The sequence below is a fragment of the Hemitrygon akajei genome, chromosome 7 (assembly GCF_048418815.1).
Source record: "Hemitrygon akajei chromosome 7, sHemAka1.3, whole genome shotgun sequence".
In the NCBI taxonomy this organism is placed as follows: domain Eukaryota; kingdom Metazoa; phylum Chordata; class Chondrichthyes; order Myliobatiformes; family Dasyatidae; genus Hemitrygon; species Hemitrygon akajei.
In genome coordinates this window covers 8,903,870-8,975,958 of record NC_133130.1, presented here as the reverse complement: position 1 = coordinate 8,975,958, position 72,089 = coordinate 8,903,870, and the positions used below count along the sequence as shown (strand labels likewise).

Below are 72,089 nucleotides of genomic sequence, written 5' to 3'. Positions count from 1 at the left end.
ATGGACAAGGGAGACATCTGGAGAGCAATCCCAGCAGAAAGTAAGGAGTGGGGTGGAGGGAGGAACTAAAAGTGTGCTTGTGATGATGGTGGAAATGACAAAGAATGAAGTTCTGGATATGGTTGTATGGGGTGTTTGGTATGGACAAGAGGAACCTGTTATGATGCAGTGAGGGCACAGTTTAAGTGAGAGGTGTAGTGGAATTGGTTGACACATATACGTAGATACAGTGAAAAGCTTCTCTTGCAAACTGTTCATCTAGATCAGATCATTACGCAGTGTGATGAGGCACTGGGTGTTGACTGCATCCACTTCAGCAAGACATTTGCGAAGGTCCCGGATATGAGTTTGGTCAAAAAGCTTCAGTGACTCGGCATTCAGCATGAGGTAGTAAATTGGATTAGACATTGGTTTTGTGGGAGAAGCCAGAGACTGGTAGCAGATGGTTGCCTCTCTGAATGGAGGACAGTGGCTCGTGGTGTGCCGCAGGGATTGGTGCTGGGTCAAATGTTGTCTGTCATCTATATTGATGATCTGGATGATAATGTGGTCAACTGGATCAGCGCGTTTATGAAGTAAAGATTGGGGTGCAGTGGACAGTGAGTTAATTCTATCAACGCTTGCAGAGGGATCTGGATCAGCTGGAAAAATGGGCTGAAAATGTCAGGTGGAATTTAATGCAAACAAGTGCAAGGTGTTGCAGTTCAGTAGGACCAACCAGGGAAGGTCTTATACAGAGAAGAGAAGCGTACTGTGGAGTGTGGTAGAAGTGGGAATAGAGGTACATATTTCATTGAAAATAGTGTCAGAGGTAGATAGGGTCGGAAAGAAAGCTTTTGGCACATTGGCCTTCATAACTCAATGTACCGAGTACAGGAAATGGAATGTTATGTTCAACTCGTATAATCTTGTATAATGAACTCCTAATCTGGAGCATTGTAAGCAATTTTGGTTACCTACGTGCCTACAGGAAAGATGTAAGCAAGGTTGAAAGAGTACAGAGTAAATTTACAAGGATGTTGTCGCGCCTGGTGGACCTGAGATAGATTAAATGGGTTAGGACAGCATTCTTCAGGATGTAGAAGATTTAAAGGAGATTTGATAGGAGTTTGCTACACTATGAGTGTTATAGATTGTGTATATACAAGTAGGCTTTTTGTACTGAGGTTGGGTGGTGCTTCAACCAGAGGTCATGGGTTAAGCTTGAAAAGGTGAGACATTTAAGAAGCATATGAGGTGAAATTTCTTTGCTCAGAGGGTTGTAAGAGTGTGGAAAGAAGCTACCAGCACAAGTGATGCATGCAAGCTCAATGTCAACCATTTGCAAAGTTTGGTTAGGTACATGGATGGAAGGGGTATGGAGGGCTATGGTCCCAGTGCAAGTAGGCAAATGGTTTTGGAATGGACTAGATGGGCTGAATGGTCTGTTTCCATGCTGTAGTGTTCTTTAGCTCTCTGCTTATCACCTTTTTGGGGCTGTACTGCAAGCCCCAATGACCAACAGAAATTAGAGCAGGGAGATTGCAAGAAGTATTGGCTTGTGATGGTGGAGCTTTTAACTTTCCTAACCGAGTCTGGGATTGCCATAGTGCTCAAGACTTAGTTTGGGTAGACTTTGTTCAACAATGTTTCCTCGGCCAATATATCGTGGCCTTTTACTGGACAGAAGGTAAGTTTGACCTTCTCCTCGGAAATAGGTCAGGACAAGTGGGTGAGGATCAGGCTGATGATCACTGACATTTGTTGATTTGCTGCAACCATACCATGCAATACACATAAAAATAGACTAAGTTACAATAATAGATACAAAATAAATCAATAATGTCAAGAAGAGCCATTTAGTGAGGTAGTGTTCACGGGATCTTGGACCATTCAGAAATCTGATGGCGGAGATGAAGAAGCTGTTCCTAAACTGTTGAGAGTGTGTGTTTTTTATTTATTTAGAGAAACAACACAGAATGGTCCTTCTGGCCATTTGACCACACCACCCAGAAACCGCAACAATCCCAATTTAACCCTATCCTACTGACGGTACAACTATTACACTGACCAACTAACCTACCACTACGTCTTTGGACTGTGGGAGGAAATAAGAGGACCTTGAGAGAACCCAGCATTTCAGGGGGAAGATGTACAGAGACTCGGCTCCCTGAATTCCTACTTCCTCTCATAGGCCCTTTCAGCTCATGAAACACAGCAATCCGTTTCCCATCTATTTAACCCTAGCTGAATAATAGTACAATTTATAATAATCAACTAACATTCTAACCAGTACATCTTTGGAATGTGTGACGAAACCAGAGCACCTGGAGGAAATCATAACTGTCATTGGAAGAACCTACAAACTCCTTATGGAATGGTACAGTAATTGAACTCCGAGCTCCAGAACACCCCAAAATGAAATAATGTCATGCTAACGACTATGCTACTATTGTGCCTTGAATTGGGATGATGCTCTTGGGCTTTGCAGAAAAAGAGGTAACCTTAACAAATGGAATCCTTGCAAGGTTCACTGCGTGGACTCTTTTTTTCTTTTACATAGCAGTCTTCTCCCCAATAAACTTTCACACCCTGACTAATGAAGAACTTATCAACTTCCACCTCAAATACATACAACAACTTTGCTTCCTCAGCTGCCCGTGACAATGAATTCCACAGATTCACCACTCTCTGGCAAAACAAGTTCCTTCTAATCTTGTAATATTGTATGGAACTGTTCCTGTCCGTGTACCTGTCCAAATGTCCTTGTGTTTGATGTAATATCTCACTAAAACCATTCCTGTCCATGTGCCTGTCCAAATGTCCTTGTGTTTGACCTAATATCTCACTAAACTAATGTTGAAATACAATGTTGGAAAGCATATAGTCATGCACTTTGGTGGAAGAAATATACAGGCAGACTATTATATAGATGGGTGGAGCATTCAAAATGCAGAGATGTAAAGGGACTTGGGAGTCCTTGTGTAAAATACCTGAAATGTTAACCTCCAGGTTGAGTCAGTTTTGAAGAAGGCAAATGCAATATTGACATTCATTTCTAGAGGTATAGAACATAAGAGCACGGACGTGATGTTGAGGCTCTATAAGGCACTTGTGAGACCACACTTGGAGTATTGTGTGCAGTTTTGGGCTCCTTATTTTAGAAAGCATATAATGACATTGGAGAGGGTTCAGAGAAGATTCACGGGAATGATTCTAGTAATGAAAGGGTTCCCGTATGAGGAACATCTGGCAGCTTTTGAGCTGTATTTCCTGGAGTTCAGGAGAATGAGGGGGGATCTAATGGAAAATTCTGAACATTCAAAGGCCTGAACAGATTAGATAAAGCAGTTATTTCACATGGTAGGTGACTCCAGGACAAGAGAGCATGACCTCAAGATTGAAAGACGTCCTTTTAGAACTGAGATGCGGAGAAGTTACTTCATTCAGAAGGTGGTAAATCTGTAGAATTTGTTGCCACGAGCGGCTGTGGAGGCCAGGTCATTGGATATATTTAAGGCAGAGATAGAGAGGTTCTTGATTAGCCAGGGCATCAAAAGGTATGGGGTGTGGGGAGTGGGGATGACAGGAAGAATTAGATCAGCCCGATTGAATGGCAGAGAGGCCTCAATGGGCAGAATGGCCAGCTTCTGCTCCTATATCTCATGGTCTTATGGTGTAAACAGTTCCCATCCGTGTAGCTGTCCAAATGTCCTTCTGTTTGACCTAATACCTCGCTAAATGGTTCCCATCAAATGTCAGAGTGTTGGAACTAGTATCAATATTCTTACACATAAAGTGTGAAAGAGAGATGAGAGTGGATATTGGACCACTGGAAAACAGAGAACCATTGACAGAGGACTGAGCCACTGAGCCACTCTCAAATTCATTCAAATTTAAATTCATTGACAAACCAGGTAGGACTTGCACGGTGAGCGGTAGCGTACTGACGAGTGTGGTAGAACAGGGTGATCTGGGAATGCAGATACATCTATAATTCCTAGAAAGTGGTATTATAGGTAGGTAGGATAGTAAAGCTGTAAATTTTACTAGCGCCGTTGGGAATGGTTTAATATCTTCTTCGGCTGTCCATCAATTTAGATGTTGACTAAGGCCTGGGCAAGGTTGTATGGAAGACCAGCAGTTGCCCATACTGCAAGTCTCCCCTCTCCACGCCAACGATGTTGTCCAAGGGAAGGGCAAGGGCTGATATAGCCTGGCACTGGTGTCGTTGCAGAGCAATGTGTGGTTCAGTGCCTTGATCAAGGACACAACACGCTGCCTCAGCTGAGGCTCGAACTAGCGACCTTCAGATCACTAGACCAATGGTTTAACCACTTGGCCACGCAACAGCACGTTAATAAAATATGGTTTAATATAATATGGCAGGGTGATGGGAACCAGGATGATGGAGCTGAGGATGAGCCAACAGGTTTACAAGTAGATGATGCGTGTAACATGAACGTAAGGAAGGACAAGCCAATGATTGGGTACAAGTGCAAACAGAACAAAGAGTTAAATTGTACCACAGAGGCAAAATTCAAAAGGGCAAAGAATGCAGGACTGAAGGTGCTGTATTTAAATATGCATAGTAATCGAAATAAGGTGGACAAACTCGTGGTGCAATTAGGGATTGGTCAGTATGACACTATGGGTATCACTGAGTCATGGCTGAAAGAAGACCATAGTTGGGAGCTTAGCATCAAAGGATATACTTTGTATCAAAAGGACAGGCAGGAACACGCATGCCGTAGTGTGGCTCTGTTGGCAAGAGAAAAAATTACATCTTTAAAAAGAGGTGACATACAGTCAGAGAATGTTGAATCTTTGTGGGCAGAGTTAAGAAATTGCAATGGTAAAAAAAATTATGGAGATCATATACAGGCCTCCCAATAGTAACCAAAATGTGGGGTTGAGCTTGCAAAGGGAGCTGGAAAAGGCATGTAATAAGGGTAACAACATAATTGTAATGGGGGGATTCAATATGCAAGGGGATTGGGAAAATCAGGTTGGTGTCAAATCGCAAGAGGGAGAATATGTTGAGTGCCTATGAGATGGCTTTTTAAAGCAGCTTGTTCATGAGTCTACTCAGGGAAAGGGTATCTTCGTTATGGTGTTGTGTAATAACCCAGATCTTATTGGGGAGTTTAACATAAAAGAACCCTTATGAGGCAGTGATCATAATACAATTGAATTCATCCTGCAGTTTGAGAGGGAGAAGCATAAGTCACATGTATCAGTATCACAATGGAACAAAGGGAATTACAGAGGCATGAGAGAGAGAGGAGCTTGCCCAGGTGCATTGGAGGAGGATACTGATGTGTACGATGGCAAAGCAGTGATGGCTGAAAATTTTGGGAATTGTCCACGAGGCACAGGATAGATAAGTCCCACAGAGGAAAAAATTCTCAAATGGCTAAGGTAGTCAACCATGGCTGATGAAGTTAAGGACTACGAAAAGTCAAGGGAAGGGCATATAAGGTAGCAAAAGTGAGTGGGAAGTTAAATCCAACAAAAGGCAACTAAAAAGCTATAAGATGGGAAAAGATGAAATGTAAGGGCCTACTAGCCAATAATATAAAGAAGAATACCAAAAGATTTTTTTTTCAGTTATATAAAGAGTAAAAGGAAGGTGAGAGTTGATATTGAACCACAGGAAAATGATGCTGGTGAGGTAGTAATCAGAAACATAGAAGTGGCAGATGAACTTAATGAGTACTTTTTACTTTACTTCACTGTGGAAGACACTAGCAGTGTGCTGGAGGTCTGTGAGTGTCAGGAAGCAGGAGTGAGTGCCATTGCTATTACGAAGGAAAAAGTGCGAGGCAAACTCAAAAGTCTTAAGGTGGACAAGTTACCTGGGCTAGATGGACAACATCCCAGAGTCCTGAGAGAGGTTGCTGAAGAGATAACGGATACATTGGTCATGATCCTTCAAGAATCACTTGATTCTGGCATGGTCCCAGAGGACTGGAAGATAGCAAACGTCACTCCATTCTTTAAGAAGGGAGGAAAGCAAAAAAAAAAATCTGGAACAGTTGGGTTGAAGGGCCATTTCTGTCTGTATGACTATGGATTGAAGTGTGAGGTGTGGCACTTCTTGAGACAAAATGTAAAAGGGAGAGTGAACAGTTACTGCCAGAACCATTAACAGTGTTGCCATACAGAGGGTTCTGACAGTTCAAATCCATCGCTCCTTACACAGGTTGCTAGGGTGGCTAGGAAGGGTAAAGCATGCTTGTATTTATTAGAAACATAGAAAACCTACAGCACAATACAGGCCCTTTCGCCCACAAAGTTGTGCAGAACATGTCCCTACTTTAGAAATTACAGGGCTTACCAATAGCCCTCTATTTTTCTGAGCTCCATATACCTATCCAAAAGTCTCTTAAAAGACCTTATCATATCCGCCTCCACCACTGTTACTGGCAGCCCATTCCACGCACTCACCACTCTCTGAGTGGAAAACTTACCCCTGACAACTCCTCTGTACCTACTCCCCAGCACCTTAAACCTGTGTCCTCTTGTGGCAACCATTTCAGCCCTGGGAAAAAGCCTCTGACTATCCACATGTTCAATGCCCCTTATCATCATAGTCAGGGCACTGAGTTCATAGGTCAGTGAGTTATGCAGAGACTGACAAGGTTCTGCAGAACTTTCAAGCCACACACATGATGCTGGAGCAACTCAGCAGGGAAGCAGCATCTAGGGATGGAAGTGAACGGTCGGTGTTTCAAACTGAGACTCTTCATCAGGACTGGAAAAGAAGAGGACAGAAGCCGGAACAAAAGGGTATGGGAAGAGGGGAGAAAAGGAGCTGGCAGGTGGGGGTAGGGGAGAAAGAGAATGATGTGAAAATCTGGGAGGTGATAGGTGGAAGAGGCAAAGAGCTGAACGAGATGAAATGTGATAGGAGATATTAAATGGAGGGAGGTGGGAAATAAGAGAGAGACTTGCCCATTAACAATAGTGGTGTTTAACCGAATCTTAGAGAAGTCATACAGGTGTGCAGAGATTGGGGGGGGGGGGGGGCGGGGTGGGAGAGGGCTATTGTGCAGCCAGAAGGGATTTGATTAGTGAGGTGTCTGGTTTAAATCAGCACGTCATGGGTCGACCCTGTTCTATGGATCGGTGACTACACTGGATACAGATTGGTGAGCATATTTCACAATGGGAAAAGATAGGAGATACCCTGAAAGTAATCATTCTCGCTGAGTACCAGCTGTAGGTTGGGCGATAGGTTGTTCAGTGATTGAATTTTGCAGGAGAGGAAAATGGCCACTGGCGTAGAAGGGGAGTTGAGACCTGGCTGAGGGGACGTAAGGAAATTATTACACCAGAGGGTGATGAATCTGTGGAATTCATTGCCACAGACAGCTGCGGAGGTCAGGTTACTGGGGTGGGTATATTTAAAGCAGAGCTTTATAGATCCATGATCAATCAGGATGTCAAAGGATACAGGGAGAAGCCAAGACAATGGAGCTGAGAGGGATAATAAGTCACCAGGATGGACTGGTGGAACAGACCTGATGGGCCAAATGGCCTTCTTCTGCTTCAATGTCTTATAGTCTTGTGATCTTATGGTACAGATCATTCATGGGCCTGGTGAATGGGGGTAGGATTGGAGGGGCCAAGTGATCTGCACTACTTGTGCTGTCATGTTTCACACCAAGGTCATGAACTAACAGAGGTAAGCAGACACTGCTAAGACTGTGTTCTTTTGCAAAGAATAACTTTATTTTTCAGTTTACCAATTGCTCAATTAATACATTGATGGCAGGTCCTATCTTTTACACCCAGCTAGCTTTTTCACTCAGCTCCATCACTGGTGCTAAGGGTTGACTTCCTGGCTATCCTTGATAATTAAGTTCCGATCAAGGAGGCTGGTCTCTATGCTTTCCAGGAACTGGGTGCCTTGTCAAGGTTATATCCCTGCCCACTGCGCTTCCAATGCCTGGTCTGTTTGAACATCTTGCCGAAAATAGTTTTCATATTAATCGTCTTTGTCAATTACATTGTTCACGAATCCTCCCTCCCCCGTTTTTTTCTTCTGCTTCCGTTTTCCATGTGGTTTTCCCTGGCGGAAATGTTCCATCTTATATTGCCTTTTTTAATTGGGGTTAGCTGCTTTGCAGCCATCGATACATACCTGCAGACAAATGAAAACAAAGATCACTTTCAACACTGTAGTGCCCATTGCATTTCCAGCAAACTTTTAGGAAGAAAACTTGATATTGGACAAAGGAGTCATCTAGAGAGCAATCCCTGCAGAAAGTAGGGAGTGGGGTGGAGGGAGGTACTGAAAGTGTGCTTGTGACGATGGTGGGAGTGATATAAAATGAAGTTCTGGATATGGTTGTATGGGGTGTTTGGTATGGACAAGAGGAACCTGTTATGATGCAGTGAGGGCACAGTTTAAGTGAGAGGTGTATCGGAATTGGTTGACACATATACGTAGATACAGTGAAAAGCTTCTCTTGCAAACTGTTCATCTAGATCAGATCATTACGCAGTGTGATGAGGCACTGGGTGTTGACTGCATCCACTTCAGCAAGACATTTGCGAAGGTCCCGGATATGAGTTTGGTCAAAAAGCTTCAGTGACTCGGCATTCAGCATGAGGTAGTAAATTGGATTAGACATTGGTTTTGTGGGAGAAGCCAGAGACTGGTAGCAGATGGTTGCCTCTCTGAATGGAGGACAGTGGCTCATGGTGTGCGCAGGGATTGGTGCTGGGTCAAATGTTGTCTGTCATCTATATTGATGATCTGGATGATAATGTGGTCAACTGGATAAGCGCGTTTATGGATGAAGTAAAGATTGGGGTGCAGTGGACAGTGAGTTAATTCTATCAACGCTTGCAGAGGGATCTGGATCAGCTGGAAAAATGGGCTGAAAATGTCAGGTGGAATTTAATGCAAACAAGTGCAAGGTGTTGCAGTTCAGTAGGACCAACCAGGGAAGGTCTTATACAGAGAAGAGAAGCGTACTGTGGAGTGTGGTAGAAGTGGGAATAGAGGTACATATTTCATTGAAAATAGTGTCAGAGGTAGATAGGGTCGGAAAGAAAGCTTTTGGCACATTGGCCTTCATAACTCAATGTACCGAGTACAGGAAATGGAATGTTATGTTCAACTCGTATAATCTTGTATAATGAACTCCTAATCTGGAGCATTGTAAGCAATTTTGGTTACCTACGTGCCTACAGGAAAGATGTAAGCAAGGTTTAAAGAGTACAGAGTAAATTTACAAGGATGTTGTCGCGCCTGGTGGACCTGAGATATAAGGAAAGATTAAATGGGTTAGGACAGCATTCTTCAGGATGTAGAAGATTTAAAGGAGATTTGATAGGAGTTTGCTACACTATGAGTGTTATAGATTGTGTATATACAAGTAGGCTTTTTGTACTGAGGTTGGGTGGTGCTTCAACCAGAGGTCATGGGTTAAGCTTGAAAAGGTGAGACATTTAAGAAGCATATGAGGTGAAATTTCTTTGCTCAGAGGGTTGTAAGAGTGTGGAAAGAAGCTACCAGCACAAGTGATGCATGCAAGCTCAATGTCAACCATTTGCAAAGTTTGGTTAGGTACATGGATGGAAGGGGTATGGAGGGCTATGGTCCCAGTGCAAGTAGGCAAATGGTTTTGGAATGGACTAGATGGGCTGAATGGTCTGTTTCCGTGCCGTAGTGTTCTTTAGCTCTCTGCTTATCACCTTTTTGGGGCTGTACTGCAAGCCCCAATGACCAACAGAAATTAGAGCAGGGAGATTGCAAGAAGTATTGGCTTGTGATGGTGGAGCTTTTAACTTTCCTAACCGAGTCTGGGATTGCCATAGTGCTCAAGACTTAGTTTGGGTAGACTTTGTTCAACAATGTTTCCTCGGCCAATATATCGTGGCCTTTTACTGGACAGAAGGTAAGTTTGACCTTCTCCTCGGAAATAGGTCAGGACAAGTGGGTGAGGATCAGGCTGATGATCACTGACATTTGTTGTTTTGCTGCAACCATACCATGCAATACACATAAAAATAGACTAAGTTACAATAATAGATACAAAATAAATCAATAATGTCAAGAAGAGCCATTTAGTGAGGTAGTGTTCACGGGATCTTGGACCATTCAGAAATCTGATGGCGGAGATGAAGAAGCTGTTCCTAAACTGTTGAGAGTGTGTTTTTTTATTTATTTAGAGAAACAACACAGAATGGTCCTTCTGGCCATTTGACCACACCACCCAGAAACCGCAACAATCCCAATTTAACCCTATCCTACTGACGGTACAACTATTACACTGACCAACTAACCTACCACTACGTCTTTGGACTGTGGGAGGAAATAAGAGGACCTTGAGAGAACCCAGCATTTCAGGGGGAAGATGTACAGAGACTCGGCTCCCTGAATTCCTACTTCCTCTCATAGGCCCTTTCAGCTCATGAAACACAGCAATCCGTTTCCCATCTATTTAACCCTAGCTGAATAATAGTACAATTTATAATAATCAACTAACATTCTAACCAGTACATCTTTGGAATGTGTGACGAAACCAGAGCACCTGGAGGAAATCATAACTGTCATTGGAAGAACCTACAAACTCCTTATGGAATGGTACAGTAATTGAACTCCGAGCTCCAGAACACCCCAAAATGAAATAACGTCATGCTAACGACTATGCTACTATTGTGCCTTGAATTGGGATGATGCTCTTGGGCTTTGCGGAAAAAGAGGTAACCTTAACAAATGGAATCCTTGCAAGGTTCACTGCGTAGACTCTTTTTTTCTTTTACATAGCAGTCTTCTCCCCAATAAACTTTCACACCCTGACTAATGAAGAACTTATCAACTTCCACCTCAAATACATACAACAACTTTGCTTCCTCAGCTGCCCGTGACAATGAATTCCACAGATTCACCACTCTCTGGCAAAACAAGTTCCTTCTAATCTTGTAATATTGTATGGAACTGTTCCTGTCCGTGTACCTGTCCAAATGTCCTTGTGTTTGATGTAATATCTCACTAAAACCATTCCTGTCCATGTGCCTGTCCAAATGTCCTTGTGTTTGACCTAATATCTCACTAAACTAATGTTGAAATACAATGTTGGAAAGCATATAGTCATGCACTTTGGTGGAAGAAATATACAGGCAGACTATTATATAGATGGGTGGAGCATTCAAAATGCAGAGATGTAAAGGGACTTGGGAGTCCTTGTGTAAAATACCTGAAATGTTAACCTCCAGGTTGAGTCAGTTGTGAAGAAGGCAAATGCAATATTGACATTCATTTCTAGAGGTATAGACCATAAGAGCACGGACGTGATGTTGAGGCTCTATAAGGCACTTGTGAGACCACACTTGGAGTATTGTGTGCAGTTTTGGGCTCCTTATTTTAGAAAGCATATAATGACATTGGAGAGGGTTCAGAGAAGATTCACGGGAATGATTCTAGTAATGAAAGGGTTCCCGTATGAGGAACATCTGGCAGCTTTTGAGCTGTATTTCCTGGAGTTCAGGAGAATGAGGGGGGATCTAATGGAAAATTCTGAACATTCAAAGGCCTGAACAGATTAGATAAAGCAGTTATTTCACATGGTAGGTGACTCCAGGACAAGAGAGCATGACCTCAAGATTGAAAGACGTCCTTTTAGAACTGAGATGCGGAGAAGTTACTTCATTCAGAAGGTGGTAAATCTGTAGAATTTGTTGCCACGAGCGGCTGTGGAGGCCAGGTCATTGGATATATTTAAGGCAGAGATAGAGAGGTTCTTGATTAGCCAGGGCATCAAAAGGTATGGGGTGTGGGGAGTGGGGATGACTGGAAGAATTAGATCAGCCCGATTGAATGGCAGAGAGGCCTCAATGGGCAGAATGGCCAGCTTCTGCTCCTATATCTCATGGTCTTATGGTGTAAACAGTTCCCATCCGTGTAGCTGTCCAAATGTCCTTCTGTTTGACCTAATACCTCGCTAAACGGTTCCCATCAAATGTCAGAGTGTTGGAACTAGTATCAATATTCTTACACATAAAGTGTGAAAGAGAGATGAGAGTGGATATTGGACCACTGGAAAACAGAGAACCATTGACAGAGGACTGAGCCACTGAGCCACTCTCAAATTCATTCAAATTTAAATTCATTGACAAACCAGGTAGGACTTGCACGGTGAGCGGTAGCGTACTGACGAGTGTGGTAGAACAGGGTGATCTGGGAATGCAGATACATCTATAATTCCTTGAAAGTGGTATTATAGGTAGGTAGGATAGTAAAGCTGTAAATTTAACTAGCGCCGTTGGGAATGGTTTAATATCTTCTTCGGCTGTCCATCGATTTAGATGTTGACTAAGGCCTGGGCAAGGTTGTATGGAAGACCAGCAGTTGCCCATACTGCAAGTCTCCCCTCTCCACGCCAACGATGTTGTCCAAGGGAAGGGCAAGGGCTGATATAGCCTGGCACTGGTGTCGTTGCAGAGCAATGTGTGGTTCAGTGCCTTGATCAAGGACACAACACGCTGCCTCAGCTGAGGCTCGAATTAGCGACCTTCAGATCACTAGACCAATGGTTTAACCACTTGGCCACGCAACAGCACGTTAATAAAATATGGTTTAATATAATATGGCAGGGTGATGGGAACCAGGATGATGGAGCTGAGGATGAGCCAACAGGTTTACAAGTAGATGATGCGTGTAACATGAACGTAAGGAAGGACAAGCCAATGATTGGGTACAAGTGCAAACAGAACAAAGAGTTAAATTGTACCACAGAGGCAAAATTCAAAAGGGCAAAGAATGCAGGACTGAAGGTGCTGTATTTAAATATGCATAGTAATCGAAATAAGGTGGACAAACTCGTGGTGCAATTAGGGATTGGTCAGTATGACACTATGGGTATCACTAAGTCATGGCTGAAAGAAGACCATAGTTGGGAGCTTAGCATCAAAGGATATACTTTGTATCAAAAGGACAGGCAGGAACACGCATGCCGTAGTGTGGCTCTGTTGGCAAGAGACAAAATTACATCTTTAAAAAGAGGTGACATACAGTCAGAGAATGTTGAATCTTTGTGGGCAGAGTTAAGAAATTGCAATGGTAAAAAAAATTATGGAGATCATATACAGGCCTCCCAATAGTAACCAAAATGTGGGGTTGAGCTTGCAAAGGGAGCTGGAAAAGGCATGTAATAAGGGTAACAACATAATTGTAATGGGGGGATTCAATATGCAAGGGGATTGGGAAAATCAGGTTGGTGTCAAATCGCAAGAGGGAGAATATGTTGAGTGCCTATGAGATGGCTTTTTAAAGCAGCTTGTTCATGAGTCTACTCAGGGAAAGGGTATCTTCGTTATGGTGTTGTGTAATAACCCAGATCTTATTGGGGAGTTTAACATAAAAGAACCCTTATGAGGCAGTGATCATAATACAATTGAATTCATCCTGCAGTTTGAGAGGGAGAAGCATAAGTCACATGTATCAGTATCACAATGGAACAAAGGGAATTACAGAGGCATGAGAGAGAGAGGAGCTTGCCCAGGTGCATTGGAGGAGGATACTGATGTGTACGATGGCAAAGCAGTGATGGCTGAAAATTTTGGGAATTGTCCACGAGGCACAGGATAGATAAGTCCCACAGAGGAAAAAATTCTCAAATGGCTAAGGTAGTCAACCATGGCTGATGAAGTTAAGGACTACGAAAAGTCAAGGGAAGGGCATATAAGGTAGCAAAAGTGAGTGGGAAGTTAAATCCAACAAAAGGCAACTAAAAAGCTATAAGATGGGAAAAGATGAAATGTAAGGGCCTACTAGCCAATAATATAAAGAAGAATACCAAAAGATTTTTTTTTCAGTTATATAAAGAGTAAAAGGAAGGTGAGAGTTGATATTGAACCACAGGAAAATGATGCTGGTGAGGTAGTAATCAGAAACATAGAAGTGGCAGATGAACTTAATGAGTACTTTTTACTTTACTTCACTGTGGAAGACACTAGCAGTGTGCTGGAGGTCTGTGAGTGTCAGGAAGCAGGAGTGAGTGCCATTGCTATTACAAAGGAAAAAGTGCGAGGCAAACTCAAAAGTCTTAAGGTGGACAAGTTACCTGGGCTAGATGGACAACATCCCAGAGTCCTGAGAGAGGTTGCTGAAGAGATAACGGATACATTGGTCATGATCCTTCAAGAATCACTTGATTCTGGCATGGTCCCAGAGGACTGGAAGATAGCAAACGTCACTCCATTCTTTAAGAAGGGAGGAAAGCAAAAAAAAAAAATCTGGAACAGTTGGGTTGAAGGGCCATTTCTGTCTGTATGACTATGGATTGAAGTGTGAGGTGTGGCACTTCTTGAGACAAAATGTAAAAGGGAGAGTGAACAGTTACTGCCAGAACCATTAACAGTGTTGCCATACAGAGGGTTCTGACAGTTCAAACCAATCGCTCCTTACACAGGTTGCTAGGGTGGCTAGGAAGGGTAAAGCATGCTTGTATTTATTAGAAACATAGAAAACCTACAGCACAATACAGGCCCTTTCGCCCACAAAGTTGTGCAGAACATGTCCCTACTTTAGAAATTACAGGGCTTACCAATAGCCCTCTATTTTTCTGAGCTCCATATACCTATCCAAAAGTCTCTTAAAAGACCTTATCATATCCGCCTCCACCACTGTTACTGGCAGCCCATTCCACGCACTCACCACTCTCTGAGTGGAAAACTTACCCCTGACAACTCCTCTGTACCTACTCCCCAGCACCTTAAACCTGTGTCCTCTTGTGGCAACCATTTCAGCCCTGGGAAAAAGCCTCTGACTATCCACATGTTCAATGCCCCTTATCATCTTAGTCAGGGCACTGAGTTCATAGGTCAGTGAGTTATGCAGAGACTGACAAGGTTCTGCAGAACTTTCAAGCCACACACATGATGCTGGAGGAACTCAGCAGGGAAGCAGCATCTAGGCATGGAAGTGAACGGTCGGTGTTTCAAACTGAGACTCTTCATCAGGACTGGAAAAGAAGAGGACAGAAGCCGGAACAAAAGGGTATGGGAAGAGGGGAGAAAAGGAGCTGGCAGGTGGGGGTAGGGGAGAAAGAGAATGATGTGAAAATCTGGGAGGTGATAGGTGGAAGAGGCAAAGAGCTGAACGAGATGAAATGTGATAGGAGATATTAAATGGAGGGAGGTGGGAAATAAGAGAGAGACTTGCCCATTAACAATAGTGGTGTTTAACAGAATCTTAGAGAAGTCATACAGGTGTGCAGAGATTGGGGGGGGGGGGGGGCGGGGGTGGGAGAGGGCTATTGTGCAGCCAGAAGGGATTTGATTAGTGAGGTGTCTGGTTTAAATCAGCACGTCATGGGTCGACCCTGTTCTATGGATCGGTGACTACACTGGATACAGATTGGTGAGCATATTTCACAATGGGAAAAGATAGGAGATACCCTGAAAGTAATCATTCTCGCTGAGTACCAGCTGTAGGTTGGGCGATAGGTTGTTCAGTGATTGAATTTTGCAGGAGAGGAAAATGGCCACTGGCGCAGAAGGGGAGTTGAGACCTGGCTGAGGGGACGTAAGGAAATTATTACACCAGAGGGTGATGAATCTGTGGAATTCATTGCCACAGACAGCTGCGGAGGTCAGGTTACTGGGGTGGGTATATTTAAAGCAGAGCTTTATAGATCCATGATCAATCAGGACGTCAAAGGATACAGGGAGAAGCCAAGACAATGGAGCTGAGAGGGATAATAAGTCACCAGGATGGACTGGTGGAACAGACCTGATGGGCCAAATGGCCTTCTTCTGCTTCAATGTCTTATAGTCTTGTGATCTTATGGTACAGATCATTCATGGGCCTGGTGAATGGGGGTAGGATTGGAGGGGCCAAGTGGTCTGCACTACTTGTGCTGTCATGTTTCACACCAAGGTCATGAACTAACAGAGGTAAGCAGACACTGCTAAGACTGTGTTCTTTTGCAAAGAATAACTTTATTTTTCAGTTTACCAATTGCTCAATTAATACATTGATGGCAGATCCTATCTTTTACACCCAGCTAGCTTTTTCACTCAGCTCCATCACTGGTGCTAAGGGTTGACTTCCTGGCTATCCTTGATAATTAAGTTCCGATCAAGGAGGCTGGTCTCTATGCTTTCCAGGAACTGGGTGCCTTGTTAAGGTTATATCCCTGCCCACTGCGCTTCCAATGCCTGGTCTGTTTGAACATCTTGCCGAAAATAGTTTTCATATTAATCGTCTTTGTCAATTACATTGTTCACGAATCCTCCCTCCCCCGTTTTTTTCTTCTGCTTCCGTTTTCCATGTGGTTTTCCCTGGCGGAAATGTTCCATCTTATATTGCCTTTTTTAATTGGGGTTAGCTGCTTTGCAGCCATCGATACATACCTGCAGACAAATGAAAACAAAGATCACTTTCAACACTGTAGTGCCCATTGCATTTCCAGCAAACTTTTAGGAAGAAAACTTGATATTGGACAAAGGAGTCATCTAGAGAGCAATCCCTGCAGAAAGTAGGGAGTGGGGTGGAGGGAGGTACTGAAAGTGTGCTTGTGACGATGGTGGGAGTGATATAAAATGAAGTTCTGGATATGGTTGTATGGGGTGTTTGGTATGGACAAGAGGAACCTGTTATGATGCAGTGAGGGCACAGTTTAAGTGAGAGGTGTATCGGAATTGGTTGACACATATATGTAGATACAGTGAAAAGCTTCTCTTGCAAACTGTTCATCTAGATCAGATCATTACGCAGTGTGATGAGGCACTGGGTGTTGACTGCATCCACTTCAGCAAGACATTTGCGAAGGTCCCGGATATGAGTTTGGTCAAAAAGCTTCAGTGACTCGGCATTCAGCATGAGGTAGTAAATTGGATTAGACATTGGTTTTGTGGGAGAAGCCAGAGACTGGTAGCAGATGGTTGCCTCTCTGAATGGAGGACAGTGGCTCATGGTGTGCGCAGGGATTGGTGCTGGGTCAAATGTTGTCTGTCATCTATATTGATGATCTGGATGATAATGTGGTCAACTGGATAAGCGCGTTTATGGATGAAGTAAAGATTGGGGTGCAGTGGACAGTGAGTTAATTCTATCAACGCTTGCAGAGGGATCTGGATCAGCTGGAAAAATGGGCTGAAAATGTCAGGTGGAATTTAATGCAAACAAGTGCAAGGTGTTGCAGTTCAGTAGGACCAACCAGGGAAGGTCTTATACAGAGAAGAGAAGCGTACTGTGGAGTGTGGTAGAAGTGGGAATAGAGGTACATATTTCATTGAAAATAGTGTCAGAGGTAGATAGGGTCGGAAAGAAAGCTTTTGGCACATTGGCCTTCATAACTCAATGTACCGAGTACAGGAAATGGAATGTTATGTTCAACTCGTATAATCTTGTATAATGAACTCCTAATCTGGAGCATTGTAAGCAATTTTGGTTACCTACGTGCCTACAGGAAAGATGTAAGCAAGGTTGAAAGAGTACAGAGTAAATTTACAAGGATGTTGTCGCGCCTGGTGGACCTGAGATAGATTAAATGGGTTAGGACAGCATTCTTCAGGATGTAGAAGATTTAAAGGAGATTTGATAGGAGTTTGCTACACTATGAGTGTTATAGATTGTGTATATACAAGTAGGCTTTTTGTACTGAGGTTGGGTGGTGCTTCAACCAGAGGTCATGGGTTAAGCTTGAAAAGGTGAGACATTTAAGAAGCATATGAGGTGAAATTTCTTTGCTCAGAGGGTTGTAAGAGTGTGGAAAGAAGCTACCAGCACAAGTGATGCATGCAAGCTCAATGTCAACCATTTGCAAAGTTTGGTTAGGTACATGGATGGAAGGGGTATGGAGGGCTATGGTCCCAGTGCAAGTAGGCAAATGGTTTTGGAATGGACTAGATGGGCTGAATGGTCTGTTTCCGTGCCGTAGTGTTCTTTAGCTCTCTGCTTATCACCTTTTTGGGGCTGTACTGCAAGCCCCAATGACCAACAGAAATTAGAGCAGGGAGATTGCAAGAAGTATTGGCTTGTGATGGTGGAGCTTTTAACTTTCCTATCCGAGTCTGGGATTGCCATAGTGCTCAAGACTTAGTTTGGGTAGACTTTGTTCAACAATGTTTCCTCGGCCAATATATCGTGGCCTTTTACTGGACAGAAGGTAAGTTTGACCTTCTCCTCGGAAATAGGTCAGGACAAGTGGGTGAGGATCAGGCTGATGATCACTGACATTTGTTGTTTTGCTGCAACCATACCGTGCAATACACATAAAAATAGACTAAGTTACAATAATAGATACAAAATAAATCAATAATGTCAAGAAGAGCCATTTAGTGAGGTAGTGTTCACGGGATCTTGGACCATTCAGAAATCTGATGGCGGAGATGAGAGAAGCTGTTCCTAAACTGTTGAGAGTGTGTTTTTTTATTTATTTAGAGAAACAACACAGAATGGTCCTTCTGGCCATTTGACCACACCACCCAGAAACCGCAACAATCCCAATTTAACCCTATCCTACTGACGGTACAACTATTACACTGACCAACTAACCTACCACTACGTCTTTGGACTGTGGGAGGAAATAAGAGGACCTTGAGAGAACCCAGCATTTCAGGGGGAAGATGTACAGAGACTCGGCTCCCTGAATTCCTACTTCCTCTCATAGGCCCTTTCAGCTCATGAAACACAGCAATCCGTTTCCCATCTATTTAACCCTAGCTGAATAATAGTACAATTTATAATAATCAACTAACATTCTAACCAGTACATCTTTGGAATGTGTGACGAAACCAGAGCACCTGGAGGAAATCATAACTGTCATTGGAAGAACCTACAAACTCCTTATGGAATGGTACAGTAATTGAACTCCGAGCTCCAGAACACCCCAAAATGAAATAACGTCATGCTAACGACTATGCTACTATTGTGCCTTGAATTGGGATGATGCTCTTGGGCTTTGCGGAAAAAGAGGCAACCTTAACAAATGGAATCCTTGCAAGGTTCACTGCGTAGACTCTTTTTTTCTTTTACATAGCAGTCTTCTCCCCAATAAACTTTCACACCCTGACTAATGAAGAACTTATCAACTTCCACCTCAAATACATACAACAACTTTGCTTCCTCAGCTGCCCGTGACAATGAATTCCACAGATTCACCACTCTCTGGCAAAACAAGTTCCTTCTAATCTTGTAATATTGTATGGAACTGTTCCTGTCCGTGTACCTGTCCAAATGTCCTTGTATTTGAACTAATATCTCATTAAACCCTTCCTGTCCAAATGTCCTTGTGTTTGATGTAATATCTCACTAAAACCATTCCTGTCCATGTGCCTGTCCAAATGTCCTTGTGTTTGACCTAATATCTCACTAAACTAATGTTGAAATACAATGTTGGAAAGCATATAGTCATGCACTTTGGTGGAAGAAATATACAGGCAGACTATTATATAGATGGGTGGAGCATTCAAAATGCAGAGATGTAAAGGGACTTGGGAGTCCTTGTGTAAAATACCTGAAATGTTAACCTCCAGGTTGAGTCAGTTGTGAAGAAGGCAAATGCAATATTGACATTCATTTCTAGAGGTATAGAACATAAGAGCACGGACGTGATGTTGAGGCTCTATAAGGCACTTGTGAGACCACACTTGGAGTATTGTGTGCAGTTTTGGGCTCCTTATTTTAGAAAGCATATAATGACATTGGAGAGGGTTCAGAGAAGATTCACGGGAATGATTCTAGTAATGAAAGGGTTCCCGTATGAGGAACATCTGGCAGCTTTTGAGCTGTATTTCCTGGAGTTCAGGAGAATGAGGGGGGATCTAATGGAAAATTCTGAACATTCAAAGGCCTGAAAGGATTAGATAAAGCAGTTATTTCACATGGTAGGTGACTCCAGGACAAGAGAGCATGACCTCAAGATTGAAAGACGTCCTTTTAGAACTGAGATGCGGAGAAGTTACTTCATTCAGAAGGTGGTAAATCTGTAGAATTTGTTGCCATGAGCGGCTGTGGAGGCCAGGTCATTGGATATATTTAAGGCAGAGATAGAGAGGTTCTTGATTAGCCAGGGCATCAAAAGGTATGGGGTGTGGGGAGTGGGGATGACTGGAAGAATTAGATCAGCCCGATTGAATGGCAGAGAGGCCTCAATGGGCAGAATGGCCAGCTTCTGCTCCTATATCTCATGGTCTTATGGTGTAAACAGTTCCCATCCGTGTAGCTGTCCAAATGTCCTTCTGTTTGACCTAATACCTCGCTAAACGGTTCCCATCAAATGTCAGAGTGTTGGAACTAGTATCAATATTCTTACACATAAAGTGTGAAAGAGAGATGAGAGTGGATATTGGACCACTGGAAAACAGAGAACCATTGACAGAGGACTGAGCCACTGAGCCACTCTCAAATTCATTCAAATTTAAATTCATTGACAAACCAGGTAGGACTTGCACGGTGAGCGGTAGCGTACTGACGAGTGTGGTAGAACAGGGTGATCTGGGAATGCAGATACATCTATAATTCCTTGAAAGTGGTATTATAGGTAGGTAGGATAGTAAAGCTGTAAATTTTACTAGCGCCGTTGGGAATGGTTTAATATCTTCTTCGGCTGTCCATCGATTTAGATGTTGACTAAGGCCTGGGCAAGGTTGTATGGAAGACCAGCAGTTGCCCATACTGCAAGTCTCCCCTCTCCACGCCAACGATGTTGTCCAAGGGAAGGGCAAGGGCTGATATAGCCTGGCACTGGTGTCGTTGCAGAGCAATGTGTGGTTCAGTGCCTTGATCAAGGACACAACACGCTGCCTCAGCTGAGGCTCGAATTAGCGACCTTCAGATCACTAGACCAATGGTTTAACCACTTGGCCACGCAACAGCACGTTAATAAAATATGGTTTAATATAATATGGCAGGGTGATGGGAACCAGGATGATGGAGCTGAGGATGAGCCAACAGGTTTACAAGTAGATGATGCGTGTAACATGAACGTAAGGAAGGACAAGCCAATGATTGGGTACAAGTGCAAACAGAACAAAGAGTTAAATTGTACCACAGAGGCAAAATTCAAAAGGGCAAAGAATGCAGGACTGAAGGTGCTGTATTTAAATATGCATAGTAATCGAAATAAGGTGGACAAACTCGTGGTGCAATTAGGGATTGGTCAGTATGACACTATGGGTATCACTAAGTCATGGCTGAAAGAAGACCATAGTTGGGAGCTTAGCATCAAAGGATATACTTTGTATCAAAAGGACAGGCAGGAACACGCATGCCGTAGTGTGGCTCTGTTGGCAAGAGACAAAATTACATCTTTAAAAAGAGGTGACATACAGTCAGAGAATGTTGAATCTTTGTGGGCAGAGTTAAGAAATTGCAATGGTAAAAAAAATTATGGAGATCATATACAGGCCTCCCAATAGTAACCAAAATGTGGGGTTGAGCTTGCAAAGGGAGCTGGAAAAGGCATGTAATAAGGGTAACAACATAATTGTAATGGGGGGATTCAATATGCAAGGGGATTGGGAAAATCAGGTTGGTGTCAAATCGCAAGAGGGAGAATATGTTGAGTGCCTATGAGATGGCTTTTTAAAGCAGCTTGTTCATGAGTCTACTCAGGGAAAGGGTATCTTCGTTATGGTGTTGTGTAATAACCCAGATCTTATTGGGGAGTTTAACATAAAAGAACCCTTATGAGGCAGTGATCATAATACAATTGAATTCATCCTGCAGTTTGAGAGGGAGAAGCATAAGTCACATGTATCAGTATCACAATGGAACAAAGGGAATTACAGAGGCATGAGAGAGAGAGGAGCTTGCCCAGGTGCATTGGAGGAGGATACTGATGTGTACGATGGCAAAGCAGTGATGGCTGAAAATTTTGGGAATTGTCCACGAGGCACAGGATAGATAAGTCCCACAGAGGAAAAAATTCTCAAATGGCTAAGGTAGTCAACCATGGCTGATGAAGTTAAGGACTACGAAAAGTCAAGGGAAGGGCATATAAGGTAGCAAAAGTGAGTGGGAAGTTAAATCCAACAAAAGGCAACTAAAAAGCTATAAGATGGGAAAAGATGAAATGTAAGGGCCTACTAGCCAATAATATAAAGAAGAATACCAAAAGATTTTTTTTTCAGTTATATAAAGAGTAAAAGGAAGGTGAGAGTTGATATTGAACCACAGGAAAATGATGCTGGTGAGGTAGTAATCAGAAACATAGAAGTGGCAGATGAACTTAATGAGTACTTTTTACTTTACTTCACTGTGGAAGACACTAGCAGTGTGCTGGAGGTCTGTGAGTGTCAGGAAGCAGGAGTGAGTGCCATTGCTATTACAAAGGAAAAAGTGCGAGGCAAACTCAAAAGTCTTAAGGTGGACAAGTTACCTGGGCTAGATGGACAACATCCCAGAGTCCTGAGAGAGGTTGCTGAAGAGATAACGGATACATTGGTCATGATCCTTCAAGAATCACTTGATTCTGGCATGGTCCCAGAGGACTGGAAGATAGCAAACGTCACTCCATTCTTTAAGAAGGGAGGAAAGCAAAAAAAAAAAATCTGGAACAGTTGGGTTGAAGGGCCATTTCTGTCTGTATGACTATGGATTGAAGTGTGAGGTGTGGCACTTCTTGAGACAAAATGTAAAAGGGAGAGTGAACAGTTACTGCCAGAACCATTAACAGTGTTGCCATACAGAGGGTTCTGACAGTTCAAACCAATCGCTCCTTACACAGGTTGCTAGGGTGGCTAGGAAGGGTAAAGCATGCTTGTATTTATTAGAAACATAGAAAACCTACAGCACAATACAGGCCCTTTCGCCCACAAAGTTGTGCAGAACATGTCCCTACTTTAGAAATTACAGGGCTTACCAATAGCCCTCTATTTTTCTGAGCTCCATATACCTATCCAAAAGTCTCTTAAAAGACCTTATCATATCCGCCTCCACCACTGTTACTGGCAGCCCATTCCACGCACTCACCACTCTCTGAGTGGAAAACTTACCCCTGACAACTCCTCTGTACCTACTCCCCAGCACCTTAAACCTGTGTCCTCTTGTGGCAACCATTTCAGCCCTGGGAAAAAGCCTCTGACTATCCACATGTTCAATGCCCCTTATCATCTTAGTCAGGGCACTGAGTTCATAGGTCAGTGAGTTATGCAGAGACTGACAAGGTTCTGCAGAACTTTCAAGCCACACACATGATGCTGGAGGAACTCAGCAGGGAAGCAGCATCTAGGCATGGAAGTGAACGGTCGGTGTTTCAAACTGAGACTCTTCATCAGGACTGGAAAAGAAGAGGACAGAAGCCGGAACAAAAGGGTATGGGAAGAGGGGAGAAAAGGAGCTGGCAGGTGGGGGTAGGGGAGAAAGAGAATGATGTGAAAATCTGGGAGGTGATAGGTGGAAGAGGCAAAGAGCTGAACGAGATGAAATGTGATAGGAGATATTAAATGGAGGGAGGTGGGAAATAAGAGAGAGACTTGCCCATTAACAATAGTGGTGTTTAACAGAATCTTAGAGAAGTCATACAGGTGTGCAGAGATTGGGGGGGGGGGGGGGCGGGGGTGGGAGAGGGCTATTGTGCAGCCAGAAGGGATTTGATTAGTGAGGTGTCTGGTTTAAATCAGCACGTCATGGGTCGACCCTGTTCTATGGATCGGTGACTACACTGGATACAGATTGGTGAGCATATTTCACAATGGGAAAAGATAGGAGATACCCTGAAAGTAATCATTCTCGCTGAGTACCAGCTGTAGGTTGGGCGATAGGTTGTTCAGTGATTGAATTTTGCAGGAGAGGAAAATGGCCACTGGCGCAGAAGGGGAGTTGAGACCTGGCTGAGGGGACGTAAGGAAATTATTACACCAGAGGGTGATGAATCTGTGGAATTCATTGCCACAGACAGCTGCGGAGGTCAGGTTACTGGGGTGGGTATATTTAAAGCAGAGCTTTATAGATCCATGATCAATCAGGACGTCAAAGGATACAGGGAGAAGCCAAGACAATGGAGCTGAGAGGGATAATAAGTCACCAGGATGGACTGGTGGAACAGACCTGATGGGCCAAATGGCCTTCTTCTGCTTCAATGTCTTATAGTCTTGTGATCTTATGGTACAGATCATTCATGGGCCTGGTGAATGGGGGTAGGATTGGAGGGGCCAAGTGGTCTGCACTACTTGTGCTGTCATGTTTCACACCAAGGTCATGAACTAACAGAGGTAAGCAGACACTGCTAAGACTGTGTTCTTTTGCAAAGAATAACTTTATTTTTCAGTTTACCAATTGCTCAATTAATACATTGATGGCAGATCCTATCTTTTACACCCAGCTAGCTTTTTCACTCAGCTCCATCACTGGTGCTAAGGGTTGACTTCCTGGCTATCCTTGATAATTAAGTTCCGATCAAGGAGGCTGGTCTCTATGCTTTCCAGGAACTGGGTGCCTTGTTAAGGTTATATCCCTGCCCACTGCGCTTCCAATGCCTGGTCTGTTTGAACATCTTGCCGAAAATAGTTTTCATATTAATCGTCTTTGTCAATTACATTGTTCACGAATCCTCCCTCCCCCGTTTTTTTCTTCTGCTTCCGTTTTCCATGTGGTTTTCCCTGGCGGAAATGTTCCATCTTATATTGCCTTTTTTAATTGGGGTTAGCTGCTTTGCAGCCATCGATACATACCTGCAGACAAATGAAAACAAAGATCACTTTCAACACTGTAGTGCCCATTGCATTTCCAGCAAACTTTTAGGAAGAAAACTTGATATTGGACAAAGGAGTCATCTAGAGAGCAATCCCTGCAGAAAGTAGGGAGTGGGGTGGAGGGAGGTACTGAAAGTGTGCTTGTGACGATGGTGGGAGTGATATAAAATGAAGTTCTGGATATGGTTGTATGGGGTGTTTGGTATGGACAAGAGGAACCTGTTATGATGCAGTGAGGGCACAGTTTAAGTGAGAGGTGTATCGGAATTGGTTGACACATATATGTAGATACAGTGAAAAGCTTCTCTTGCAAACTGTTCATCTAGATCAGATCATTACGCAGTGTGATGAGGCACTGGGTGTTGACTGCATCCACTTCAGCAAGACATTTGCGAAGGTCCCGGATATGAGTTTGGTCAAAAAGCTTCAGTGACTCGGCATTCAGCATGAGGTAGTAAATTGGATTAGACTTTGGTTTTGTGGGAGAAGCCAGAGACTGGTAGCAGATGGTTGCCTCTCTGAATGGAGGACAGTGGCTCATGGTGTGCCGCAGGGATTGGTGCTGGGTCAAATGTTGTCTGTCATCTATATTGATGATCTGGATGATAATGTGGTCAACTGGATCAGCGCGTTTATGAAGTAAAGATTGGGGTGCAGTGGACAGTGAGTTAATTCTATCAACGCTTGCAGAGGGATCTGGATCAGCTGGAAAAATGGGCTGAAAATGTCAGGTGGAATTTAATGCAAACAAGTGCAAGGTGTTGCAGTTCAGTAGGACCAACCAGGGAAGGTCTTATACAGAGAAGAGAAGCGTACTGTGGAGTGTGGTAGAAGTGGGAATAGAGGTACATATTTCATTGAAAATAGTGTCAGAGGTAGATAGGGTCGGAAAGAAAGCTTTTGGCACATTGGCCTTCATAACTCAATGTACCGAGTACAGGAAATGGAATGTTATGTTCAACTCGTATAATCTTGTATAATGAACTCCTAATCTGGAGCATTGTAAGCAATTTTGGTTACCTACGTGCCTACAGGAAAGATGTAAGCAAGGTTGAAAGAGTACAGAGTAAATTTACAAGGATGTTGTCGCGCCTGGTGGACCTGAGATAGATTAAATGGGTTAGGACAGCATTCTTCAGGATGTAGAAGATTTAAAGGAGATTTGATAGGAGTTTGCTACACTATGAGTGTTATAGATTGTGTATATACAAGTAGGCTTTTTGTACTGAGGTTGGGTGGTGCTTCAACCAGAGGTCATGGGTTAAGCTTGAAAAGGTGAGACATTTAAGAAGCATATGAGGTGAAATTTCTTTGCTCAGAGGGTTGTAAGAGTGTGGAAAGAAGCTACCAGCACAAGTGATGCATGCAAGCTCAATGTCAACCATTTGCAAAGTTTGGTTAGGTACATGGATGGAAGGGGTATGGAGGGCTATGGTCCCAGTGCAAGTAGGCAAATGGTTTTGGAATGGACTAGATGGGCTGAATGGTCTGTTTCCGTGCCGTAGTGTTCTTTAGCTCTCTGCTTATCACCTTTTTGGGGCTGTACTGCAAGCCCCAATGACCAACAGAAATTAGAGAAGGGAGATTGCAAGAAGTATTGGCTTGTGATGGTGGAGCTTTTAACTTTCCTATCCGAGTCTGGGATTGCCATAGTGCTCAAGACTTAGTTTGGGTAGACTTTGTTCAACAATGTTTCCTCGGCCAATATATCGTGGCCTTTTACTGGACAGAAGGTAAGTTTGACCTTCTCCTCGGAAATAGGTCAGGACAAGTGGGTGAGGATCAGGCTGATGATCACTGACATTTGTTGTTTTGCTGCAACCATACCATGCAATACACATAAAAATAGACTAAGTTACAATAATAGATACAAAATAAATCAATAATGTCAAGAAGAGCCATTTAGTGAGGTAGTGTTCACGGGATCTTGGACCATTCAGAAATCTGATGGCGGAGATGAGAGAAGCTGTTCCTAAACTGTTGAGAGTGTGTTTTTTTATTTATTTAGAGAAACAACACAGAATGGTCCTTCTGGCCATTTGACCACACCACCCAGAAACCGCAACAATCCCAATTTAACCCTATCCTACTGACGGTACAACTATTACACTGACCAACTAACCTACCACTACGTCTTTGGACTGTGGGAGGAAATAAGAGGACCTTGAGAGAACCCAGCATTTCAGGGGGAAGATGTACAGAGACTCGGCTCCCTGAATTCCTACTTCCTCTCATAGGCCCTTTCAGCTCATGAAACACAGCAATCCGTTTCCCATCTATTTAACCCTAGCTGAATAATAGTACAATTTATAATAATCAACTAACATTCTAACCAGTACATCTTTGGAATGTGTGACGAAACCAGAGCACCTGGAGGAAATCATAACTGTCATTGGAAGAACCTACAAACTCCTTATGGAATGGTACAGTAATTGAACTCCGAGCTCCAGAACACCCCAAAATGAAATAACGTCATGCTAACGACTATGCTACTATTGTGCCTTGAATTGGGATGATGCTCTTGGGCTTTGCGGAAAAAGAGGTAACCTTAACAAATGGAATCCTTGCAAGGTTCACTGCGTAGACTCTTTTTTTCTTTTACATAGCAGTCTTCTCCCCAATAAACTTTCACACCCTGACTAATGAAGAACTTATCAACTTCCACCTCAAATACATACAACAACTTTGCTTCCTCAGCTGCCCGTGACAATGAATTCCACAGATTCACCACTCTCTGGCAAAACAAGTTCCTTCTAATCTTGTAATATTGTATGGAACTGTTCCTGTCCGTGTACCTGTCCAAATGTCCTTGTATTTGAACTAATATCTCATTAAACCCTTCCTGTCCAAATGTCCTTGTGTTTGATGTAATATCTCACTAAAACCATTCCTGTCCATGTGCCTGTCCAAATGTCCTTGTGTTTGACCTAATATCTCACTAAACTAATGTTGAAATACAATGTTGGAAAGCATATAGTCATGCACTTTGGTGGAAGAAATATACAGGCAGACTATTATATAGATGGGTGGAGCATTCAAAATGCAGAGATGTAAAGGGACTTGGGAGTCCTTGTGTAAAATACCTGAAATGTTAACCTCCAGGTTGAGTCAGTTGTGAAGAAGGCAAATGCAATATTGACATTCATTTCTAGAGGTATAGAACATAAGAGCACGGACGTGATGTTGAGGCTCTATAAGGCACTTGTGAGACCACACTTGGAGTATTGTGTGCAGTTTTGGGCTCCTTATTTTAGAAAGCATATAATGACATTGGAGAGGGTTCAGAGAAGATTCACGGGAATGATTCTAGTAATGAAAGGGTTCCCGTATGAGGAACATCTGGCAGCTTTTGAGCTGTATTTCCTGGAGTTCAGGAGAATGAGGGGGGATCTAATGGAAAATTCTGAACATTCAAAGGCCTGAAAGGATTAGATAAAGCAGTTATTTCACATGGTAGGTGACTCCAGGACAAGAGAGCATGACCTCAAGATTGAAAGACGTCCTTTTAGAACTGAGATGCGGAGAAGTTACTTCATTCAGAAGGTGGTAAATCTGTAGAATTTGTTGCCATGAGCGGCTGTGGAGGCCAGGTCATTGGATATATTTAAGGCAGAGATAGAGAGGTTCTTGATTAGCCAGGGCATCAAAAGGTATGGGGTGTGGGGAGTGGGGATGACTGGAAGAATTAGATCAGCCCGATTGAATGGCAGAGAGGCCTCAATGGGCAGAATGGCCAGCTTCTGCTCCTATATCTCATGGTCTTATGGTGTAAACAGTTCCCATCCGTGTAGCTGTCCAAATGTCCTTCTGTTTGACCTAATACCTCGCTAAACGGTTCCCATCAAATGTCAGAGTGTTGGAACTAGTATCAATATTCTTACACATAAAGTGTGAAAGAGAGATGAGAGTGGATATTGGACCACTGGAAAACAATGCTGGAGAGGTAGTAATGGGGAACAATGTAATAGAGGACGAACTGAATAAATATTTTGCATCAGTCTTCACGGTGTAAGACACTAACAGTATGGTAGAAATTCCAGATATTGGGGGCATGGAATGTGTGAAGTTACTATAACTATAACTATAGAGAAGGTTCTTGGGAAACTGAAAGGAACTGATAGATGGATAGTATAGCAAGTAGTCACACCAAGGCTTCGGGAGACAGATAAGTGGATAACAGTCAGGGGAGGGAAGGGCAAGACTCAGATACTTGAGAGTAACCCTGTGGCTGTCCAGCCTGAACAATAATTAATTCTGTTTGAGTACTGTTGGTGGGTGGGGGGGGGGTGGCCTACCTGGGGGAAGCAACATTGGCCACACGTCTGGCACAGAGTTTGGCCCTGTGACTCAGAAGGGTAGGGAAAGGAAGAGGATGGCAGCAGTGATAGGGGACTCTATAGTTAGGGAGTCAGACAGACGATTCTGTGGAAACAAGAAAGAAACTAGGATGGTAGTTTGCCTCCAAGGTGCCAGGATCCGGTATATTTCAGATTGCGTCTACGATATCCTGCAGTGGGAAGGAGAACAGACAGTGGTTGTGGTATATATTGGTACCAATGACATAGGTAGGAAAAGGGAGGAGATCCTGAAAACAGACCACAGGGAGTTAGGAATAAAGTTGAGAAGCAGGACCACAAAGGTAGTAATCTCAGGATTACTGCCTGTGCCACATGACAGTGAGTATAGGAGTAGAATAAGGTGGAGGATAAATGCATGGCTGAGGGATTGGAGCAGGGGGCAGAGATTCAGATTTCTGAATCATTGGGACCTCTTTTGGGGCAGGCGTGACCTGTACAAAAAGGACGGGTTGTACTTGAATCCCGGGGGACCAATATTGTGATGGAGAAGTTTGCAAAGGCTGTTGGGGAGGGTTTAAACTGGAATTGCTGGGAGGTGGGAACTGAATAGAAGAAATGCAGGAAGAGGCGGTTGGCTCACAAATAGAGAAAACTTGTAGAAAGTGCAAGAGGGAAGATAGGCAGGTGATGGAGAAGGGACGTATTCAGTCCGATGGTTTGAGATGTGTCTATTTCACTGCAAGGAGTATTATGAACAAAGCGGATGAGCTTAGAGCATGGATTAGTAACTGGAGCTATGATGTTGTGGCCATTACAGAGACTTGGATGGTGCAGGGGCAGGAATGGCTACTTCAAGTGCTAGGCTTTATATGTTTCAGAAAGGATAGGGAGGGAGGCAAAAGAGGTGGGGGCATGGCACTGTTGATCCGAGATAGTGTCATGGCTACACAAAAGATATGTCATTGAGGGGTTGTCTGTGGGAGATTGGGAACAGGAATAGCCAATAACTCTACTGGGTGTTTTTCATAGACCACCCAATAGTAACAGGGACATCGAGGAGCAGATAGGGAGACAGATTCTGGAAAGGTGTAATAACAGGGTTGGTATGATGGGAGATTTTAATTTCCCAGATATTGATTGGCATCTCCCCAGAGCAAGGTGCTTAGATGGCGTGGAGTTTGGTAGGTATGTTCAGGAAGGTTTCTTGACACAATATGTAGATAAGCCTACAAGAGGAGAGGCTGTACTTGATTTGGTATTGGGAAATGAATCTGGTCAGGTGTCAGATCTCTCAGTGGGAGAACATTTTAGAGATAGTGATCACATTCTATCTCCTTTACTATAGCATTGGAGAGGGGTAGGACCAGACAAGTTAGGAGAGAGTTTAAGTGGAGTAAGGGGAAATATGAGGCTACCAGGCAGGAACTTGGAACATAAATTGGAAACAGATGTTGTCAGGGAAATATACGGCAGAAATGTTGCAAACGTTCAGGGGACATTTGCATGGAGTTCTACATAGCTACATTTCAAAGAGACAGGACGGTATGGAACCGTGGTGTACAAGGGCTATTGTAAATCTAGTCAATAAGAAAAGAAAAGCTTATGAAAGGTACAAAAACTAGGTTATGATAGAGATTTTGAAGATTATAAGGCTAGCAAGAAGGAGATTAAGAATGAAATTAGGAGATCCAGAAGCAGTCATGAGAAGGCCTTGGCGGACAGGATTAAGGAAAACTTCAAGGCATTCTACAAGTATGTGAATAGCAAGAGGAAAAGACATGAGAGAATAGGACCAATCAAGTGTGACAGTGGAAAAGTGTGTATGGAACCAGAGGAGACAGCAGAGGTACTTAATGAATACTTCGCTTCAGTATTCACTACGGAAAAGGAACTTGGTGATTGTAGGGATGATTTACAGTGGACTGAAAAGCTTGAGATTATAGATATTAAGAAAAAGGATGTGCTGGAGGTTTTGGAAAGCATCAAGTTGGACAAGTCACTGGGACAGGATGAGATGTACCCCAGGCTACTGTGGGAGATGAGGGAGAAGATTGCTGAACCTCTGTTGATGATCTTTGCATCATCAATGGGAATGGGAGAATTTCCAGAGGATTGGAGGGTTGCAGATGTTGTTCCCTTATTTAAGAAATAGAGTAGGGAGAGCCCTGGAAATTATAGATCAGTGAGTCTTACTTCAGTGATTGGTAAGTTGATGGAGAAGATCCTGAGAGGCAGGATTTATGAAAATTTGGAGAGGCATAATATGATTAGGAATTGTCAGCATGGCTTTTTCAAAGGCAAGTTGTGCCTTATGAACCTCACTGAAATGTTTGAGGATGTGACTAAACACATTGATGAGGGTAGAGCAGTAAAGGTAGTGTATATAGATTTCAGCAAGGCATTTGATAAGGTACCCCATGCAAGGCTTATTGAGAAAGTAAGGAGGCATGGGATCCAAGAGGACATTGCTTTGTGGATACAGAACTGGCTTGCCCACAGCAGCCGAAGATTGGATGCAGACAGGTCATATTCTGCATGGAGGTCTGTGACCAGTGGTGTGCCTCAGAGATCTGTTCTGGGACCCCTACTCTTTGTGATTTTAACAAATGACCGGGATGAGGAAGTGGAGGGATGGGTTAGAAAGTTTGCTGATGACACAAAGGTTGGAGGTCTCATCGATTGTGCGGAGGGCTGTCAGAGGTTACAGCGGGACATTGATATGATGCAAAACTGGGCTGAGAAGTGGCAGATGGAGTTCAACCCAGATGTGTGAGGTGGTTCATTTTGGTAGGTCAAAGATGATGGCAGAATATAGCGTTAATGGTAAGACACTTGGCAGTGTGGAGGATCAGAGGGATCTTGTGGTCTGAGTCCATAGGACACTCAAAACTGCTATGGAGTTTTGTGGTTAAGAAGGCATACAGTGCATTGGCCTTCATCAAACATGCGATTGAGTTTAAGAGCCGAGAGGTAATGTCATAGCTATATAGGACCCTGGTCAGTCTCCACTTGGAGTACTGTGCTCAATTCTGGTCGCCTCACTACAGGAAGGATGTGGAAACCATAGAAAGGGTGCTGAGGAGATTTACAAGTATGTTGCCTGGATTGGGAAGCATGCTTTATGAGAATAGGTTGAGTGAACTCGGCCTTTTTTCCTTGTGCGGCGGAGGATGAGAGGTGACCTGACAGTGGTGATGACGAGAGGCATTGATCATGTGGAAAGTCAGAGTCTTTCTCAACGGGCTGAAATGGCTAGAATGAGAGGGAACAGCTTTAAGGTGCTTGTAGGTAGGTACAGAGGAGATGTCAGGGGTAACTTTTTTTATGCAGAGGGTGGTGTGTGCATTGAATAGGCTGTCAGCAAGAGACTCCTGGATTGGTACATGGAGCTTAGAAAAATAGAGGGCTCTGGGTAACCGTAGATAATTTCTATAGTAAAAAGACGTTTGGCATGCCTTTGTGGGCTGTAGGCTTTCTATGTTTCTATGTCTGAAGATGGATAAGTCACCTGGACGAGAAGGTGTACAACCTAAGGTTCTGAAAGAGTTGGTGGAAGAGATCATGGAGGCATGTGTAATGATCTTTCAACAATCGCTAGTTTCTGGGATGGTTCTGGAAGATTGGAAAATTCCAAATTGTTACACCATTCTTCAAAATGGTAGAGGCAGAAGAAAGATAACTATAGGCCAGTTAGTCTGATCTCAGTGGTTGCGAAGATGATGGAGTCAATTATTAAGGATGTGTTCTCAGCATACTTGGAGGCACATGATAAATTAGGCCATTGTCGACATGGTTTCCTCTAGGGAAAAACATTGCCTGACAAATTTGGTGGAATTCTTTGAAGAACAAACAAGACAAAGGAGAACTGGTTGATGATGTGTCCTCGGATTTTCAGAAGGCATTTGACCAGGTGACAAATATGAGGCTGATTTTCAAGTTACGAGCCTATTATATTACAGGGAAGATTCTTGCATGGATACAGCAGTGGCTGATTGGCAGCAGGCAAAGAGTGGGACTAAAGGGAGCAAACATGAGGAAATCTGCAGATGCTGGAAATTCAAGCAACACACACAAAATGCTGGTGGAACGCAGCAGGCCAGGCAGCATCTATAGGAAGAAGTACAGTCGATGTTTCGGGCTGAGACCAGTTGCTTGGATGTGTCAGTAGCACAAAAAAATCTGTGGAGAAACTCAGCAGGCCAGGCAGAATCTATGTCCCTGCATCTGAAACCGGTTAAAGTGGGCAGTACAGTAGTACAGCGCTTTACATGATGGCGATCACCAATTACGCTTCAATTCCCAACTCCGCCAGGAAGGAGCTTCAACATTCTGCCCGTGGCCGTGTGGGTGTTCCGGTTTCCTCCCACATTCCGAAAATGCACGGATTAGGGTTAATTTGTTGTGGGCTAGACGGGCTTAGACAGAGTGGACTTGGAGTGGATGTCTCTTAGAACAGAGATGAGGAGGAATTTCTTTAGACAGAAGGTGGTGAATTCATTGCCATAGTAGCTATGGAGTCCAGGTCATTGGGTATATGTAAAGTGGAACTTGAAAGCTTCTGGATTAGTCAGGGTTATGTAGAGCAGGCAGAAGAATGGGGCTGGTGGGGCTAATAAAAGGCCGCACTGGGAGCACCGGACGCAGTATATCACACCAGCTGACTCACAGGTGAAGTGTCACCTCCAGGTGAGGTGACCCGACGCAGACTGGGAGACCGTTATGCTGAACGCCTACACTCTGTCCGCCAGAGAAAGTAGGATCTCCCAGTGGCCACACACTTTAATTCCATGTCCCATTCCCATTCTGATATGTCTATCCATGGCCTCCTGTACTGTCAAGATGAAGCCACACTCGGGCTGGAGGAACAACACCTTATATTCTGTCTAGGTAGCCTCCAAGCTGATGGCAAGAACATTGATTTTTCTAACTTCCGTTAATCCCTCCTCCCCTTCATACCGCATCCCTTATTTATCTATCTATCTATCTATCTATCTGTTTATTTATTTATTTATTTCCCATCCCTCCCCCTTTTTTCATTTTCTCTCTCTGTCCCTCTCACAATCACACCTTGCCTGCTCTCCATCTCCCTTTGGTGCTCTCCTCCCCTTTCTTTCTCCCTACACCTCCCATCCCATAATCCTTTCCCTTCACCAGCTGTGTATCCCTTTTGTCAATCAACTTTCCAGTTCTTAGCTTCACCCCTCCCCCTCTGGTCTTCTATCATTTCAGATCTTCCCCGTCCCATCCCACTTTCAAATCTCTTACTATCTTTTCTTTCAGTTAGTCCTGACGAAGGGTTTTGGCCCTAAACGTCGACTGTACTTCTTCCTATAGATGCTGCCTGGCCTGTTGCATTCCACAAGCATTTTGGGAATAAGGGGACTGCAACAGATTTGGAGAATGGGCAGAGAAATGGCAGATGGAATACAATGTTGGGAAGTGTTCGGGCTTGCACTTTGGTCGAAGTAATGGAAGGGTTCTGACCGAGGGTGTCGGCCCGAAACGTCGACATTGCTTCTCTCTATAGATGCTGCCTGGCCTGCTGTGTTCCACCAGCATTTTGTATGTGTTGCTTGAATTTCCAGCATCTGCAGATTTCCTCGTGTTTGCTAATAAAAGGGCTGACTGTTTTCTAAATGGAGAGGAAATGAAAAAACGGAGGTGCAAGGGGACTTGAAAATCAATGTGCAGGGATCCCCCAAAGGTCAATTTGCAGGTTGAGTTTGTGGTGAGGAAGGAAAATGCAATGTTAGCATTCATTTCAAGAGCACTAGAATATAAAAGCAAGGATGTAATGTTGAGATTTTAGAAAGCCTCACTTGGAGTATTGTGGGCAGTTTTGCACCCCTTATCTCAGAAAGAATATGCTGAGACTGGCGAGGGTTCAGAGGAAGTTTGTGAAAGTGATTCCAGGTTTGAATGGCTTGTCATATGAAGAGGTCTGATGGCTTTGGGCATGTATTCACTACAATTCAGAAGAATGAGCGGTGATCTCATTGAAATCTATTGAATGATGAATGGCCTTGATATTGTGGCTGTAGAGAGGATGCTTCCTTTGGCGGGAGAGCCTAAGACCAGAGTACACAGCCTCAGATTAGAGAGGCATGGTGCTGGAGCAGAGGTGAGGAAGAACCTCTTTAGCCAGAGAGTGGTTAATATGTGGAATTCTTTGCCATAGGCAGCTGTGGAGACCAAGTCTTTATATATATTTAAAGCAGAGGTTGATAGATTCTTGACTGGACAGGGCATGAATGGATACGGAGAGAAGGCTGGAGATGGTGCTTTGAGGAAAATTGGTTCAGCCATGATGAAATTGGTGGAGCAGACTCAATGAGCCAAATGGCCTATTTCTGCTCCTTTATTTGTGGTCATGAGGTCTAAACTGTTCCTGTTTCAACTATCCTTCTGTTTGATCTAATATTGTACTCAATGATTCCTGCCAATATATTTGTCCAAATGTCTTTGTGTTTGACCAAATATCCCAATAATTCATTCCTGCCATATACCTGTCAAACGATCCTTCTGTTTGATCTAATATTGTACTCAGTGATTCCTGCCAATATATCTGTCCAAATGTCTTTGTGCTTGACCTAATATCTAGCTAAACCACTGAAATGTTAAGAGAGTCATGGAACATTTTAACATGCTGGTCAATTGGGAAAATCAGAATGGCAATGTATCTCAAGAGAGTGAGTTTGTTGAATCCCCCGAGGTGGCTTTTTAAGGTGGTTTGTCATTGAGCATACTGCATTGCATGTTATGTAATGAAATGGAAGCAATTAGGGAGGTAGAGATCACAATATGATTGAGTTCAACTTGAAATTTGATAGGGAGAAATTAAAGTCTGATGTAGCAGTATTTCAGTGGAGTAAAGGAAATTACAGTGGTATGAGAGAGGACTTGGCCAAAATAAATTGGAAGGAGCTGCTGGCAGGGATGTCAGCAGAGCAGCAATGGCCTGAGTTTCTGGGGAAAATAAGGAAGGTGTAGGATAGATGTATTCCAAAGACAAATAAATACTCTAATGACAAAATAGTACAACCGTGTCTGACAAGGGGCATTAAACCTAATGTAGAACTGAAAAAGAAGGCATACCATAAACCAAAAATTAGTGGGAAGACAGAGGATTTGGAAGCTTTTAAAAACATACAGAAAGCAACTAAGAGACTCATTAGAAGGGACAAGCTGAAATATGAAAGCAAGCCAGTGAACAATATCAAGGTGGAAAGAAAAAGCTTTGGAGAATGGGCAAGAAAGTGGCCACCAAAATATAATGTTGGAAAATGCATGGTCATGGACTTTGGTAGTAGAAATAAATGTGCAGACTATTTTCTAAACGGGGAGAAAATCCAAACATCTGAGACGCAAAGAGTCTTGGGAGTCCTTGTACAGAGCAACATGAAGGTTAACTTGCAGGTTGAGTTGGTGGCAAGGAAGGCAAATGCAATGTTAGTATTCATTTCAAGAGGTGTAGAATACAAGAACAGGGATATGTTGCTGTGTCTATAAGTCCAATAAGGCATTTGTGAGGCCTCACCTTGAGTATTGTGAACAGTTTTGGGTTCCTCAACTAAGAAAAGTTGTGCTGACATTGGATCGGATTCAGAGGAGGATCACAAGGATGATTGCGGGAATGAAAGGGTTATCATATGAGGAATGTTTGATGACTTTGGGTCTGCACTCGCTGGAATTCAGAAGGATGAGGGCAGGATCTCATTGAAACCTTTCAAATGTTGAAAGGCCAAAACCAGAGTAGATATGGAAAGGATATTTCCCATGATGAGAGAGTCCAACACAAGAACGCACAGACTCAGAATAGAGGGGTGTCATTTAAAATAGAGATAGGGAGCAATTTCTTTAGTCAGAGGGTGGTAAATTTGTGGAATCTGCTACCACAGGCAGCTGTGGAGGCCAGGTTGTTGGGTGTATTTAAGGTTGAGATTGATTGGTTCTTTCAATCCATGAAGCCATGGAATCAACGGTTACAGAGAGAAGGCTGGGGAATAGGGTTGAGGAGCGATAAAGAAACGGATCAGCCATGATTGAATGGTGGAGCAGACTCGATGGGTCAAATGGCCTAATTCAATTCCTATGTCTCAATGTCATATTGTCTAAACCATTCCTGTTCATGTACCTGTCCAAATGTCCTTGTATTTGACCTAATATCTTACCAAACCGTTCCTGTTTGTGTACCTGTCCAATTATCATTGTTTGATATAATGTCCCACTAAACCATTCCTGCCATGTACCTGTACAAATGTCAGTGTGTTTGACTGAATATTCTACTAAACCATTCTCGTCCAGATACCTGTCCACATGTTCCTTAAACCTACAGTTTTCCAACACGACCTATGAGGGAAAAAAACCCTTGCCTCCAATGTCCTCTTTAAAATCCTATCCTTCCCATCTTCAACCTATGTCCTCAAGTTATAGACTCATACCTTCCCCATCCTGGGAAAAAACTGACTGGGTCCAGAGGAGATTGACGAGAATGATTTTGGCAATAAAGTGGTTACAATGTGAGGAGTGTTTGATAGCATGTGAATCTAGGCTTGCTGGATTTCAGAAGAATGAGGGGCAGGAGGGGGGTTGTCTCTTTGAAACCTTTCAAATATTGAACAGCCTAGATAGAGTGGATGTGAAGAGAAAGTTTCTAATATTGGCAGAGTCCAGGTCCAGAGGGCACAGTCTCAGAATACAAGGACATCTTTTCAGAACAGAGATCAGTGAGAATCTCTTTCGCTGGAGGGTACTGAATCTGTGGAAATTGTTCCATCAGGCAGCTATGGAGGCAAAGTCATGGTATTGGAAGTGGAGGCTGATAGTTTCTTGATTAGTCAGGACACCAAAGGGAGAAGGAGGGAAAATGAAGTTGAGAGCAACAATAAATCAGACATGATGGAATGGCAGAGCAGGCTTGATGGGCTGAATGGCCTAATCCTGCTCCTCTATCTTATGGACTTCCTATGCCTTTGGTAACATTATAAACCTCTATAAGGTTATCCCTCAGCCACCTTTGCTCAAGGCAACATGGTTTCTTCTGCACACACCCTAGCTAAATCCCAAGCTTCCAACACACAGGTCTGGTCTTACCAATGTCCTGTACATCTGTAAAATTATGTCCCAACCTTTGTATTGAGTGTCCAGTTCAATGAGGGTAATCCTGAGAGTAAATACCAACAACACAAGAGATTCTGAGATGCTGGGATCGCGAGCAAAACTCACAAAATGATGGAGCATCACAGCAGCTAGGCAGCATCTATGGGAATGAATAATCAGTCGATGTTTCAGGCTGTGACACTTCATGGGGACGTGAAAGGAACAGGGAAGAAATCAAACTAAGTAGGAGAATAAGCCAGAGGCTGATGGGGTGATGGGGAGGGTGGGTGAAGTGGGAAGCTGGGAGGTGATAAGTGGGAAAGGTGAAGGCTGAAGAAGACATCTGATATGAGAGGAGAGTGGACCATGGAGGAAAGTGAAGAAAGGGGGAAGATCCACAGGTGAGGGGTGCACTAAAATGAAGACAATTGGAAATGTAAAGTTCAGGAGAGAAGAAAAGACTTGGGGAGGCGAGGGTATGCAGGAACTCAGTCAGTCAGGCAACATCTATGGGAGGGAATAAAGAGTCAATGTCTGGGACCAGGGGCACACCGTGTTCTTTGTCTGCAATCGTGGCCAACAGAGGCTTTGGCTTCACTGCAACTTACCATCATCTCCTCAAATACGGACAGATCGGTGCATTTTTTTTCCATTACGCAATTCAGCAAATCACCAGACACAGCCCACAGAGTAAACAGAACAGGCAAGAGAACTCTCCATATCGACAGCCACATCATAAGCAGAAGACAGGATCAGCAGTGTCTACGAGGTTAAAAAATAAAGCATTCGTCATTAACCCCTCCGTTCCAGTGCCCTGTGACACACACTGTATTCCCACTGACATTAAACCAGCACCCTTACACCATCCTTCAGTGACTCCTCTCTTCCAGCACTCTGTGTCTCTGATGGTATTCCGATTGATGATAATCCAGCACCCTCACAATGTCCATCAGTAACTTCTCTGCCCCAGTGTACTGTGTCACTGATTGACATTAACTGAGCTCCCTCACACTATCTGTCAGTGACTCCTGCTAACTAGCACCCTGTGTCACTTACTGTATCCCCACTGATGTTAATCCAGCTCCCTCAGTGAACCCCACTTCCAGTGCCATATCACAATGAATGTTAATCCAGCTCCCTCAGAGACCTCTCTCACTGACAGAGAGTGAGTAACAGAGAATATTACAGCCCACCTGTGGTAACAACATTTTAACCTACTCCAAGATCAATCTAACCCTGCCCTCCAACATCACCCGGTAATTTTCTATCATCCTGCTGCCCATCGCAGGGTCTCTTAGATCACCCGATTGTAACTGCCCCTACTACCACCCTTGGTGACACATTCCACACACCCACCACTCTTTGTGTAAAAAAAACCTCCGATACCCCTCCCCTATGCTTTCTGTGAATCACATTAAAATCATGCCTTCTTGGTTAAGTGATTTCTGCCCTGGAAAAATGGCTCTGGTTATTCACCCCATCTATACTGTTTATCATCTTGTACACTCCTCTCAAGTCACCTCTCACCCTCCTTCACTCCAGAGAGAAAAATCTCAACTTGATTAGCCTATCCTCATAAGACATGCTCTGTAATCCAGGCAGCACCCTTGTAAATCTCCTCTGCACACCCTCTAAAGCTTCCAAATCCTTCCTACAATGAGACGACTAAAGCTGAACACAATACCCCAAGTGTGACCTCACCAGGGTTTTATAGAGCTGCAACACCACCTTGAGTTTCTTGAACTCAAGCTACTGGCCAACACACCATATGCTTCCTTAACAACTCTTTTGATTCAGGCAGCAAATTTATAGACGTGGACAACAAGATCCCTCTGTTCATCCAACCTCCCAAAAATCCGGCCGTTAACCCTCCACCATCCAAAGTCAAACACTTCCTATTTTTCTGGGTTGAACTCCATCTGCCACTGTTCAGCCCAGCTCTGCAACCTATCAAAGTCCTGTTGTAACTTATGCCAAACATCTACTCTATCCACAACACACCAAAATTCATATCATCTGTAAATGTTTTAACACAGTTTGCCACTTCTTCAGCCCCATCATTTATAAATATCAGAAAGAGCAGGAATCTCAGAACAGATCCCTGTGGAAAACGACCGGTCACCGACCTCCAGGCGAACACCACAAAAATATATGCAAGTTGGCGTTGCGATTCATATCGCCAATGTATGGCAGCTCAGAAAAGTGCTCACAATTCACAGTGAGAACATGAACTGATGGGACCTCGAAAGCAAGTCCACAGGCTGTGAAGTCAGTCCAGTACTGTGTGGTGCTGTATAGCACCAAACTGAAGCAGCTCACAATACTATCAGATATTCTACTAGATAATCTCCTTGTGAACTACCATCACTACAAATCACTGCCTGTACTTTCCCTTTGAGAAACATACTTTTGAACGGTCTAAACAAACTAGCAATTCAGCAACCTTCGCTCTCATGAATACAGATACCGCACCTTGGAGTAGACGACAGGAGACAGGTGAGAGAACGTGCTGGGTCCGGCTTTAAACCATCGGGATCCTGGACTGGCTTCAAAGTTCAAAGTTCGAACTACAATTTATTAACAAAGTAAGTAAATCATACACAACCTTGATAATCATTTTCTTGTAGGCCCCCACAGGAAAACAAATACAGTGGCAAGCATTTGGTCCATATCGACAGACAAGGAAACTCATCAAACTCAACAACAGTTTTATTGTGATAAACATTAAAACAGACCGGGCACCATGACCCAGAGATAGAGCAGCTCCATCTCATAGACCACGGAGGGAACCATCACACACCCTGGTCACATGTCATTTCCTTGCATTTTCAGAAGGTATCTGATAAGGTGCCACACGAGGCTGCATAACAAGATAAAATCCCGTGGCACCACAGGACAGATACTGCGGGGATAGAGGAAATGCTGACAGGCAGGAGGCAGTGCATGGGAATAAAAGGGGGCCTTATTCAGTAACTAGTGGTGCAGCTGGACATTGACAATTCAAAAAAATGAGCCAAAAAGTGGCAGATGGAATACGATATTGGGAAATGTATGGTAATACATTTTGGTAAAAGGAACAATAGTGTGGACTATTATCTAAATGGGGAGAAAATTCAAACATCAGATGTGCAAAGGGACTTAGGAGTCCTCATTCAAGACGACCAGAAGGTTAATTCAAAGGTTGTGCTGTGGTAAAGAAGGCAAATGCAATGTTGGCATTTATTTCGAGGGGAATATAATATAAAAGCAAGGAGATAGTGCTGAGACTTTATAAGACACTAGTCAGGCTGCACTTGGAGTATTGTCAACTGTTTTGGGGCTCATATCTCAGAACAGATGTGTTGTCATTGGAGAGAATCCAGTGGAGGTGCACAAGGATGATTCTGGGAATGAAGGGGTTAACATAGGAGGAGCAGTTGGCAGCTTTGGGCCTGTACTCACTGGAATTTAGAAGAAATGCGGGGTTATCAGATTGAAACCTGCTGAATCTTGAAAGAACTAGATAAAGTTAATGTGGAGAGGATGTTTCCTAGGTGGGGGTGTCCAGAAGTAGACGGCACAGTCTCAAAATTGAGAGGCAACTGTTCAGAACAGAAGCAGGGAGGATTTTTTTTTAGCCAGAGAGTAGTGAATCTGTGGAATGTTCTGCCACAGGCTGCAGTGGAGGCCAAGGCCAGTGGTACATTTAAAGTGAAAATTGATTATTTTCTAATTGGTCAGGGCATCAAAAGTTATCGCGAGAAGGAAGATTTATGGGGTTGAGCGGCACTCAGGATCAACCATGATGGAATGGCAGAGTAGACTCGATGGATTGAATGGCCTAATTCAGCTCCGACGTCTTATGGTCTTACAATTACAGTTAGGGTGACCCACAAATACACAAGCCAATAACTGTTTAATTGAACTTAAAATGTTACAAATGAATGAACTTCCCACTGTAATCCCTCGACCACATTTTAACACAAAACAATAAACAATGCTGGTCATTAGAAATACAGGGCGGGCTGTTGACCACGCTCCCTCCCCCAGAGCATCACAATGCATAGAATTCATGAAAGTCCAGTGTGTAAAAGCAGACAGATCATGTCAATAATAAAATAATGAACAAATAATACATAGAACATGAACTACAGGGAACCCGAAAGTGAGACCGCAGTCCATCACTGAGGTGAGTGAAGGCGGTTACGGCGCCGTTTTGCACACTGGACGTCAGTCAGTCTTTGTTCCGTTCTTTGTGGATATTATTGTATTTCTTTGTTTTCCTGTGGACCTGCAAAAATGAAAATGAATCTTAAGGTTGTATATGGTATAGAAACTTGGACAATGGATGCACTTTGAACTTTTGAACCCTCTGCCTTCTTTTCATCTGCGTTGCCAAGATCCCATAGATCTCGTGCCTCCCAGCTTTCTTATTGACCCTACTAAGGGAACCTTATCAAACGCTGTACTAGAAGCCTTATACAGTCCACCACAGCCACAGCTCTACCTTCATCAATGTGCTTTGTCACATCCTCAGAGAATTCATTCAGGCTCATGAGACATGAGCTGCCCCTCACAAAGCCATGCTGACTATCCCAAAGTCAGACTATGTTTTTCCAAGTGCTCATAAACCTTCTCATCACCTCGTTGTGCTCTATGTTCTAAAAGCTCAAGGGTGAACTGGCGGAGCATGAAGCTGTTCGGGATCTGGATGGACTAATTAACTTAGCTATCCGACTTGATAATTGGATGTCAGAACACCAGCGAGAGTGTTGCGGTAAATTCCCCAGATATGACCACTTCTAACTCTGATCTTCACCCACATTTTCTACTCATCCAAGTACCTCATTGCAAATGTCCATTGCAAACAAGTGACCCCTGGAGAGAGGTGAGAGAGAGAGGGTATGTGAGTGAGGGATGGAGAGAGAGAGGGAGGGGGAGGGGGAGTGCAGGAGGGAGACGGGGAAGGACTGGGACTTTATGGCAGAGATGCTGGACACTTTTGACTTTTTTGTAGAAGTCAGGAAAATCCAAGGGCCATCTGCTAGAGGGCAAACTTTGTCTGTTCAAAAGTTACCTCTTAGTCCTTTGTAGCTGTCTCTGGTGAGAGACAGCTACAAAGTTACCTCCTAGTTCTATGACATCTGGGGTATATTTGCTCTCTTTATTGGCCAGGACCACAAGGAACCGGCCCTTCAGGTATTTTTTAGACAGCAGTTCCACCGGTAATTTTTTAGATCTGGGTGTGGTCTGACAAAGGTGAGTCTCAATTTCCAAGTTAGATCATCCTTTGCCAGTCACCACTCTTGAGGGTAGACCATTTGAGCCAGAAAATGTGTGTCATGCTCGTGCTCCCTTTGCTTTTGGATAGGGAACCATTCTGAACTGCTTCGAGTTCACCTTGTCCTTTCCCCTGCGATCAGCGATGTGTGCTTTGCCCACTGCTCTACTTTCTCTACACCCATGAATGTGCAGCTAGACAGAGCTCAAATGCCATCCATAATTTTGCTGATGATATCACCATTGTAGGCAGAATCTCAGATGGTGACAAGAGGGCGTACAAGCTGGAGCTTGTATGCCCTCTGGAGTGGTGTCATAGCAACAACCTTGCACCCAATGTCAGTAAGACCAAAAAACTGAGTGTAGGCTTCAGAAAGGGTAGGATGAGAAAACACACACCAAAGAGGGATCTGAAGAGGAGAGAGAGATCAACTTCATGTTTCTGGGTGTCAATATCTCTGAGGACCTAACCTGGACCCAACATATTGATGCAGGTATAAAGAAGGTAAGACAGTGACTATATTTCATTGGGAGTCTGAGGAGATTTGGTGTATCAAATCGTTTCCAAAATCGTTTAATATTTTCAATAAACTAGGAATGGATTCCTCAGGATTCGAAATATAAACTAAGAGATCGTCAGCATAAAGGGCGAACTTATGAACAATCCCATTTATGAGAATTCCATGAATATCTTTAGCTTCACAAAGTGCAATAGCCAAGGGTTCCAGCACCAAATTAAATAACAAAGGACTTAATGGAATCCTTGTCTCGTACTCTGCGAAAGCCAAAGAAAAGGAGATCTGCAATTATTAGTAATAACAGTAGCAATCGGGCTTTTATGTATCATTCTGATCCACTTATTAAAATTAATACCAAAGCCAAATTTCTCTAAAACATTAAATAAGTGTTTCCATTCAACTCTGTCAAATGCCTTTTCAGCATCGAGAGAGACGACACATTGAGGAGACTTAGAAAAGGATGAAAATATAACACAACAGTCTCCAAACATTAGAGAAGGAATAACAGCCCTTTACAAGATCTGCCTGGTCTTGAAAGATAATTTTAGCTAGAATATTCTCCAGCTGATTAGCCATTGCTTTTGAAAAAAATTTAGCATCCCTATTTAATAGTGAAATAGATCTATCTGAAGCACAATCAGTAGGGTTGCTATTTTTTTAAAGAATTAAATAAATAGAAGCTTCATAAAATATGGGAGGTAACTCTCCTATCAAAAAAGAATCTTTAATAGACAGTAGGTGCAGGAGTAGGCCATTCAGCCCTTCTTGCCAGCACCGCCATTCACTGTGATCATGGCTGATCATACACAAACAGTACCCCATTCCTGCCCTCTCCCCATATCCCTTGACCCCGCTATCTATAAGAGCTTTAAGCATATCTTTAAGCATTTCCAACATATATGAAGAAAGCAGTTTTTCAAATTTTTTATAAAATCCTACAGAATAACCATCCAGTCCAGGAGCTTTACCAGATTGCATTGAAAAAATAGCTTTCTGAATTTTATTTTCAGTAATAGGAGCATCAAGAATTTGTTGATCTTCAACAGAGATTCAAGGAAAATCAATCTTTTGTAAAAAGGCATTCATTTTAGAAGAATCAACTGGAAACTGAGATTCATAAAGTTCAATATAAAAATCTTGAAAAATTTTATTATCTTCATAATTACTTGCTAAACTACCATCTCCCTTACGAATTTTTAAAATTTGTCTTTTAGCTCTAACTGCTTTTAATTGATATTCTAATAGCTTATTATTGTTATCTGCAAACACATAAAATAGACTATACAATTTAACCAAATTTCTTTCAATAGGATAAGTTAATAATAATTTATGTTGTGACTCGAGTTCAACTCTTTGTTTGAATAAATCATGTTTGGAAAGATTGCATAAATATTATCCAAGTCTTTAATTTGTTTGGAAATCTTATCTAACTCTATTTTTGTCTGTTTCTTAAGCTTAGCTAAATAGGAAGTTATCTGACCACACAAATATGCTTAAGTGTATCTCATACAATCAATTTTGACACATCTCCCATATTATTAAAAAGAAAATAATCTTTTATCTGAGTCTCAATAAACTTGACAAAGTCCGAACTTTGTAATAAATTTTCTGGAAAACGCCAAGGCAAATTTGCAATAAAAACATCATTCAATTCAAAAGCTAATCTTAAAGGCACATGATCTGAAAGAACTAGAGCATGTTTGTCTGTTTTTGTCTATTTTTGTCATGCTCTGGAACACCGTAATGGGAAAAAATTACAAAAGAGATAACTAAAATTATTCCTACAGTTAATCCTATAACTCAAAACTAACCCCAATCCTCCCACCACCCAGAAAAGCCCAAAATTCGGCAAAAAAAAATCCAAAATGCGTCCACATAGAGTAAAAAAGAGAGAGAATTTGCAAGCTGCCCATTTTATAATAGAGATTTTAAAAGCTTTCCTTAATTCCTCCCCCCAGTTACAAAAAAAAATCCATACGGCCTTAAAATAGAAAAACCCTGCAGAGGAGAAAAAATGTTTTGCTAAATATAAAAAGCCAGACACTACAAAACAACACACCACCCTATCAAGTCATGTTAACTGGTTCTTCTGCCAACTTAGATGCCTTGCTTCTAACTAATATATATGCAATTTAAGTATCAATTTACTTTGATGTCTTCCATTGCTTTACAGAGTATTATTGTTCTGGAACAATGGACACTGGTGAGGCTGAGTAATCATTAAAACATGGAATGGATTTGCAGCAGAAATGGCTAATACGAGGGGGCACAATATTATGGTGCTTAGGGGAAAGTATAGGGATCTCAGAGATGTTATCTTTTAGTCATAGACCAGTGGGTGCATGGAAAGATCTGCCATAGGTAGCCATAGAGGCAGACACAGTAAGGACATTTGAGAGACTCCTAGATAGGCTCATAATGAAAGATGAATGGAATTCTCTGCAGGACGGAAGCATTAGATTGATCATGGAGCAGATTGAGAGGAGAGCAGAACATCATGGGCCAAAGGGCCTGTACTGTGCAGTATTTCTCTACAACATCCGCTTCCCCATATCCGGCATAAAAGTTCAGAGAAAATAAGTGTTTATACTTAATCCTTAAAAACCAGCTGGAGAATGCAGAAACAATCTTCAAAAATGCCAAAACAATAAAATTACACAAAGAAAAAAATGCCTATGTAATCTCTAATGAAGAAAAATCAGCACCATTTTCCATTTAATTTACACGCCTGTTTTTAGAAAAAAAGCTATCTACTAAGCACTCCCGACTCTATATATATATATAAGAAAAAGTCGTTATGAACTATGAAAACTCTCACTTAATTAATGAAAAAAGGAGAATAAAAACAAATAATCGAACAACCTGTCTGATGTGTTAATTCACTCAGTAGACCAAACAGATTTCGGAAAAGCCATTCATCATTCACATCAAAAAGTTTACATCTTCTTTGAATGGTCGATTGATCAAAGGATATCTTAAGCAAATCAGAAATCTTCAAAACTTACCTTCTTTCCGAAATAACAATTATTCTGCAGACCTTGAACAATTCAAACCTCGGCTACAACCAAAATAGAGTTAACATAGTCCAGTGCCTCTTTGAGTCCAGAAAAACACGTGGAGTCAAATCATTGGAAAATAATTTTAATCGGGCTAGATATTGAAGTGATGGGAATAATCCCTTTTCATATGCTATCTTCATGGTTGGAACAAATTTAGACCGCAGGTCCATAACTTCCCGTGAATATCCTTCATATAAACGAATGACATCTTTGGCTGGGGGCTCCACCAAGGAAGAACATGATGCACAACTGAGACAGGTGCTACATGTGACATGGAATGGGGTATGTTGAATAGCGGGTGAACAAGTAGTCTTTGGAGTACTGCAAGTCTGTGCCTTTGCTGTTGTTTTGCTCATGCTTGAGTGATCGGTGGTGGGTGCTGATGCTTTTTTTGCCAGTGGGGGAGGGGCTTGCTGCCAATTACGTGCAGGAGGGAGGGGAGCTGTGGGGACTTTGGGGTTCTAATGTTTAACTGTCATCCATGCTTTGTGGGCACTCCTCTGCTTTCATGGTTGTAAGGAAACAGTACTTCATGATGTATATTGTATACATTTCTCTGATATTAAATATACCTTTGAAACCTTTGAAGCAGTCGTAAGGATATGGGCTACAGATTACAATGGGTAAGTCATCATAATTAGATCAAATTCACATTGAAATTTGAGAAGAGAAACTAATGTCCCATGTATCAGTAGTACAGTGGAGCTAGGGAATTACAGAATTGATTGGAAAAGAACACTGTCTGGGATAACGGCAGAGCAGCAATGGCTGCAATTTCTCTTTGGAATGGAAGCAATTTCTAAGGCACAGGATATACACATACATCCTATAGAGGAAGAAGTATTTTAAAGGGAAAATGAAATAACAGGGGCTCACAAAAGAAGTCAAAGCCAAAGAGAGTGCATATAATAGAGCAAAGGTTAGTGGGAAGTTAGAGGATTAGGAAGTTTCCACTGTGCCTCCCATCTGACTGATATAGGCTACACCGCATTCAAAGGGAATCCAAAAACTTCATTAAGAAGGTAAACATGTAATACAAAAGTAAGCTAGTCAATAATGTTAAAGAGGATTCCAAAGGTTGCTTCAGATACAAAGTGTGAAAAAGCAGTGAGTGAAGATATTGGAGTGCTAGAAAATAATGCTGGAGATGTAGTAATGGGGAGCAATGAAATTAAAAAGTATTTTGTATCAAATGATAAAATATTCTTGGGCTTCAAAACAGTAGCATGTTCATCAGGGATGATGCCTGCTCATGTCTAGTCTGGTGTTATTTAGACTATAAGACTATCAGACATAGGAGGAGAATTAGGCCTTCTGGCCCATTGAGTCTGCTCTGCCATTTAATCATGGCTAATTTTTTTTTTTCTATCTCTTCCTCAACCCTATTGCTAAAGAAATTTCTCGGCATCTCTGTTTAGAAAGAGCGCCCCTCTGTCCTGAGGCTATGCCCTCTTATCCTAGACTCTACCCACCATGGGAAACATCCTTTCCACATCTACTCTGTCTTTCAACTCTTTCAGATGTTGAAAGGTTTCAACAAGACCCTGCCCTCATCCTTCTGAATTCCAGCGAGTGCAGACCCAGAGTTATCAAACATTCCTGGTATGATAACCCTTTCATTCCTGGAATCATCCTTGTGAATCTCCTCTGGACCCTCTCCAATGCCAGCACATCTTTCCTAAGATGAGGGGCCCAAAACTGTTCACAATACTCAAGGTGAGGCCTGACCAGTGCCTTATAAAGCCTCAGCATCACTCCCTTGCTCTTGTATTCTAGAGCGCTTGAAATGAATGCTAACATGGCATTTGCCTTCCTTACCTCCAACTCAATCTGCAAGTTAAACTTCAGGGTGTTCGGAACAAGGGCTTCCTGCAGCTCAGATTCCTGGATTTTCTCCCCTTTTAGAAAATAGTCTGCACATTTATTTCTACTATCAAAGTGTATGACCATGCATTTTCCAACATTGTATTTCCATTGCTACTTTCTTGCCCATTCTCCTAATCTGGCTAAGTCCTTCTGCATTCCACCTGTTTCCCCAACACTACCTGCTCCTCCACCATATATATTAGTAGAGATAGACCAGGAAATTATAGACCAGTGAGTCTTACCTCAGTGGTTGGTAAGTTAATGGAGAAGATCCTGAGAGGCAGGATTTATGAACATTTGGAGAGATATAATATGATTAGGAAGAGGCAGCAGTACCTGACGTACCTGAACCAGAACACTACGCTGGGGATTTGGGGAAGTGCCGGGCCTTCCTTCAGGGCTCCTTGGTGTTTCAAACAGCAGTCGTCCACATACTCCACGGATAAGTCAAAGATTGCTTACATCATGCGGTTGTTGCGAGGAAGTGCCTTAGCGTTTGCCACAGCTGTTTGGGATAATCAACCGGATACTGGCTCTTCTTTTGCCACCTTTATCACGGAAATGAGGCAGATCTTTAACCACCCTGTCCATGGTAAAGACGCTGCCAAGTATCTACTCATTCTCCACCAGGGCTCGCGCAGTGTTGTAGAATATTCCGTGGAGTTCCGGACGTTAATGGTCAACACGGGGTGGGACGATGAGTCACTCCAGGTGGTTTTTTGGAATGGTCTCAGCAACATGGCGAAAGATGAGTTGGCGGCCAGAGATGACACCGATAGCCTGGATTCCTTTATCTCCCTTGTCACCACGTTGGACAATCGTCTCCGAGAACGCCATAGAGAAAGGATGGGTCATCCGCCACCTGTGGCCACCCCACGGCACACATTACTGCTTCCCACCAGAACAAAGCTCTCTCCTCCTCCTGCCCCTAGAGTAGCTCTCAGCTCGGCCGTTTCCACCGCTCCGGGAGAGGAACCCAAGCAGCTGGGATGGAACCTGGAACCGCCTTTCCCCCACAGAACAACTCTGGAGATTGAGAGCGGGTGAGTGTCTATACTACAGCCGGGCTGGCCGCTTCCGTGCTACCTGTCCCCTTCGGCCAAAAAGGGAAAGCTCACCAGTAGAGAGGGGGACCCTGGTGAGCCAGACAACATACCCTTCCCTTCCCCGAACCCGGATGTAGCTGCAAACTACTTTACATTACAATCACCAGTCCCTGCCTCTGTCGGCACTCGTCTGGGAGAAATGTTTGGATGAAAACATAGCTTCTTTGGCTGGAATTCCTTGTGAACCAGTGAGTACCCCTCTGGAAGCCTGGGCACTGTATGGTAGACTACTGGCCCAAGTCACACACTGTACACCACCCAGTCTCTCTTTCTTTCCAGGAATCATGGGGAACAGGTATGATTCAATTTAATTTCCTCTCAAGCTCCTATTGGTCTTGGTTAACCCTGGTTAAACCACCATAACCCCCACATTGACTGGTCCACCGGGAAGATGGTCAGCTGGAGTTCGTTCTGTCACTCCACCTGTCTACAATCGGCCCTTTCCCCAGTAGAATTCACCACGACCTTGTCTGCTGCTTAAACCCCTGACTTATCCAAGGTTTCAGCAGAATATCACAATCTGGGTGAAGTGTTTAGCAAACAACGGGCTCTTTCTCTGCCTCCACACCGCCCTTGCGATTGCGCAATTGACCTTCTCCCTGGAGCCCCTCTACCCACCAGTCAGCTGTATACCCTGTCCCGGCCAGAAAGGGACGCAGTGGAGGCTTACCTAAATGACTCTCTGGCGGCTGGCATTATCCGACCCTCATCTTCCCCTGTAGGTGCAGGTTTCTTCTTTGTGGGGAAGAAAGATGGCTCACTGAGCCCCTGCATTGACTACCGTGGCCTGAATGGCATCACCATAAAGAATAAGAATCCACTGCCCCTTATCAACTCTGCTTTCCAGCCCCTTCACGGAGCCACCATTTCCTCTCAGTTGGACCTATGAAGTGCCTACCACCTGGTCAGGATAAGGGAGGGAGACGAGTGGGAAACAGCTTTCAACACCCCTCTTGGTCCCTTTGGTCTCACCAATGCCCCTGCCATCTTCCAAGCCTTGGTAAACGATGTCCTTAGGGACATTAGTAATTGTTTTGCTTTTGTTTATTTGGATGACATCTTAATCTTCTCCCGCAGTCTTCAGGAACACACCCACCATGTCCATCAGGTGCTGCAGAGGCTTTGGGAGAACAAACTATTCGTGAAGGCTGAGAAGTGTGAGTTTCATGTCCCTTCCGTCAGTTTCTTGGGGCACATCGTCGAGATCGGGCAAGTGAGGGCGGATCCCGAAAAGATCCAGGCCGTGGTGGAGTGGCCAAAACCCACAACACTCAAGCAGCTCCAGCAATTTCTGGTGTTCGCAGACTTCTATCATCACTTCATGGGGGATTACAGCTGGGAGGCAACGCCCCTTACTCGACTCACCTCTCCTTTTCACTGGACCCCCGAAGTGGACTCAGCGTTCTCGGAGCTGAAGAGGTGTTTCACCTCTGCTCCCATCCTGGTCCAACCTGACCCCTCCCGCCAATTCATTGTGAAAGTCAACGCTTCCAACTCTGGGGTGGGAGTGGTCCTCTCCCAACACTCCGGCCCAGACCAAAAGCTCCATCCCTGCGCTTTCTTTTCTTGCCATCTATCCCCCGCTGAATGGAACTACGTACCACCTAGGGAACCAGGAGTTACTAGCCCTCAAACTCGCTTTGGAGAAGTGGAGGCACTGTCTGGAGGGAGCTGAACATCCATTCGTTGTCTGGACAGACCACAAGAACCTCGCATACAATCCAAACCGCCAAACATCTGAATTCCTGCCAAGCCCATTGGGCATTATTTTTTGGCCATTTCAGATTCACAGCCACCTATCGTCCGGGGTCCAAGAACAGGAAGCCCGATGCTCTCTCTCGTCAATATGTCTCCGAGGAGGGCCTTCCCAACCTCAAGAACATCCTTCCACCATCCTGTGTGGTGGCTTCCCTCACCTGGGAGATCGAGTCCATAGTCAAAGAAGCCCAACAGACTCAACCTGACTCAGGCAATGGATGCCACCCCCCCCCCCACCCCCAGTCGCCTCTTCGTGCCTGACTCTGTTCAGTCTCAGGTTCTCCAGTGGGGGCATAATTCTCGTTTCGCCTGCCATCCCGGAATCGATCGAACTCTGTCCCTTCTAGAAGAGACATTTCTGGTTGCACTCCATGGACACTGACACCTGTTCCTTCATCTCTGCCTGTTCTGTATGTGCCCTCAGAAAAGTTTCTGATCAACCACCTGCTGGGTTGCTTCGTCCCCTACCTGTCCCTAGCTGCCCTTGGTCTCACATTGCGCTGGATTTCATTACTGGACTACCCCCTTCACATGGAAACACTGCCGTACTCAGTGTGGTGGACCGCTTCTCCAAAGCCGTGCAGTTTGTAGCCCTTCCTAAACTCCCTGCGGCCCGTGAGACAGCCGACCTCTTTGTTCATCAAGTCTTCTGCATCCATGGAATTCCCTCTGACATTTTTTCCGACCAGGGCCCTCCAGTTCATCTCTCAGGTCTGGAGGTCTTTTTGTCAGCCCCTTGCAGCCTCAGTAAACCTGTCTTCTGGCTTCCATCAGCACAATAACGGTCAAAGGGAACGAACAAACCAGGATTTGGAAGCAGCACTGCACTGCATAACTGCCAACAATCCGTCATCCTGGAGCAGCCATCTTGTTTGGGTTGAGTATGCCCACAACACCCTGGTCAGCACAGCCACCAGAATATCTCCCTCAGAATGCTCCCTCAGTTACCAATCCCCTCTCTTTCATACACATGAAGATGACGTTGCTGTGCCTTCAGTTCTGGCCCATCTCCGCCAGTGTTGCAAAACCTGGAAGGATGCATGCGCAGCCCTGCTCCGCTCAGCTGACTGCAACCGGAGGATTGCCGATCGCCATCAAACATCTGTACCCAATTATCGGCCTGGGCAGAAGGTTTGGCTCTTGTCAAAAGACATCCCCCTTAAGAATGAACCCAAGAAACTCACCCCTCGCTACGTGGGACAATTTGAGATTGAGAGTATCATCAACCCCTCGGTGGTCAGACTCAAACTGACCGGATCCATGCACATTCGTCCCACGTTCCACGTCTCCCAATTGAAACCAGTGTCTGTCAGACCTTTGTGCCCTCCCGCTGAACTCCCTCCACCCGCCCGGATCATTGACAACTACCCAGAGTACACCATCTGGTGAACACTGGATGTGCACCGCCGAGGCAGAGGCCTCCAGTACCTGGTCGAGTGGGAGGGATACGGCCTGGAGGAATGCTCCAGGATTCCCACTCTTTCATCCTGGACCCTTCCCTCATCCATAATTTCCATCAAGAAATCTGGACAAGCCTGGTGGTTCACCTGGAGGCTCCTGTTGGGGGGGGGAGGGGGGGTTCAGTCACGGTCCCGATCGTTAATTCCCTATTTTCTCCTAATTTCCTTTGATTGTGCCATGGTTCCGATGATTAATTTCCCATTTGCTCCTAATTCTATTTGATGACGACACACCTGGTTTCCAGCAAGACCTGCAGCATACGAACCCCGGCATTACAACCACTAGTTGCCAGTTCGTCAGTTTTGCCTGTGTGGTAATTACCGATTCCCAGCCGCTTAGGAGTGTGTGTTCTAAGTTTTGATCTAGTATCGAGAATTACCTGTGAAACTCAGTCTTTTCGTGTCAAGATGAGTTTTCTAAGTTTTACTCCAGTTCTGAGGTTTACCTGTGAAACCCAGCTTCTCTGCATAAGATAAGTCTTCTAAAGTTTTATTTCAGCTCCGAGGGTTGCCTGAAAAACTCCATCTCTCCATGCTGAGAAGAGTTTTGTCTGCCGTTTCACTTCCTACGCTCTGTGTCAAGATAAATTCTGCCTGTCTCCTGCCTTCCTGCTCTCCCGCCTGTTTGCTGTTCACGTCTGCATCCTAACTATATCTCCGTGCCTGTGTCCTGCAAATGGGTTTGTCTCGTTCAGTGCAACAGCCAGTTGTCGTACATTCGACAACGCCTCCAACCTCATTTGAAGTTGTCTCTTTGCCCTTGAAATAGCTCTCTGCAAATCATACCTGGTTTTCTGGTACAGGCCAGGGTCACCAGACTTAAATGCACCAGATCTAGCCTTCAGCAGATGATGTTCCTCCTGGTTCATCCATAGCTTTTGGTTTGGGAATGTACAGTAACACATTCTGCCGGGCACACACTCATCCACACCAGTTTTAATGAAATCGCTAACAACTGCAGCATACTCAAAATGCTGGTGGACGCAGCAGGCCAGGCAGCATCTATAGGAAGAAGTTCAGTCGACATTTCCGGCCGACACCCCACGTCAGGACTAAATGAAAGAGATTTGAAAGTGGGGGGGGGTGGGGTGGGGAAGGAGAGATCCAAAATGATAGAAGACAGGAGGGGGAGTGATGAAGCTAAGAGCTGGAAAGTTGATTGGAAAAGGGATACAGAGCTGGAGAAGAGCTGGGTGATGACACAGTCATGGATATACAGAAAGTAAAGGAGGGGGCTTAGAATACAGTCCTGACGGGCACCTGAAGACTAGAATATAAAAGCAAGGATGTAATGTTGAGACTTTATAAAGCACTCTCTTGGAGTATGCGAGTGGTTTTGTGCCACTTATCTGAGTAAATATGTGCTGAAACTGGAGGGGGTTCAAGGGAGTTTCATGAAAAAGATTACAGAATTGAACTGCTTGTTATATGAAGACTGATGGCTCTGGGTCAGTATTCACTGGAATTCAGAAGAATAAGATGTGACTGTTGAATGGCGAAAGGTCTTGCTGGAGTAGATGGGGAGACAAAGTTTCCTCTAATGTGAGACTCTAAGACCAGAGGACACAGCATCAGAACAGAAGGGCATCCTTTTAGAACGGAGATGGAGAGGAATTTCTTCAGCCAGAGAGTGTTGAATCGGTAGAATTTGTTGCCACAAGCAGCTGTGCAGGCCAAGTTTGGATGTATATTTAAGGCAGAGATTAATGGATTCTTGATTGGACAGGGCACTAAGTGATAAGGGGATGAGGGAAGTGGGGAGGAAGGCAGGAGTTCGGGGCTGAGAGGAAAAATAGATCAGACATGATGAAATGGCAGGGCAGACTCGATGGGCCAAATGCTATATATATCAGATATCTGCCCCTATATCTGGTGGTTTTATGGAAAAAAGGGGTAGTTGAAACAAACAACCCTTGAAGGACAGAGAAACTAAAGATGACACCAAGCATAAAACAGCTTCATTTATAGCCAGAGATAAGAAAAAAAATCCATTTAAATCTATTGATAATAATAATCCAATCTGAAAATACTTATTCCATAGTACAGTAAAAATTAATCACTGAGAAAACTGTTCTTCACTTCAAGCAGAGCAAATCTTTCACAATCACACTGTGAATAGCCTCCAGAGGCATATTAAACTGTTATGCATATAAAGGCTACTCTAAAGTGCAAGCAGTTAACTAATTGTTAAACTGTAAAGAACTGGACAGTTAAACAGCCAGATCCAATATATATTTTCAGTCAGTGTCGTGGGGTTTTGGAAATCTACCTGAAATGATCCCAGAATCTGAAACCGTCTCAGTGAATCTGTAACTCAATAAGTACATGATGTCCTGTAACTCAGGGCTATAGACCAAAGTGGGATTTGTGTAAAGCCTCCTTCTGTATCACAATAGACAGAACGGCGTCAATCTGTGCTGTAAATGTCAATGATGGTGTCGATTTACTCTGCTCACATGGCCCGTTTGTAAAACAGAATTCAGTATCGACAAAAATGTCAAAAGCAGCAAACTTCATTTATATAGCATCTTGAACACATCCTAACGTACTTGACAAGTGACATCAACTCAGCTCATGTCAGGTCAGATTAGTTTATTGTCATTCACACCAGGGTGCAATGAAATTCCTTGTATCCATGAAGATAACAGAATGAACCAGAATCAGTATCAGGTTTAAAATCACTGGCGTATAGCATGAAACTTTTTGTTTTGCAGCAGAAGGTCTTTGCACTCTATTGGTCTATAAATCTATAAAATTATAACTAAAATCTATTATTATCCAAAGAATGTTATAAAAATATAAAAAATGAAATTAAATAAGTAGTGCAAAACAAGGAAAAATCAGTAAGGTAGTCTTCATGGTTTCATTGTCTGTTCATAAATCTGAAGGTGAAGAAGCTGTTCCTGAAGCATTGAGAGTACAATTTTTGGCTCCTATACTTTCTTAATGGCAGCAATGAGAAATGGGCATGTTGATTACAGTAATAGGCAGATGCACCAGGAGCATTCCCATGCAGGTCTGACAGAAAGAGCTTGATAAAGCAACAAGCTTTTCGATGGGAGTCTTTGATTAGTGTACTGCACAGATGCAACAGGAGTGTTGCAACAGAATGCAACAATCGCAACAATCGGTGAGGTTTGAACGGGGCACAACTGCGCAAGCGCGTGAGGCAGCGGGAGAATTTAAGTAGCGAGCAGAGGCTGAGAACGAGCTTCACTCCAGGTGAGGTAAGGCCTGGTAAGCTCCTTTAATTAATCTAATTAGCTTAGGAGTAGGTAATGGAGGCAGCAGTTAGGGCAGTTGAGTGCTCCATTTGCAGTATGTGGGAAGTCAGGGTGAGCACAGTTGTCACTGATGACTACACCTGCAAAAGGTGCTTCCAGCTGCAGCTCCTGACAAACTGAGTTAGGGAACTGGAGTTGGACCTGGATGAACTTCGGATCATTCGGGATGCAGAGGCAGAAATAAACAGGAGTTTCAGGGAGATAGTCACCCCTAGGAGTCAGGTAGTTGGATGACTGTCAGGAGAGGGAAGGGGAATAGACAGGAAGAGCAGAGCACCCCTGTGGTCGTTCCCATCAACAATCAGTATACCGTTTTGGATACTGTTGATGGGGATGGCCTACCAGGGACAAGCTGCAGTGGTTGCATCTCTGGCACCAAGACTGGACCCTCAGCTCAGAAGGGAAGGGGGAAAAGAGGAGAGCAGTAGTGATAGGGGATTTAATAGTTAGGGGGACAGATAGGATGTTCTGTGGAAGAGATCGAGAATCCCGGATGGTATGTTGCCTCCCTGGTGCCAGGGTCCGCGATATCTCAAATCGAGTTCTCAGTATTCTCAAGAGGGAGGGTGAGCAGCCGGATGTCGTGGTCCACGTAGGGACCAATGATGTGGGTAGGAAGAGTCAGAAGGTCCTGAAAGGTGAGTTTAGGGAGCTAGGTGTCAAGTTAAAGGACAGCACCTCCAGGTTAGCATCCTCAGGATTGCTTCCAGTGCCACGTGCAGGCGGGTTTAGAAATATTAAGATAGTGCAGATCAACACGTGGCTGAAGACATGATGCAGGAGGGAGGGCTTCAGATTTACAGATAATTCGGCAGTTTTCCAGGGAAGATGTGACCTATTCCAGCGGGACGGTTTACATCTGAACTGGAGAGGGACAAATATTCTTGCAGGTAGGTTTGCTGGAGAGGCTCCAGTGGATTTAAACTACTTTTGTAGATATGAGGGGGGAGGGGAACCAGAATGTAGAAACAGATGTATGGGAGAAGGAAGAAAAAGAAGACAGTAAAGTTCTTTGTACTGTTAGAGATAAACAGAGAGGAAGAGGTGGAGAATTTCTTAAATGCATTTATTTTAACGCTAGGAGCATTGTAAGAAAGGTGGATGAGCTTAGAGCATGGATTGATACATGGAAATATTATCTTGTAGCTATTAGTGAAACATGGTTGCAGGAGGGGTGTGATTGGCATCTAAATATTCCTGGATTTTGTTGCTTCAGGTTTGATAGAATCGGAGGGACAAGAGGAGGAGGTGTTGCATTGCATGTCAGAGAAAATATTACAGCGGTGCGCTGGCAGGATAGATTAGAGGGCTCATCTAGGGAGACTGTTTGGGTGGAATTGAGGAATGGGAAAGGTGTAGTAATACTTATAGGGGTGTACTATAGACCACCTAATGGGGAGAGAGAATTGGAGGAGCAAATTTGCAAAGAGATAGCAGATATTTGTAGTAAGCACAGGGTTGTGATTGTGGGTGATTTTAATTTTCCACACATAGACTGGGAAGCCCATACTGTAAAATGGATGGATGGTTTGGAGTTTGTAAAATATGTGCAGGATAGTTTTTTGCAGCAATACATAGAGGAACCAACGAGAGAAGGGGCAGTGTTGGATCTTCTGCTAGGGAATGAAATAGGTCAGGTGATGGAGGTATGTGTTGGGGAGCACTTCGGGTCCAGTGATCACAATGCCATTAGTTTCAATATAATTATGGAGAAGGATAGGACTGGACCCAGGGTTGAGATTTTTGATTGGAGAAAGGCTAACTTTGATGAGATGCAAAAGGATTTAGAAGAGTGGATTGGGACAATTTGCTTTATGGGAAGGATGTAATAGAGAAGTGGAGGTCATTTAAAGATGAAATTTTGAGGGTGCGGAATCCTTATCTTCCTGTTAGGTTGGAAGGAAAGGTTAAAAGTTTGAGCGAGCCATGGTTTTCAAGGGATATTGGAAACTTGGTTAGGAAAAAGAGAGATATCTACAATAAATATAGGCAGCATGGAGTAAATGAGTTGCTCAAGGAATATAAAGAATGTAAGAAGAATATTAAGAAAGAAATTAGAAAAGCTAAAAGAAGATACAAGGTTGCATTGGCAAGTAAGGTGAAAATAAATCCAAAGGGTTTCTACAGTTATATTAATAGCAAAAGGATAGTGAGGAATAAAATTGGTCCCTTAGAGATTCAGAGTGGACAGCTATGAGTGGACCCGAAAGAGATGGGGGAGATTTTGAACAATTTCTTTTCTTCGGTATTCACTAAGGAGAAGGATATTGAATTGAGTAAGGTAAGAGAAACAAGTAGGGAAGTTATGGAAACTATGATGATTAAAGAGGAGGCAGTACTGGCGCTTTTAAGGAATATAAGAGTGGATAAATCTCCAGATCCTGAAAGGATATTCCCTAGGACCTTGAGGGAGGTTAGTGTAGAAATAGCAGGGGCTCTGACAGAAATATTTCAAATGTCATTAGAAACGGGGATGGTGCTGGAGGATTGGTGTACTGCTCATTCTCACTAAATTGGATTAGTAAGTATGCAGATGATACTAAGTTAGGTGGCTTTGTGGATAATGAAGTAGGTTTTCAAAATTTGCAGAGAGATTTAGACCAGTTAGAAGTGTGGGCTGAGCAATGGCAGAAGGAGTTTAATGCTGATAAGTGTGAGGTGCTACATTTTGGTAGGAATAATCCAAATAGGACATACATGGTAAATGGTAGGGCATTGAGGAATGCAGTAGAGCAGAGTGATCTACGAATAATGGTGTATAGTTCCCTGAAGGTGGAATCTCATGTGGATAGGGTGGTGAAGGAAGCTTTTGGTATGTTGGCCTTTATAAATCAGAGCATTGAGTATAGGAGTTGGGATGTAATGTTAAAATTGTACAAGGCATTGGTAAGGCTGACTTTGGAGTATTGTGTACAGTTCTGGTCACCAAATTATAGGAAAGATGTCAACAAAATAGAGAGAGTACAGAGAAGATTTACTAGAATGTCACCTGAGTTTCAGCACCTAAGTTACAGGGAAAGATTGAACAAGTTAGGTCCTTATTCTTTGGTGCATAGAAGGTTGAGGGGGGGACTTGATAGAGGTATTTAAAATTATGAGGGGGTAGACAGAGTTGACGTGGATAGGCTTTTTCCATTGAGAGTAGGGGAGATTCAAACAAGAGGACGAGTTGAGACTTAGGGGGCAAAAGCTTAAGGGTAACATGAGGGGGAATTTCTTTACTCAGAGAGTGGTAGCTATGTGGAATGAGCTTCCAGTAGAAGTGGTAGAGGCAGGTTTGGTATTGTCATTTAAAGCAAAATTGGATAGGTATATGGATAGGAAAGGAATGGAGGGTTATGGGCTGAGTGCAGGTCAGTGGGATTAGGTGAGAGTAAGCATTCGGCACAGACTAGAAGGGCCAAGATGGCCTGTTTCCGTGCTGTAATTGTTATATTGTTATATAGGAGTGGTAAACTCCCACTGAATATTCCTCTGCAGATGAGATAAGATGTCCCAAACCCAGGCACCAGGCAGGCAACACAACTTTTGGGATGCTCTATCCTCATGAAAGAGAGCTTTATCTATTCCCCTGACTATACTACCCCTAAGGCAGTTCTCTTTTGGAAGAGGACAGCGAGGCTTTGAGAAGAAGTGCGGCGGCGGCCATTTTCAAATTGCTTCTCAGATCGGAGTTCTGAGAGGCGGGACTGCGCAGGCGCGTGAAGGAGGCCTGGGAAGGAGGGAAGATATAAAAAGAACGCAGCCTTAAGCAGCGGGCAGCTTCGTTTGCGGGCAGCGGAGTGAGTCGGGAGCAGAGTGTAGGGCTTGGGCTCAGAGGGCTTAGGCGGAAGAGGGCACAGTAGGCTTATCTTTTAGTTCTTGTTATTTTCAGTTATTCGGGAAGTATGAGTGTGAGGGCAGCTTGTTGTTCTCGGTGTCGGATGTGGGAGATTCTGGAGTCTCCGAGCCTCCCGGACGTCCACATCTGCGCCAGGTGCGCCGAACTGCAGCTCCTGAGGGACCGAATGAGGGAACTGGAGCTGCAGCTCGATGACCTTCGCCTGGTCAGGGAGAGTGAGGAGGTGATAGAGAGGAGTTACAGGCAGGTGGTCACTCCGGGGCCACGGGAGGCAGATAGGTGGGTCACGGTCAGGAAGGGGAAGGGGCAGGTACTAGAGAGTGCCCCAGTGGCTGTACCCCTTGACAATAAGTACTCATGTTTGAGTACTGTTGGGGGGGACAGCCTACCTGGAGGAAGTGACAGTGGCCGGGCCTCCGGCACAGAGGACGGCCCTGTAGCTCAGAAGGGTAGGGATAGAAGAAAGAGGACCATAGTAATAGGGGACTCGATAGTCAGGGGTTCAGACAGGCGGTTCTGTGGAGGTGATCGGGAGTCCCGGATGGTAGTTTGCCTCCCTGGTGCCAGGGTCCGGGACGTTTCTGATCGCGTCCAAGATATCCTGAAGTGGGAGGGTGAGGAGCCAGAGGTCATGGTACATGTAGGTACCAATGACATAGGTAGGAAAGGGGAAGAGGTCCTGAAACGAGAGTATAGGGAGTTAGGAAGGCAGTTAAGAAGAAGGACCGCAAAGGTAGTAATCTCGGGATTACTGCCTGTGCCACGCGACAGTGAGAGTAGGAATGGAATTAGGTGGAGGATGAATGCGTGGTTGAGGGATTGGAGCAGGGGGCAGGGATTCAAGTTTCTGGATCATTGGGACCTCTTCTGGGGCAGGCGTGACCTGTTCAAGAAGGACGGGTTACACTTGAATCCTGGGGGGACCAATATCCTAGCGGGGAGGTTTGCTAGGGCTACGGGGCAGACTTTAAACTAGTAAGATGGGGGGGCGGAAATCAATTTGAGGAAACTATGGGAGAGGAGGTTAGTTCACCAGTAGAGCAAGTAAGTAGACCGTGTGTGAGGGAGGACAGGCAGGTGATGGAGGAGGGATGCGCTCAGCCCAAAGTTGTAGGGGAGAAGAAAGAAAAGGATAATAAATTTGAATGCATTGCTAGGGATGAAAAGAGAGGAGGAGGTGGAGAGTATCTTAAATGTATCTATTTTAATGCTAGGAGCATTGTAAGAAAGGTGGATGAGCTTAAAGTGTGGATTGATACCTGGAATTATGATGTTGTAGCTATTAGTGAAACATGGTTGCAGGAAGGGTGTGATTGGCAACTAAATATTCCTGGATTTAGTTGCTTCAGGTGTGATAGAGTAGGAGGGGCCAGAGGAGGAGGTGTTGCATTGCTTGTCCGAGAAAATCTTATGGCGGTGCTTTGGAAGGAAAGATTACAGAGCTCCTCTAGGGAGGCTATTTGGGTGGAATTGAGGAATGGGAAAGGTGTAGTAACACTGATAGGAGTGTATTATAGGCCACCTAATGGGGAGCGTGAGTTGGAAGAGCAAATGTGTAAGGAGATAGCAGATATTTGTAGTAAACACAAGGTGGTGATTGTGGGAGATTTTAATTTTCCACACATAGATTGGGAAGCTCATTCTGTAAAAGGGCTGGATGGTTTAGAGTTTGTGAAATGTGTGCAGGATAGCTTTTTGCAACAATACATAGAAGTACCGACTAGAGATGGGGCAGTGTTGGATCTCCTGTTAGGGAATGCGATAGGTCAGCTGTCAGATGTATGTGTTGGGGAGCACTTCGGGTCCAGTGATCACAATAGCATTAGCTTCAATATAATTATGGAGAAGGACAGGACTGGACCTAGAGTTGAGATTTTTGATTGGAGAAAGGCTAACTTTGAGGAGATGCGCAGGGATTTAGAGAGAGTGGAATGGGTCAAGTTGTTTTATGGGAAGGATGTAATAGAGAAATGGAGGTCATTTAAGGGTGAAATTATGAGGGTACAGAATCTTTATGTTCCTGTTCGGTTGAAAGGAAAGGTTAAAGGTTTGAAAGCGCCATGGTTTTCAAGGGATATTAGAAACTTGGTTCGAAAAAAGAGGGATGTCTACAATAGATATAGGCAGCATGGAGTAAAGGAATTGCTCGAGGAATATAAAGAATGTAAAAGGAAACTTAAGAAAGAGATTAGAAAAGCTAAAAGAAGTTACGAGTTTGGTTTGGCAAATAAGGTGGAAGTAAATCCGAAAGGCTTCTACAGTTATATTAAAAGCAAGAGGATAGTGAGGGATAAAATTGGTCCCTTAGAGAATCAGGGTGGTCAGCTATGTGTGGAGCCGAGGGAGATGGGAGAGATTTTGAACGATTTCTTCTCTTCGGTATTCACTAAGGAGAAGGATATTGAATGGTGTAAGGTGTGGGAAACAAGTAAGGAAGTTATGGAAACTATGACAATTAAAGAGGTGGAAGTACTGGCGCTTTTAAGAAATTTAAAAGTGGATAAATCTCCGGGTCCTGACCGGATATTCCCCAGGACCTTGAGGGAAGTTTGTGTAGAGATAGCAGGAGCTCTGACGGAGATCTTTCAGATGTCATTAGAAACAGGGATTGTGCCGGAGGATTGGCGTATTGCTCATGTGGTTCCATTGTTTAAAAAGGGTTCTAGAAGTAAGCCTGGCAATTATAGACCTGTCAGTTTGACATCAGTGGTGGGTAAATTAATGGAAAGTATTCTTAGAGATAGTATTTATAATTATCTGGATAGACAGGATCTGATTAGGAGTAGCCAGCATGGATTTGTGCGTGGAAGGTCATGTTTGACAAACCTTATTGAATTTTTTGAAGTAGTTACGAGGAATGTTGACGAGGGTAAGGCAGTGGATGTAGTCTATATGGACTTCAGCAAGGCCTTTGACAAAGTTCCACATGGAAGGTTAGTTAAGAAGGTTCAGTCGTTAGGTATTAATGCTGGAGTAATAAAATGGATTCAACAGTGGCTAGATGGGAGATGCCAGAGAGTAGTGGTGGATAATTGTTTATCGGGATGGAGGCCGGTGACTAGCGGGGTGCCTCAGGGATCTGTTTTGGGCCCAATGTTGTTTGTAATATACATAAATGATCTGGATGATGGGGTGGTAAATTGGATTAGTAAGTATGCTGATGATACTAAGGTAGGAGGTGTTGTGGATAATGAGGTGGGTTTTCAAAGCTTGCAGGGAGATTTATGCCGGTTAGAAGAATGGGCTGAACGTTGGCAGATGGAGTTTAATGCTGAGAAGTGTGAGGTTCTACATTTTGGCAGGAATAATCCAAATAGAACATACAGGGTAAATGGTAGGGCATTGAGGAATGCAGTGGAACAGAGAGATCTAGGAATAACAGTGCATGGTTCCCTGAAGGTGGAGTCTCATGTAGATAGGGTGGTGAAGAAGGCTTTTGGAACGCTGGCCTTTATAAATCAGAGCATTGAGTACAGAAGTTGGGATGTAATGTTAAAATTGTACAAGGCATTGGTAAGGCCAAATTTGGAATATTGTGTACAGTTCTGGTCACCGAATTATAGGAAAGATATCAATAAATTAGAGAGAGTGCAGAGACGATTTACTAGGATGTTACCTGGGTTTCAGCACTTAAGTTACAGAGAAAGGTTGAACAAGTTAGGTCTCTATTCATTGGAGCGTAGAAGGTTGAGGGGGGATTTGATCGAGGTATTTAAAATGTTGAGAGGGATAGATAGAGTTGACGTGAATAGGCTGTTTCCATTGAGAGTAGGGGAGATTCAAACGAGAGGACATGATTTGAGAGTTAAGGGGCAAAAGTTTAAGGGAAACACGAGGGGGTATTTCTTTACTCAGAGAGTGATGGCTGTGTGGAATGAGCTTCCTGTAGAAGTAGTAGAGGCCAGTTCAGTTGTGTCATTTAAGGTAAAATTGGATAAGTATATGGAAAGGAAAGGAGTGGAGGGTTATGGGCTGAGTGCGGGTAGGTGGGACTAGGTGAGATTAAGAGTTCGGCACGGACTAGGAGGGCCGGAATGGCCTGTTTCCGTGCTGTGATTGTTATATGGTTATTATAATTATCAGTACATTTATCTTCTCTCCCCTGCTTGAATGTCTCCCTGAAATACGGTGCTACAGTTAGGTGCTCAACCTTCCTACAGCCCCCATTCTCATCCATACTGGGAGCAAAAATCTTGGACATTGGCTCTGCCTGTTCTCACAGAACCCTTGTTGAGCCAAAGCCTTACTACTCTGCCTCAAGCCACTCTGACGATGACTGCTTGTCTAGTTTGTACCACTTTTCTACAGAGACCGGGTTTCTCATCGAAAATCTTTACCACTCCTGTTACATCTGTGCAGTACACTAACAAAGACTCCCATCAAAAAGCTTGTTGCTTTTTCAGGCTCTTTGTCAGACCTGCATGGGAACGCTCCTGTTGCATCTGCCTATTACTGTAATCAACATGCCCATTTCTCATTGCTGCCATTCAGAAAGTATAGGAGCCAAAAATTGCACACTCAATGCTTCAAGAACAGCTTCTTCACCTCCACCAGCTGAGCTGATGTCTCTTGTGAAATACATTAGGATGTGTTCAAGATGCTACATAAATGAAGTTTGCTGCTTTTGACATTTTTGTCAATCCTGAATTCTGTTATACAGATGGACCATGTGAGCAGAGTAAATCGACACCATCATTGACAGTTGCAGCACAGATTGACGCCATTCTGTCTAGAAGGAGGCTTTACACTAATCCCACTTTGGTCTGTAGCCCTGAGTTACAGGACATCATGTACTCATTGAGTTACAGATTCACTGAGATGTTTTCAGATTTGGTGATCATTTCAGTTAGATTTCTAAAACCCCACGACACTGACTGAAAATATATGTTCGATCTGGCTGTTTAACTGTCCAGTTCATTACAGTTTAACAATTAATTATCTGCTTGCACTTTAGAGTAGCCTTTATATGCATAACAGTTTAATATGCCTCTGGAGGCTATTCACAGTATGATTCTACTGTGCCTATTGTCTTGTTTATTATTTATTGCAATGCCCGCACTGCTTTGTGCACTTTCTGCAGTGCTGGGTAAGTCTGTAGTCTAGTTTAGTTTTATTTCTGTGTTGTTTTTCCATAGTTCAGTGTAGTTTTTGTACTGTTTCATGTAGCACCATGGTCCTGAAAAACACTGTCTCGTTTTTACTGTGTACTGTACCAGTAGTTATGGTTGAAATGACAATAAAAGTGACTTGACTTGAGACTTGTTCTGCTTGAAGAACAGTTTTCTGAGTGATTAATTTTTACTGTAGTATTGAATAAGTATTTTCTGGTGGGAACCAGAGTGAAGGGACTCAGGATTGGACAGATGGTAAAAAAGCAAAAATTGCATGCGGTCAGACTGTCAGTACGGGCAGCTGGATGTTAAGAGAAATTTGCAGACAGCAGACTACCAGTGCATTAGGGATGCAGAATCAAAAAGGATGGCAAATTCCGTACTCAAAGTCTTATATCTCAATGCACGGGGTATAAGGAAATAAGGTGGATGATCTTGTTGCACTGTTACAAAGGGTCAGGGTTGATGTTGTTGCTATCACAGAATCATGGCTGAAGGGTGATTGTAGTTGGACCTGAGAGTTCAAGGTTACATGTTATATCAGAGGGATAGGAAGGTAGGCAGAGCGGATGGCGTGGCTCCACTGGTAAGGAATGGCATCAAATCAGTAGAAAGATGTGACATAGAATTGAAAGATGTTGAAATCTTGAGAGTTGAGAAAAGAAACCGCAAGGTTAAAATGCACCTAATGGCAGTTATATACTGTCCTCCTAACAGTAGCTGGGACGTGAATCACAATGGAAAATAGAAAAGGCACCTCAAAAGGGCAATGATATGATAGTCATGGGAGAGTTCAACATGAAGGTCGACTGGGAAAATCAGGTTGGTAATGGATCTCAAGAGAGTGAGTTTGTTAAGTGCCTACGAGATGGCTTTTAAGAGCAGTTTGTCATTATGCCTTCTGGAGGATCATATCCCTGCTCTTGTATTCTAGAATATCTGAGACGGAGGAACTGGCCATTTTCTGAAAGGATACTCATCATTCAGCCAGCATCATCATGGGTATAAGCCACCACCCCCATCTACATCCAGGACCCCTTCAAATAGAAATGTCTCAAATAAGCAGCATCGTTCATGAAATTAGGATCATGCCCTCTTCTCACTGCTCCCAACAAGGAGGGGGTACAGGAGGTATTTATGGTAATGCGGTTCTCTGAGGAACGATTTGCCTGGCCTGATGAACGCATACATTAAAACAGGCTTAACCATATAACCATATAACAATCACAGCACGGAAACAGGTCATTCCAGCCTTCCTAGTCCGTGCCGAACTCTTAATCTCACCTAGTCCCTCCTACCCGCACTCAGCCCATAACCCTCCACTCCTTTCCTGTCCATATACCTATCCAATTTTACCTTAAATGACACAACTGAACTGGCCTCTACTACTTCTACAAGAAGCTCATTCCACACAGCTATCACTCTCTGAGTAAAGAAATACCCCCTGGTGTTTCCCTTAAACTTTTGCCCCCTATCTCTCAAAGCACGTCCTCTCCTTTGAATCTCCCCTACTCTCAATGGAAACAACCTATTCACGTCAACTCTATCTATCCCTCTCAACATTTTAAATACCTCGATCAAATCCCCCCTCAACCTTCTACACTCCAATGAATAGAGACCTAACTTGTTCAACCTTTCTCTGTAACTTAAGTGCTGAAACCCAGGTAACATCCTAGTAAATCGTCTCTGCACTCTCTCTAATTTATTGATATCTTTCCTATAATTCGGTGACCAGAACTGTACACAATATTCCAAATTTGGCCTTACCAATGCCTTGTACAATTTTAACATTACATCCCAACTTCTGTACTCAATGCTCTGATTTATAAAGGCCAGCGTTCCAAAAGCCTTCTTCACCATCCTATCTACATGAGACTCCACCTTCAGGGAACTATGCACTGTTATTCCTAGATCTTGATGGCTTGATAGCATTCTTGATGTTACCGTAGGCAGCTCTACCCAGCAGCTCCCGGAAATGAGGTTTCATCAGTGCCTTACCAAAGCCTTGTTATCCGACCCTTTTATATTCTAATCCTTGCAAAATGAATGCTGACAATGTATTTACCTTTCCTACCATGAACTCAACCTTCAAATTAACCTTCAGTGAATTCTGCACGAGTCCCTTTGCATCTCAGACTTCTGAATGAGTCTGTCTGGAAAACTGGATGAGTGATTAGACTGAAGCTTTGAGGTTTGTAAAGTTAAAGTGAATTTAATCAACAAGGAGTTTCTATTTTGGTGGTAGATGACAGAGATCTGGAGATAGAGAATGGTGATCAGTTCGGAGTGGTAAGGTGACCACATTGGTGGAGCAGACTCGATGAGCCAAAGAGCTTTATTCTGCTTCTATGGCTTCCTGCTCATGTGCGGCTGAGATAGAGGAAGAGAATGGCTTACCTGTCGGTTCCCTCCACCTGTTGTAGATTGAAGAGCAGTGAAGTGACGATCTTATCCATGTGCTGTGGTTCCCAGATATTGGCTTGCAGTTCATCATTGACGGTCTTCCTTATCACTCCCTGTAAACCCTTTATACCCGACATACGGATTCTGATGGGACAGAATGTAGGGTAAGGATCTCCACTCCCTGTAAACCCTTTATACCCGACATACGGATTCTGATGGGACAGAATGTAGGGTAAGGATCTTCACTCCCTGTAAACCCTTTATACCCGACATACGGATTCTGATGGGACAGAATGTAGGGTAAGGATCTTCACTCCCTGTAAACCCTTTATACCCGACATACGGATTCTGATGGGACAGAATGTAGGGTAAGGATCTCCACTCCCTGTAAACCCTTTATACCCGACATACGGATTCTGATGGGACAGAATGTAGGGTAAGGATCTCCACTCCCTGTAAACCCTTTATACCCGACATACGGATTCTGATGGGACAGAATGTAGGGTAAGGATCTCCACTCCCTGTAAACCCTTTATACCCGACATACGGATTCTGATGGGACAGAATGTAGGGTAAGGATCTTCACTCCCTGTAAACCCTTTATACCCGACATACGGATTCTGATGGGACAGAATGTAGGGTAAGGATCTTCACTCCCTGTAAACCCTTTATACCCGACATACGGATTCTGATGGGACAGAATGTAGGGTAAGGATCTCCACTCCATGTAAACCCTTTATACCCGACATACGGATTCTGATGGGACAGAATGTAGGGTAAGGATCTTCACTCCCTGTAAACCCTTTATACCCGACATACGGATTCTGATGGGACAGAATGTAGGGTAAGGATCTCCACTCCCTGTAAACCCTTTATACCCGACATACGGATTCTGATGGGACAGAATGTAGGGTAAGGATCTCCACTCCCTGTAAACCCTTTATACCCGACATACGGATTCTGATGGGACAGAATGTAGGGTAAGGATCTCCACTCCCTGTAAACCCTTTATACCCGACATACGGATTCTGATGGGACAGAATGTAGGGTAAGGATCTTCACTCCCTGTAAACCCTTTATACCCGACATACGGATTCTGATGGGACAGAATGTAGGGTAAGGATCTTCACTCCCTGTAAACCCTTTATACCCGACATACGGATTCTGATGGGACAGAATGTAGGGTAAGGATCTCCACTCCCTGTAAACCCTTTATACCCAACATACGGATTCTGATGGGACAGAATGTAGGGTAAGGATCTCCACTCCCTGTAAACCCTTTATACCCGACATACGGATTCTGATGGGACAGAATGTAGGGTAAGGATCTCCACTCCCTGTAAACCCTTTATACCCGACATACGGATTCTGATGGGACAGAATGTAGGGTAAGGATCTTCACTCCCTGTAAACCCTTTATACCCGACATACGGATTCTGATGGGACAGAATGTAGGGTAAGGATCTCCACTCCCTGTAAACCCTTTATACCCGACATACGGATTCTGATGGGACAGAATGTAGGGTAAGGATCTTCACTCCCTGTAAACCCTTTATACCCGACATACGGATTCTGATGGGACAGAATGTAGGGTAAGGATCTCCACTCCCTGTAAACCCTTTATACCCGACATACGGATTCTGATGGGACAGAATGTAGGGTAAGGATCTTCACTCCCTGTAAACCCTTTATACCCGACATACGGATTCTGATGGGACAGAATGTAGGGTAAGGATCACCACTCCCTGTAAACCCTTTATACCCGACATAGGGATTCTGATGGGACAGAATGTAGGGTAAGGATCTTCACTCCCTGTAAACCCTTTATACCCGACATACGGATTCTGATGGGACAGAATGTAGGGTAAGGATCTTCACTCCCTGCAGATACTTTATACTGACATACGGATTGTGATGGAAGAGAATGTAGGGTAAAGGTCTCCAGTCCCTGCAGACATTTTATACCAACGTACAGATTCTTATGGGACAGAATTTAGGGTAAGGATCACCACTCCCTGCAGACACTTTATATCGACATAGGGATTCTGATGGGCAGAATGTAGGGTAAGGGTCTCCACACCCTGCAGACACGTTGAGAACCTGCAGAAGAGATTCACCAGGATATTACCTGGATTAGAGAGTGTTAGCCAAAAGAATATTGGACAAATTTGTATTGTTTTCGTTAGAGCATCAGAGGCAAAGGAAACGACTCAATTAGAAGCATATAAATTGACAAGGGGCATAAATAAATAAATATGAAAGCCTGACTCAATATGCCATTGTGAACACAGAGTGAAAGTGAAAGGAAGTAGAGAGAAAGTCGAGAAGCTGTAGAAGGACTTAGACAGATTAGGAGAATGCGCAATGAAGTGGCAGATGGAACACTGTGTCAGGAAATGTATGATCATTCATTTTGGTAGAAGAAATAAAAGCACGGACTATTTTCCAAAAAGAGTTAAATTCAAAAATCAGAGGTGCAAAGGGACTTTGGAGTCTTTGTGCAGGATTAACTAAAGGTTAATTTGCAGGTTGTGTTGGTGGTGAGTAAGGCAAATGCAATGTTAACATTGATTTCGGGCTTTATAAAACAGTGGTGAGGCTTCACTTGGAATACTGTGAGCAGTTCTGAGCCCCCTTATCTTAGAAAGGATGTGCTGACACTGTAGAGGGTTCAAACGAGGTTCACAAAAATTATTCCAGGATTGAACAGCTTGTCATATGAGGAGCGTTTAATGCCTCTGGAGTTCGACTCACCAGAATTTAGAAGAGTGATAGTTGACCTCCTTGAAACTTTTCAAATGGCGATAAACCTCTACAGAGTGGATGTGGAGACCACGCTGGAGCTTTAAGAACCTGTGAGCCCAACACTCTCTGGGGCTCCACATAGGCCCAGGGAACTCATTGCAGCAGACCACGTAGGAGCTTAAATCCAATCAAGTTCACCCCTGTCCTCTTTGACCGACATTGGCCTCCACCCCCAAATGATTTAAAATTCTTAATGTTGTGCTGGCTTCATCCCATCCTTACAACTGTCTGAGAAATGGTTTCATATTCTCATAAGATCATAAGACCATGGAATAGAACTACGACATTCAGCCCATCAAGTTTGCTGTACTGTTCCATCATGACTGATTTATTATCCTGATCAATCTCATTCTCCTGCCTTCTCCCCATAGCCTTTCGTACCGACTGATCAAGAACCTATCAACCTCCACGTTAAATATACCCAATAACTTGGCCTCCACAGCTGCCTATGGCAATGAATTCCATTGATCCACTACCCTCTGGCTAAAGAAATTCCTCCTTCCTATTCAAAAAGGATGGCCCTCCAGTCTGAGGATGTGGCCTCTGGTCCTGGACTTCCACACTATAGGAAACATCCTCTCAAGCTGGACGTTCCAATAGTCTATAGGTTTCAATATCATCCCACCTCATACTTCTAAGCTCCAGTGAATAAAGGCCCCCAGAACCATCAAATGCTTCTCATATGTTAACCCTTTCATTTCCTGGATCATTCTCGCGAACCTCCTCTGGACGTATTCCTATGCCAGCACATCCTTTCTCAGACAGGGTTTTCAAAAGCACTCGCAATATTCCAAGTGCTTTTTAAGCCTCAGCATTATATCCTTGCTTTTGTATTCCAGTCTCTCAAAATGAATTCTAACATTACACTTGCCATCTTTACCAACTCAATCTGCAAATTAAACTTTGGGGAATCCTGAACGAGGGTTCCCAAGTCCCTCTACAACTCTGATTTTGAATTTTCTCCTCATTTACAAAATAGTCCATGTCTTTATTCCTTCTGCTAAAGTGCATAACCAGACATTTCCTGAAAAATGTATTCCACCTGCCACTTCTTTCCCCAATTCCCCAGTTATCTAAGTCCTTCTACAGACACCTGGCTTTTTCAACACTACCTGCCTCCATGTATCTTTGTATCACCAGCAAATTTAGCCACAAAGCCATCAATTTCATCATTCAATTCATTGACATATAATGTGAAACGAATCAGTCCCAACACAGTCCTCTGTGGAACACCACTAGTCACCAGCAGCTATCCAGTAAAGACTCCCTTTATTCCAACTCTCTGCCTCCTGCCAACAGCCAATGCTTTATCCATGCTGGAATCTTTCCTGTAATATCCTGGGGTCTTAACTTGTTCAGCAGCTTCATGTGTGGCACCTTGTCACAGGACTTCTGAAAAATCAAGTGCATGACATCAGTCGATACCCTTTTGTTCATCTTGAATGCTATTTCCTCAAAGATTTCCACAGATTTATCAGGAATGATTTCTCTAGAAATCCATGCTCACATTTCTGTATTTTATCCAGTGCCAATTATTCAGGATGAGGTTCACAATTAAGGATTATAAACCTCGTCCTTAGTAA

At 43.6% G+C, this 72,089-nt stretch overlaps 2 long non-coding RNA genes across 2 annotated transcripts; both read right to left on the bottom strand.

Annotated features, from left to right (window-relative positions):
• Positions 1–24,250: 24,250 nt before the first annotated feature.
• Positions 24,251–40,568, bottom strand: LOC140729946 (uncharacterized). The gene is made up of 3 exons (XR_012099437.1): positions 40,509–40,568; positions 38,645–38,798; positions 24,251–24,618 (listed from the first exon to the last, which is right to left on the bottom strand). It is a non-coding gene; the product is annotated as an uncharacterized lncRNA (long non-coding RNA).
• A 161-nt stretch (positions 40,569–40,729) lies between these two features.
• On the bottom strand, positions 40,730–47,224 carry LOC140730207 (uncharacterized). The gene is made up of 2 exons (XR_012099529.1): positions 46,819–47,224; positions 40,730–42,306 (listed from the first exon to the last, which is right to left on the bottom strand). It is a non-coding gene; the product is annotated as an uncharacterized lncRNA (long non-coding RNA).
• Between the last annotated feature and the right edge of the window lie 24,865 nt (positions 47,225–72,089).